Raw genomic sequence first — 72,089 nt, forward strand, 5'->3', positions numbered from 1 at the left:
ACAAACAATAAATTTAGACAATTTAATCTTATTAAAGCAAGAGGCAGCATTTCAGCCACAAAATGCCCAATAAAAAGTATATTGTAGAGGGTGAGACAAGAAAGTTTGTGTAAAAGAGGGCAAAAACATGGGCCAGTGGGATGGCAGATGACTCCATGGAAATATAGGATCATAACTCTGGGAAGAATAACATGTACTGACCCTGGAAGTGCCCTGAATAACTTTGTTCTCTCATATTGTCTTCTAGAAGACCAAGGTGGAATCAATGTTTTCTGTAGTGAGGAGCAGATCTCACTGTGACCAGATCCTTGTCACATAGAAAATTACAGTCTTCATGTACAAGCTCATGAGCTCTGAAGATGAATTTTAAACAGTTGAAATGAACAAACTCATTAGCAACTTTGGTTTAAAAAAGCTACCCTCCAGCTTTGGAACTGATTGCCAAAGTGTCTCTACATCTTCAGGTACTGATCATGCCAGGTCAAAAGCTCCTTAGTGGGGAAGAGATTTCCTGATTTGTTCAATGATTTGAATTTGATCCAGTGTTTTGATACAAGGAGATAAACGCTATGAACATACAAAATCTGCTCATCGAGTAATGCTGCTACTGTGAGCATGTCAGAAACTTTAGTACAGCATCTCCAGGCATTAGCATTTCCATATTTGGTTTGACACGCATCATAAAACCCACACACCTAAATTACCTATCCACTCTCATAATTTCCTCTTAAAAATGTAGTACAACCAGGCCATTTAGGCTTTATTGCAAGAAGATGAGTGAAGGACTCCAAACTATAGTAACCTCTGTCTACACACTAACCCATAAATGTGCAGTTCGTGTCGGGACTCTTAACTCCAGTTCTGAATACTTGCCATGATCATAAAGTGTCCTGAATGTTCCCCACACTGCTGCTGGCATTCTTGGCTAGCTAGCGAGCTCTTCCAAGAGCAGATCACAAAATCACCTGACTGCTTGAGGTGTTTCCCAGGAAGGTACCTCTTCTGGCATGCCAACTCTAGGTATGTGTCCAGATCCGGAAGTTCCAGTTTAGGAAGAACAAGCTGCAGCAGCACTAGGTAACTATGGACTGAGAGATGCTTGCTGGGAGAACCAGGTTAGCTTTAGTATGTCAAATATGCACCTTAGTCTCTTGTCCCACGGTCTAAAACCAAACACCCCAGCATTTTGTTGATTATAAATCAATAAGGGATGCCGCAATTGTCTATGACTACATCCTGCTGACATTGGGGTGCCATTTTGGGGGTGTGGGTAAAAACCTGGAATGTTGGAAAGAGGCATTGGGGACTGAAGCCTGGACTCTTCTTTCACATTCTTAATTAGCATCTGTTGCTATAGGCCAGATGGGAGAGTTACAGGCTCCCCCATACATAAAATGTCAAATTAGAATTATTAGCAGGCAACAGATAACAGGCCACAGCCCCAAAAGGATTCTCCACCCTAAAGCTCGGGCTTCTTAAAAATGAAAACCACAGTGCCATCTTTGTCAAATGGAAGTCAAGGGAACCTTGAAACATTTGTGTTACAGAAAGATCAGATTTGGTTATATATCTGGGCCACTGAAGTCGAGTGGAAAGTTCAGGATGAACTGTTAAGGTAGATAAGACTCTTTAGGGCTTTGGTGATAGAAAAAACACCTGTGCAGACAAAAAGTGGAGTCAGGGAACAATCGGGACAAGAGCATTATCTCATTTACTTCTGTGTATTATATATTATGTATTACTCTCAGTAGAGCCCATATATATATAGATGTGTGTGTGTGTGTGTGCGTTTATGTATGTCACTGCATTGCTAATATTGCCAAGTATTTTCCCATTTTCCATTGAAACTTACAAGACTGAATGGTATAGTGATGCATAGCTTTTCTCCTAGCTCTCAGGAGGCAGAGGCAGGTGGCTTTCTGTGAGATCTAGGCTACATGAAGCCTGATCTATATAGTGAATATATATCTGGTTATATATCTGAACAATCAGAACTATGTAGAAAGACCTGGTCTTATAATATAAAACAAAATACCACTTACAGGGTTTAATTCTAGAATAAAGGTAGCTCTGGGGTCTTTGAATCTGAAATTTGTTTTCCTTTTAAAACAAGTCACTCTGAAGTGTACTTTCATTTGTCCTTGTTTTGTTGATTATATCTCTTTGTGTTTTCATCTCTCTGAAAGTACTTAAGCCTTAAGTACTCCAACTGTCTTGTTTAAAGTAGAACTGTGACCCTCCATCATCCTTTAAAGTAGGATTGCGAGCTTCCACCTATCATGTAGAAGAGTGAGGAGCAATTCATATGAACTCTTTGATTCCAAATCTCTAGTGATATTTTGATGAGTTCAGAGTGGGGAGGGGGCAGGAGGAAAGGAAAGGGAGAGGGAGAAGGAGGAGGGAGAGGGAGAGGGAGAAGGAGGAGGGAGAGGAAGAGGGAGAGGGAGAGGGAGAGGAAGATTTCACAGGGTTTTTGCTTAAACCATTTTGGTACTTCATTTCCTTAAATGCTTTTAACACCTGGGAATAGCATCATATTAAGCCATCTTATAAATAAAGATAGTTTAAGAGCCTACCAAGTATGTATTATTATCAGGCTTAACCAAGAGATTCAACAAAGATTTTCCACTAATTAGAATTAGATGTTAGAGGAATATAAATCATGTCTGAGGCCAAACTCCTCCATTCTCCCTTACAATGTTATACTGACACAAACTGGTTAATATAATTGGGAATGGATTCTAAATCTCCAATGAATTATACAAAGATTGCTTTTAGTCAATGAACCAGATGTTTTGAAATTGTTATTTAAATTCATACAGAGTCTTGACAGAAGAGAATATTGGCATGAACACAGAGCATGTAAAGAAGTTCACAGCCTCACAGATGCAAGCTAGAAGGACCGGAACACATGAGCCTCCATCACAAAACTGCTACAAATTAGGTGCCTGAAAATAATAAGCATTGGGAAAAATGTAAAGAGAATTAAAAAATTTTCTCAGTGCAAAAGTAAGAGACCATTGTCTGTGAAAGAGCATCCATTAGACAGGGATGGTAGACTGAACTCAGTGACTTTCAGAAAGGTTTTTATGGTGGTTCACACAAAGAGTGACAAACTGTATCCAGCATGCCCTGATTGTGCTCAAGATACACTAACATTACCCTATCCTTCTCTAGCATCACTTAAAGTGACTGTGGAGTAATCAACTAAAATTGAAATGCTTTTCTCCAGTGTTTTATGATATTTTCTATGTAACATTGATATGATACCATTGTAGAAATTGGTCCTATGAGCCAATCAGTTGCTGTCTCCACCAAATCAGCTCTGCTTGCAAGGGACCATCATTAGCATGCCTGTTACTATGGACATGCTTCTAGAAAAGAGTACATAGGGATAGACATTGGACTCCCCAAGCTTCTAGAAGCTCTCACAGGGTCCTTCCAACTCGTTTTTATGCAGCACAGTTCTTTCCTAACACGTGAACTCTGGGTCTAGCTGGTGACGTGTAAGGTTTGGAAAAGTTAACTGTGAGGGTAGAAGGCTCCATTTATACAGCAAAGGAGAGGCAATCGTCCACACCAAGGGAAGGCATTCTCATGAACTTTGAAGGAGTTTTACTCTGGTTTGGGGACATATGCAGAGACAGGAGACATTGTCTCTCCAGGAAAGGAATTAGTTATCACAATAGGCACTAAGGAGAGTTTGAAATCATGATTGACAGCAGCAGTTTTACCAAAGCACCATCTACTGTGGTTTCATCTGACCATCCAAAGCAGTGTCTTTAACTATTTCCCCTTGGACTAGCACTCATGTGTGGAGCATAAATAAAATGGAAGAGGCTCTTGGGAAGTGATTGCAGAAATGATTTGCTGGGTGTGTAAACCCCTCTGGTCTCTACTCTCTCAACAGGGAGGATCTTGATCACAAGGAGTTAATTCTAAGTGGCTTGAGGAGAAAAGCTTTAAGGACTGGGGCGCTAATTATACCTGCGACTCTCTTCTTCTTCCTCTCCTTCTTTCTTTCCCCCTTCCTTTCTTTTCCCTTCCACTATTCCTTTTCCCCTTCCCTCTTTTTGTCCCCTTTTTCCTTCTTTTCTCTCTTCCCCATTTCTTTTCTTCCTTCCTCTGAAAAGAGGGCAGAGTCAAACTTTAGAACTAGAAAATAACTAGAAAACCACACTTTAAACAGGAGCCTGCACATCGCATCAATAATTTCATGTTCCAAAACTGAAGCTTCAGCATAGCAGCAACCAGGGGGCGGGTGGCACCCCTCCTTCAATATTTACCACTGCTCACAGGATTTCTCGGGCTTTGCCTTATGTTCACTGACTTTCTTCTTCTGCTCCATGACTCTGGTCACCTAGGTCATCTGGATTACTCTAATGTAGCCATCTGTCAGTTAGTACGTTTCTTCCCAAACTGTGATCAGTCACATGCCACCTGTCAGGCACTATGATTAAAGCCAAGTAGACTACTTTGAGAAGCTTCTCCCAGAAACCCTGACACTGCACTTTGTACTAGGCCATAGCTCTGCAGGAATAGAAACCAACATCATACGTGAAAAGGGGGATTTAAAGCAAGGCGTGGAGGCAAACAGCTTTGATCCCAGGCAGGTTTCAAGAAGCTCAAGGCCAACTAAAGCTTCAGAGTAAGACCCTGATTTTTTTTGTTTTGTTTTGTTTTAAAGTTGGGTAAATGGGAGGGGGTGTTACTAGATGAAAGGAACTAAGCAAAGGATTAAAACTTTAAGAATTGGAAGGATTGGAAGATTAGTTGTTTTTTTTTTCTAATTAAGACAGAAAAGAAACTGATTTAAAAAACTGCCTTCAGAATTAGGGGGAAAAAGCATTAAAAAGACTGCACTACATGATACAAACTGAGATAAGAGTCTGAACATTTTAAAGTGTAAAACACACAGTATGCAGCAATCTTGGTCAAATAATCTGGAAGAATAGAAGATTTGACACCCAGTCAGCTGAAATAAGCAAGGAATGACAAACCTCTCTCTCTCTCTCTCTCTCTCTCTCTCTCTCTCTCTCTCTCTCTCTCACACACACACACACACACACACACACACACACACACACATACACACACACAAAGACAAACACACATATAAATGATAAGGTTAATTGCTCTAACTTATACTTTCTGTGTCTGAAGAAATTTCAATCACAGCCTCAGTCATTGGACAGAATGAAGGAAACAGATTTGCTGTTTCTAAAACAGTTAAAAACAACAAAAGAACATATTTTATCAAATATTAGCATGTATAAAAACCAAATGAGAAAAACCTGTTTTTTTCTTCTAGCCAGTGAAAACATGTTAGTTTGTATTTATTATATCTCAAATGTATCTTCTGAGACACATCTGTCTTGTCCCATGATATGCTTAGCAGTATATGAAAGCTTGTAAGCCTTGAACCAAAAGGCCATGTCTTTGAAGACTCCTTTCCAGAGATATGAGCTGGACTTCAGACACAGGATGGAAGGGCCCAGAGGTTTACTTCGACAATGCTCTGAGTGTTGATGAAGGAACTTTCCCAGAGTGGACAAAGAAGGCATTCCATCAGCACCCAGAGCTACTTGGGAAAAGAGGGTGGAGATTGAGGATGGCCTTGAACAAACAGTTTTTTATTATACTTGGTTCATCTTTCCTATCTCAGCAACAGATGAGTTTGAAAGTGTAATCTTCTCCTAAATTTGTTAGTACTCCATCACTTAAATACTTTAAATCTACTATTCTGTGACAGCAAGTATAACCTGATGTGTCATTATCCTTGGAATTTATTCATTCTGCAACTATGAATAAAAATATTTGCTTAAATTAGTGGAAGTTCTGAAGTTTCATCTACCCATTTGATCTCAAGCCTATACCAATTCTCTAAAATTGAACTATTTATACAAAATACATGTGTAAAGTATACCTAGTGATACTCATCAGCGAAGGCTCTGGAGGTGAGGGAGGTAAACATGAAGTAGTATTAATAGGCTGCTTGATCCATGGGCTTTCCCATATAAAGAGAATTCCTGAAAAACAAAAGTTGTGTCTTCAAAGACTGATTTGAACTGTAATGATGTGGAGAGTTTGGGATGGTGCTGGTTCAGAGTACAATACATTACCTTATTTTAGCCTACTTTTTTAGCTCCTGACTAGCCACAACTTGACCTCCTTGGAGTTGGAACTAACGTTATATGACTCATTATTAAAAATATTTTGAAACCTACCATCTTGTTAGACTTCTAAGACCAACTCAGAAGCCAACAAAATCATCAGATAACATCTGAACCCTAGGGAGAGATTCCTCTGCTTTGCTGTAACCTGCCTCTGATGTTCTCAGCATAATAGTTTTTAACTGTTTGATGTATGACTTTATTCTGCCATTACACAACTAGCTTCATGTTTCCTGGGCCAAGGTCACTCAATTTGGCTCCAGAATAATCTGTCTTTTATTGTCTTTGAGGAGAGAGCTGCGTCTTCTGCATCAACAGTTAGTATACCATGATTGTGACTGTGTGTGTGTGTGTGTGTGTGTGTGTGTGTGTGTGTGTGTTCAAGAATTCCTCCACTTGGGGCTGGGGATTTAGCTCAGTGGTAGAGCGCTTACCTAGGAAGCGCAAGGCCCTGGGTTCGATCCCCAGCTCCGAAAAAAAGAACCAAAAAAAAAAAAAAAAGAATTCCTCCACTTTACATAGGAAGAATTGCCTGAATGAAAATGAGTTATCTGCATGGACGTATTGAATCCAGGCCCATCTTACTTTAGGTGGGTTGTGGGTATTGTTTCCAGATTCCAGACTTCTCTCTGTTTTGGTCAACAGTCTATTTGTTTGTTCTTTGCTAGTTCATCAAGAATCCTAATTTTATAAATACATTTTGAATATGCTTTCAAATTATTTGATTTAAGATATCTAATTTGCTTGCTTACTTGCTTTGAAAAGATTCTGTTCTCAAACTTTGTGTTTGGTTTGCTCTCAAGTTTCTAAATTGTGACTTTAGAATATTTTTAGTATTTTCTTCACTTCTAGATCTCTGGAAGCAGTTTGGTTTCTGTTGTTGTTTGTCTTGGTTTTCTTTGCCTTTGAAACACTTTCATTTTTACCATTTGGCCATTGTCTCCTGACTCTCTGCCTTGAAGACTTAACTCCTCCTCTATGAGGGAACATGGGACCTGGGTTAGTGTAGCTCCAAGTGTCCTGAGACATAGTCACTCAAATTCATCCTTACAATAGACTGTCCCTTACTCCTTTTAGTGGGATCTGACACATCATTCTGCAATGTCCATCCTTCCTACACAGTCCTGCTCACTTCTATTTTCTTCTTTTTTTTCCCCTCCAACTAGAATTCAGTCCCTTGAGTTATTTTGCTTTTCTTTCCTACCAATAGTGCTTATATATGCTTTAATATAGTATAATCTAAAGCCCTTAGTCAGCAAGAACCATTAAACTGCTGTGGAAATTACTGATCTATCCTTCTGTGCAAACGGCACACATTTAACTAGTTCATTCTTTGCAATGAACACTGTATCAAGACACCAAAATCCAGGAAGATTGTGTGTCACCCTCCCAGGGTCATTATAACTTTCCTACTTACCTTCAAGTGTCAGCCTTCTTCAGGACTGGTTCAAGAAGAGAGTTCTCTTAACAATAATGCTAAAGGTCATGCTGCCATTCAGTGGGCAGTTCCCATCTCATGAATGTTTGAAGACTAAGGTTCTTCACTATAATTCAGAAGTTCTGTTGCTCCATCTAGGCCGATAGTTGCCTATGAAATCAGGAATTGATAGTGTTGTGGCTATGTTAGAGCTGAGCTCTTATATCTACAGAACCTGCCTGTATCTATGGAATAAATCTTGTGTTATACCCAAACCCATGTATTAACATTTCTTTTAAAAAAAAACCATTTATTTATTATGTATACATCATACAGCTTTCTGTCTGCATGTATGCACCTGCAGGCCAGAAGAGGGCACCAGACCTGATTATAGATGGTTGTGAGCCAATATGTGGTTGCTGGGAATTGAACTCAGGACCTCTGGAAGAGCAGACAGTGCTCTTAACCACTGAACCATCTCTCTAGCCCTGTATTAACATTTCTACAGAAAGAAAAGGCTCCCACTAAATGAATAAGAGACATAGTTTGTTCTGGAGCAAAATATGAATGGCCATGGTATGGAAACACAGATTTACCTGTCCTAAAATACAGTGCTACAATGTAGAAGAAGTTTCATGATATCGTTAGAACAGAACAAAGAAAGTTATAAATCAAAGCATTTAAAAAGTATATATTGGTAGAAACATTCCCTGCGGGGGGGGTGCCACCCTATCTCATCTATGGGCCTCAGAGACCATTTGATAGTGTTCTTGGTCCTTCTATTTGTGGATAATAGACTTTTGCCAAGTTAATACCCTTCAAATGTTTTTTTTTAATCTGTTTATCAGATTTAGCACAGAGGTGGACATAAAAAAAATGGCTCTTTGAGGGACTAAAGAGAGACTGAGAAAAATGGTAAATAAGTTCTAAGACCTATAACATTAGAAAATCTCCACAGTCATTGACATTTTAATGTCACCCTTTGTAAGCACAGCTCTTTTCCTGAAACTCTTCTATAGGCAGAAAGTGCTTCTGGTTGGTGATTTTTATCAACTCTCCCCTTTCATTATAAAGGATGCTGGAGAATTGCTTCACCAGGTGAAGACAGTAAAACATTGCCATCAGTGGATCAGGAAGCAACTCTTCTCAAACCTAGCAAATGACCTTGGACTTCTAGCTTCCAGACCTATGGAAAATAAAGTTCAGTTGTTTGTAACAGATGGTATAGGATGTTCTGTTTCAGTTGCCCAAATGAACTGAAATACTCACGCAGGTCTTTTCTATTTGATTATTAATCTAGAAACAGGCTGCTTGCTATTAAAATTAAACAGCAGTTTGTTCATTGTAAATTAAATATAATAAGCAACATAAAGTTATGGTACTTGAAGGTAAGTGGGAAAGATGACTAATGCAGAGACACCTCAAAAAACTCACAGAAGAGTTGTGTGGAAGCCGGATGTGGCGGCACAACTTCAATGCCAGCACCAAGGAGGCAGATCAGGAGGATCTCTGAGAGTTCTGGTATAGCCTGGTCTAGAGAACTAGTTCTAGGAGAGTCAAGACTACACAAAGAAACTGTCTCAAAAAAATAAATAAATAAATAAAAAGTATGGAGAAAAGTAACCAATCTGTGGGAGACGAGGCCCATGCTGAGGCATTCCTCCACATTGAGGGAGTCTAGTATGTAAGAGTTTATTTAGGGGCACAGGAAGGGGGATTGAGAAGGGAGTAGAGACAGAGAAAGAGAGGTTGACTGAGGAGGACAGAAAGGGAGGGGAAAGGAGGGAAGGGGAGGGAGGGAGGGAGGGAGGGAGGGAGGGAGGGAGAGAGAGAGAGAGAGAGAGAGAGAGAGAGAGAGAGAGAGAGAGAGAGAGAGACTGGGAACACTTGGAGAAGGGGGAGGGGAAGGAGAGAGAAGGAAAGGCATGTCAGAAAGAGCAGGGAGGAGAGATCAGTCTTTTTACAGTAAGCCAGGGCGAGTCTAGAAGGAATGCTAACACAAAGGATCTTAACACTTGAGAATGGAATGGTATTTGGAATAGATATGCAGTCTCCACCTAGGCTGGAAACTTGTTCCTGCAACTGAAGAACACAAAATTGTTACAACACATGCATACAACAAGCACATGGACAAAAATACCAAGCACTGAAGAGACTTAAGGAAACAAACAAACAAACAAACAAACAAACAAACAAACAAAGAGTCCAGTCTCATTTAGAGCACTGCACTGGGTTTTTCTTTTAAATCTCTGAAAGATCTGACTCCCAAAGTTTAGTCAGTTTGAAGAAAGTTCTGCAGGTTGATTGACACACAATTGCTGTGTATGCGTATCCTAATCAGGCCTGGAACTTGTTGAACTAGTCCACAACAGGAAGTGGTTGGTGGTAGGGAGCTAGTTATAGGAGACTCCAGTTTCTTTCTTTCTTTTTATTTTTAAATTGGATATATTTCTTTATTTGCATTTCAAAAGTTATTCTCTTTTCCAGTCCGGTTTCCTGCCCATAAGCCCCCATCCCCTTCCACTCCCCTTCTTTTATAAGGGTATTCCGCTACCCATCCAGCCCCCCTTACTGACCCTCCCACTGACATTCCTTGCACTGGGGATCCAACCTTGGAAGGACCAAGGGCTTCTCCTTCCACTGGTGCCCACCAAAGCCATCTTCTGCTACATATGCAGTTGGAGTCCTGGATCAGTTCATGTATAGTCTTTGGGTAGTGGTTTAGTCCCTGGAAGCTCTGGTTGATTGGCATTGTTGTTCTTATGGGGTTGCAAACCCCTTCAGCTCTTTCAATCCTTTCTCTAATTCCTCCCAAAGGGATTCCCTTCTCAGTTCAGTGGTTTGCTGCTAGCATTCACCTATTTGACCTGCTCTGGGTGTGTCTCTCAGGAGAGCTCTATATCCGGTTCCTGTCAGCATGCACTTACCTGTTTTTGGCGGCTGTATATATATGGGCCACATATGGGACAGGCTCTGAATGGCCATTCCTCAGTCTCTGCTTTGAAAGTTGCCTCAATATCCCCTCTTATGGATATTTTTGTTCCCCTTTGAAGAAGGCAATGAAGTATCCACATTTTGGTCATCCTTTTTCTTGAGCTTCCTGTGATCTGTGGATTGCATCTTGGGTAATTTGAGCTTTTAGGCTAATATCCACTTATCAATGAGTGCATAGCATGTGTGTTTTTCTGTGATTGGGTTACCTCACTCAGGATAATATTATCTAGATCAATCCAACTTCCTATGAATTTCATGAAGGCATTGTTTATGATAGCTGAGTAGTATTCCATTGTGTAGATGTCCCACATTTTCTGTATCCATTCCTCTGTTGAAGGGCATCTGGGTTCTTTCCAGCTTCTGGCTATTATAAATAAGGCTGCGATGAACATAGTGGAGCACGTGTCTTTTTTATATGTTGGGGCATCTTTTGGGTATATGCCCAAGAGAGGTATAGCTGGATCCTCAGGCAGTTCAATGTCCAGTTTTCTGAGGAACCTCCAGACTGATTTCCAGAATGGTTGTACCAGTCTGCAATCCCACCAACAATGGAGGAGTGTTCCTCTTTCTCCACATCCTCACCAGCATCTGCTGTTGCCTGCAATTTTTATCTGAGCCATTCTGACTGATGTGAGGTGGAATCTCAGGATTGTTTTGATTTGCATTTCTCTGATGACTAAGGATATTGAACATTTCTTTAGGTGCATCTCAGTTATTCAATATTCCTCAGTTGAGAATTCTTTGCTTAGCTCTGTACACCATTTTTGTAATAGGGTTATTTGGCTCTCCATAGTCTAACTTCTTGAATTATTTGTATATTTTGGATATAAGACCTCTATCAGTTGTAGGATTGGTAAAGATCTTTTCCCAGTCTGTTGGTTGCTCTTTTTGTCCTAATGACAGTGTCCTTTGCCTTACAAAACCTTTGCAGTTTTATGAGATCCCATTTGTCAATTCTTGATCTTAGAGCATAAGCCATTGGTGTTTTGTCCAGGAAATTTTCTCCAGTGCCCATGTGTTCGAGATTCTTCCCCATTTTTTTCTTCTATTAGTTTGAGTGTATCTGGTTTGATGTGGAGGTCCTTGTTCCACGTTGACGTAAGCTTTGTACAGGGCAATAAAAATGGATCGATTTGCATTCTTCTACATGTTGACCTCCAGTTGAACCAGCACCGTTTGTTGAAAATGCTATCTTTTTTCCATTGGATGGTTTTAGTACCTTTATCAAAAATCAAATGACCATAAGTGTGCCGGTTCATTTCTGGGTCTGAAATTCTATTCCACTGATCTCTCTGCCTGTATCTGTACCAATACCACACAGTTTTTATCACTATTGCTCTGTAATACTGCTTGAGGTCAGGGATGGTGATTCCCCTAGAAGTTCTTTTATTGTTAAGTATAGTTTTTGCTATCCTGGGATTTTTGTTATTTCAAATGAATTTGCATATCACTCTTACTATCTCTGAAGAATTGACTTGGAATTTTAATGGGGATTGCACTGAATCTGTAGATTGCTTTTGGCAAAATTACTATTTTTACTATATTAATCCTGCCAATCCATGAGTATGGGCGATCTTTCCTTCTTCTGAGAACTTCTTCAATTTCTTTCTTCAGAGACTTGAAGTTCTTATCATGCAGATCTTTCACTTCTTTGGTTAAAGTCACACCAAGGTATTTTATATTATTTGGGACAATTGTGAAGGGTGTTATTTCCCTGATTTATTTCTCAGTCTGTTTATCCTTTGAGTAGAGGATAACTACTGATTTGTTTGAGTTAATCTTGTACCCAGACACTTTGCTGAAGTTGTTTATCAGGTTTAGTAGTTCTCTGGTGGAACTTTTAGAGTCATTTAAGTATACTATCATATCATCTGCAAATAGTGATATTTTGCTTCTTCCTTTCCAATCTGTTTCCCTTTGACCTCCTTTTATTGTCTGATTACTCTGGCTAAGAATTCAAGTACTATATTGAATAAATAGGGAGAGTGGGCAGCCTTGTCTAGTACCTGATTTTAGTGGGATTGCTTCAAGTTTCTCTCCATTTAATTTGATGTGAGCTACTGGTTTGCTCTATATGGCTTTTAATGTATTTAGGTATGGGCCTTAAATTCCTGATTTTCCAGGTCTTTTATCATGAAAGGGTATTAGATTCTTCAAATGCTTTCCCATCATCTGATGAGATGATCATGCGGTTTTTATCTTTGAGTTTGTTTAAATAATGGATTAGGTTGACGGATTTCCCTATATTGAACCATCCCTGTATAGCTGGAATGAAGCCTACTTGATCATGATGGATGATGGATGATCATTTTGTTGTATTCTTGGATTCGGTTTGCAAGAATTTTTTAATATTTTTGCATCGAGATTCATAAGGGAAATTGATCTGAACTTTTCTTTCTTTGTTGGGTCTTTGGGTGGTTTAGGTATAAGAGTAATTGTGGCTTCATAGAAGGAATTCGGTAGTGCTCTGTGTTTCTATTTTGTGGAATAATTTGGACAGTATTGGTAAGAAGTATTCTATGAAGGTCTGATAGAATTCTGCACTAAACCCATCTGGTCCTGGGCTCTTTTTGTCGGGAGACTTTTAATAACTGCTTCTATTTCTTTAGGAGTCATGAGGTTGCTTAGATGGTTTATCTCCTCTTGATCTAATTTTGGTACCTGATATTTGTCTAGAAAATTGTCCATTTCCACCAGATTTTCCAGTTTTGTTGACTATAGGCTTTCATAGTTGGATCTGATGATTTTTTTAATTTCCTCAGATTCTGCTGTTATGTCTCCCTTTTCATTTCTGATTTTGTTAATTTGGACACACTCTCTGTGTCCTCTCGTTAGTCTGGCTAAGGGTTTATCTATCTTGTTGATTTTCTCAAAGAACCAACTTTTGGTTCTGTTGATTCTTTCTATGGTCCTTTTTGTTTCTACTTGGTTGATTTTAGCTCTGAGTTTGATTATTTCCTGCCTTCTACTCCTCCTGGGTGTATTTGCTTCTTTTTGTTCTAGAGCTTTTAGGTGTGCTGTCAAGCTGATGACATATGCTCTCTCCTGTCCCTTTTGGCAGGCACTTAGAGCTATGAGTTTTCTTCTTAGCACTGCTATCATTGTGTCCCACAAGTTTGGATATATTGTATCTTCATTTTCATTAAATTCTAAGAAGTCTTTTATTTCTTTCTTTATTTCCTCCATGAGCAAGTTATCATTGAGTAGTGCATTGTTCAACTTCCATGTATATGTGAACATTTTGTTGTTATTTTTGTCTTGAAGACCAGTCTTAGTCTGTGGTGATGTGATAGGATGCATGCGATTATTTCTATATTCTTGTATCTATTGAGGCCTTTTTTGTGACCGATTATATGGTCAACTTTGGAGAAGGTACCATGAAGTGCTCAGAAGAAGGTATATTCTTTTGTTTTAGGATGGAATGTTCTATAAATATCTGTTAAAACCAATTTGTTCCTAACTTCTGTTAGTTTCTTTGTGTCTCTGTTTAGTTTCTGTTTCGATGATCTGTCCATTGATGAGATTGGGGTGTTAAAGGCTCCCACTATTATTGTGTGAACAGCAATGTGTGCTTTGAGCTTTAGTAAGCTTTCTTTTATGAATACAGGTACCCTTGCATTTGGAGCATATATATTCAGGTTTGAGAGTTCATCATTTTGGATTTTTCCTTCGATGAATATGAAGTGTCCTCCCTTATCTTTTTGGATAGGTTTTGGTTGAAAGTCAATTTTATTCAATATTAGAATGGCTACTCCATCTTCTTTGCAGGGTTCATTTGCTTAGAAATTTTTTCCTAGCCTTTTAATCTGAGAAAGTGTCTGCTTTCTTCATTGAATTGTGTTTCCTTTATGCAGCAAAATGCTGAGTATTGTTTATGTATCCAATCTGTTAGTCTATGTCTTTTTATGGAGGAATTGAGTTCATTGATATTGAGAGATATTATGGAATAGTGATTGTTGCTTCCTGTTACTTTCATATGTAGAAGTGAAGTTATGTTTGTGTCTCTCCCTTCTTTTGGTTTCATTGCAAGGAAATTACTTTCTTGCTTTTTCTGTGGTGTTATTTTCCTCCTTGCGTTCGAGTTTTTCATCTATTATCCTTTGTAGGGCTGAATTTGTAGAAAGATATTGTGTAAATTTGTTTTGTCACAGATTATCTTGGTTTCTCCATCTATGTTATTGAGAGTTTTGCTGGATATAGTAGCCTGGGCTGGCATTTGTGTTCTCTTGGGGTCTGTATGACATCTGTCCAGGATCTTCTGGCTTTCCAAGTCTCTGGTGAGAAGTCTGGTATAATTCTTTAGGTCTGCCTTTATAAGTCACTTGACCTTTTTCCCTTACTGCTTTTAATATTCTTTCTTTGTTTTGTGCATTTGGTGTTTTAACTATTAAGTGACAGGAAGAATTTCTCTTCTGTTCTAATCTATTTGGAGTTCTGTAGGCTTCTTGTATGTTTATGGGCATCTCTTTCTTTAGGTTAGGGAAGTTTTCTTCTATAATTTTGTTAAATATATTTACTAGCCATTTTAAGTTGGGAGTCTTCACTCTTCTTCTATACCTATCATCCTCACTGTGTCCTGGATTTCCAGTATGTTTTGTGCTAGGAGCTTTTTCTGTTTTACATTATCTTTGACAGTTGTGTTGATGTTTTCGATGGTATCTTCTGCTCCTGATATTCTCTGTTCTATCTCTTGTATTCTGTTGGTGATGCTCGAATCTATGACTCCTGATCTCTTCCCTAGGTTTTCTGTCTCCAGGGTTGTCTCCCTTTGCGGTTTCTTTATTATTTCTATTTCCATTTTTTACCTCCTGGATGGTTTTGTTCATTTCCTTCTCCTGTTTGGTTGTTTTTTTCCAGTAGTTCTTTAAGGGATTTTTGTGTTTCCTCTTTAAGGGCTTCTACTTGTTTACTTGTGTTGTCCTGTATTTCTTTACATGAGTTATTTATGTCCTTCTTAAAGTCCTCCATCATCATCATCATCATCAAATGTGATTTTAAATCTAAATCTTGCTTTTCTGGTGTGTTTGGATATCCAGTATTTGCTTTGATAGGAGAACTGGGCTCTGATGATGCCAGGTAGTCTTGGTTTCTGTTGCTTAGTTTCCTGTGCTTGCCTCTACGCATCAGGTTGTCTCTGGGGTCAGCTTGTCTTGCTGTTTCTGACAGTTGCTTGACCCTCCTGTAGGCCTGTGTCAGCCCTACTATGGATCTTTTTTCCTGTTTTCTTTCAGCTGTTTCTGGGAATTGGAAGTGTCCTGCCCTTAATTGCTCCTAGCTCCCTGCACCCAGGGGACAAGATGGCACTAGGCGATTCTCTCTTGGGTTGGGAATGTGGGCAGAGGGTTGTCTTCTCTGCTATCTCAGGAGTGTCTCCATTTCTGTTGGCCCAGCTCACTCCCCCATAGAATTTGGGTTTTGGGAGCTGTTTGACAAGTTTGGTTCAATTCCGGGCACAGACAGGAATTGCAGGTACTTTCCACTGACTGCTCCTATATTTCTGTGTCCAGAGGCACTATGCAGCTTCCTCTTGGGCCAGGGATGTGGGCAAAGGTGCGCAGAAGTGGCAATGTATCCTGTGGTCTCAGGATAGTCCACATTTCTGGGTGTTCAGCTCTCTCCTCCAAGGGATAAGCTACTCTAGTTTCTTTTAGAAACTATAGGAAACAAGTTTTACTTCATTGGTTACAAAGTCCCATAATTTTGCATTTCCTGTTTACTGACTAGGGAAAAGAAGATAAATGCCTGCTTATAAAGGTTAGGAACACTCTAACAGACGACTTAAAAAATGATTCCCAGAGGACACTGGCCTTGAAAGAATTTCTTCTGTTTTTTTTCACAGCTGGTTCACATCTGGCATTTGGTCAATCGCTCATTAAATATTAATTAGTATTATTTATTACAATGCTTTTACCATTTTAATGAATAAATCAAAGGCAAGGGGATCTTCTGAATTCTGTGAGGTTCTCACACTGAGTAAGGATTAAATTGTCTACTTACTTCATTCCTTCTTCCCTTTTGATTTAAGCTTGAGATGCAGACAGTGAATGTAGTATGAAACATAGAAACTGTGCTTCTTAGCATCAAATTTTCTCCTAATTACAGACATGGACAATTTCTATTAGTGTGTAAAAAAAGTTTGCATGACTTAACAATTCTGAGTCCATAAATGTTTTCAATTAATATAACCCCGAGAGTAAGTGGTTTTTAAGAGTGACAGATTAAGGTTTGTTAACATATAAGTGTTGCATACAGGTGGGAGATCCAGGGACTGAATAATTTTGCAAGAGGCAGTTCTAAATTCCAGTTTGTTTGGCATCTTCAAGAATAAGTTTGTAGAGGCTCAGAAGACAAAGAGAAGAGATTTTGAATTTATAGAGCTGCAGCTTGATAGAAAATGAGTAACTGGCAGATGTTGGTCTTAAGTAGTTTGTCAGTGCAGTTTCCTGGGTACATTTCCAGGCCCATAGGGGTAAAAAGTCTCTTGACTGGTGACTGTACATTAGTGGAAATGTATACGTGTGTCTTTGTGAATTCCTGTCCTACTTAGAGGAAAAGAAACAGACAGAGAGCTCCACTGAATCTTCTTTTCTTTTTTGGGTAACTATTCTTGGTTTGTCACAGAGGGAGATGAGTAGGAGCATGTATAAAAAGGATGCTACATAGCAGTATTTGTGAAGAGGAAGGGAATTACTTTGTAGAAAAGAATTGGTAAAAGGTAATTACACTCAAATTAAAAAATATATTCAAATGAATATAAAAAAAGGATGCTACAGATTAGATTCATGGAATGTCTTGTTTGCGTAATGCTGTCTGGTAATCTTCTTTAAAAATTATCATTTTACAGATGTTCATTGTTGAAGTCGTACATGTGTACAATATATACTGATAGCAGCCAGTATATACTCTTTTTCTTCCTATTCCCAGCCAACCTCTTCCCTATTCTTACAAAGTCCATAGCCCACTTTCATGTGTGTGGTTTTTTTTTTTTTTTTTTTTTTGTGCTTTTGGATCCACTTGGTGGATCCATGGGGTGTCGGTAGAAAGCTATCTCCTGCAGCAGGAGCATCTCACTCATCGCTGCATCACCAAAGATAATGACCTTCCCCTCCAACAGGTCTCAACTGCCATTCTCTCCCCTGGATGAATTGGAGAATCATTAGCCCTATGCCTGTCTATGACTGAATGTTTACTAGGTCAATCTTGAACAAGCCCTTTGCAGTCAATGGAGCTACTACAAATTTGTAGATGCCATGATCGGGTTGTGCCCACAAGGTAGCATTGCATGGTCTTCCTCCGCATCATCTAGCTCTTCCATTCTCTCTGCTGATTCTTCCCAGTGATGTGGGACGAGAGGGAATGATATGAATCACCTTCTTTAGTGCTAAGCACTCAATAAGCACTTATTTTTAGCACCTTGTCCAACATAAGTGCAGAGACTGCTCACTGCAAAGGAAACTTCTTTGATCAGACTAAGGATAGCATTAGTCACCAGTCTCTGGGTATAAGCATAAATTTCTAGCAGGCAGTTTTGTCATATCTGTTTACCAAAACAACAGTAATAGGTGTCAGGTCCTAAAGAAAGCCAGGACAAATGGCTAACTGTGGTGCCTATTAACATATAGTATTATACGGAAGTGCAGGATGGCCCCTAGCCTCTCCTAGCAGTTCAGTTACCTGTGGCTCCTTCCTCTTTTTCTCACCTCTAGTCCAACGCTAAACTTCTCCAGCCCCAGAGCCTCCCTTACCTTCCCCCAGCTTCTCTTTGGTTATATGGTTGTCAATTCAGCCTTGTATTCTCTTGGCTCCTCTTTTGGCTCACTCTTGATTTCTTTGCTTCTCTTGGTTTTCTAGGTCCATTTGCTCCTTGTTCCCCCAACCCTCATCCTTCTTCTTTTTCAGTCTGGATGTATCTGGATGACTCTTTGGCTGTATTTTCCCTCCTATCCACAATAAAAACTTTCTCCTCAACCACACTCTGGAATGCTCGTGTCCTCATTTTCATCCAGTACGTTCAATTCTGTGCCTTTGACCAAGTCCACAGTACTGCCTGCTTTAGAGTGGGTCTGAGATCTGATCAGAAATCAGTTGGTTACCCCCAGAAGAGTTGTGCCACAATTACACAAGAAAACATCTCCTGTTTAGAAAGTTTCTCTTGAAACCTGCAAGACTAAAGCTGAGGAAGGCCATTGCTGAACTTTCTCCCCAAATTGCTTGCATAGCAACTTCCAGGACTGAATCAATGATAATGGTCATAGCCTGAACAGTCATGGGGAGCTCTGGGGACCTTCTGGTGAACAACTCCTAGGAAAGTGTCTCACAAATAGCACTGGATTCTTTTTAATAATCTATGATTTCTGGGTTTGTTATTAAATTCTTTATTTTCAATTATGACTTAAATTCATTTATAAAATAGTAGATTTGTATGTGACATCTTCATATGTCCTCATTATTTGTTAGCTCCCCCCGCCCCGTGCCTCATCTTATCCCATCCTATTCCCGTTTATACACTAATACCTCTAATATTCTCTCCCGTTATTTTCATAGCATATGTATTCTACCATCTCTACTTCATGTAAGGTCTATCTGTGTCTTCCCCATCATGTCATGGCCCCTCCTGTCTTTTCAAGTATCTGTAGGCATTACAATTAAAAGAAACATATCTAAAGATCCATACAACAGAGCGAATATGTGATGTCTCTCTTTCTGGGCCTGGATTACCTTGCTTGGTGTAATTTATCCAATTTCATCCATTTACTTGCAAATTTTATAATTTCATTTTTTTTACAGCTGAATAAATTTTTTTGTGTTTATGTACCACATTTTCATTGTCTATTCAACAGCTAAGGGACATGTCACCTGATTCCACTTCCTGGCTCATGTGACTAGAGTAGCAATGAGAATGGGTAGGCAAGCATCTCTGTAGTTAGACTAGAATGCTTGGGCTTATTCTCAGAATACAATAGCTAGGTCATATGTTAACTCTATTTTTACATTTTAGAGAAACATATGCCCACCAACAGTGTCTAAGTTCCTCTTTCCCCATATCTATGCATAACAATTGTAGTTTGTATTTCTGAAGATGGGGATTCTGACTGTGGTAAGGTGGGATCATAAAGTAGTTTTAATTGAATGGGGTGGTTCCGCTGGTTCTCTAATTGGTTCTTGATTTGTCAGTAAAGAAACCTGAGACCAATCATCAGGTGGGACTTCCAGATCCCAGGAGGAAATGGCAGACACAAGTAAGGAGAGAAGAGTTTCTGCCATTCTTTGGAGGGAGACGAACACAGCAACCATGTGAGGTCTTGTGGTGAGCTGGGGCCTGGTTACTACTACAGGTGAGTGGTCAGAGATGTTTGCCACTGAAGTTTAGGGCAGGTAGAGAGACGGAGAGAATAAATTGGTAAAGGCAGACTTTTGTAGGCTGGAGATATCTGAGCCCAGCAATTGTGCCAAGAAGGCAAAATCTAAAAGACCAAACTGTGTATATGTCTTTTATCCATGGATTCCAGGGAAGCTGGGAAGGGGCTGGTAGCACAGTCACTTCCCTTAGCTAAAGAAGGATAGAACAAAAGGGAAGCTGAGTGGGTCCCAGAGCAAAGGCATTATTGTAAAACTACACACAACACTTAATCTGCATTTGTTGATGGCTAAAGATATTAATTATTTAAAAAATATTTACTAGCTACTTGTATTTATTCTTTTGAGAAGTCTGTATAGTTATATCTTAGTGATATATGCTGTCTTAGTTAGGGTTTCAATGCTGTGAAGAGAAACCATGACCTAGGCAACTGTTATAAAGGACAATATTTAATTAAGGCTGGCTTACAGGTTCAAAGGTTCAGTCCATCATCAAGGTAGGAGCTTGGTAGCACCAAGGCAGAAATGGGGCTGGAAGAGCTGAGAGTTCTGCAAATTCATCTAAAGGCAGAGTAGAAAAGACTGACTTTCAGGCAGTTAGGATGAGGGTCTTAAAGCCCATGTCCTCAAATTCACACTTCCTCCAATAAGGCCACTTACTCCAATGAGCCCACACCTCCAAATTGTGCCATTCCCTGGGCCAAGCATATTCAAACCACTACACATATTTTCTTAATAAGATTGCTTATATATATATGTGTGTGTGTGTGTGTGTGTGTGTGTGTGTGTGTGTGTGCTGTGTTTTCATTTTCATTCTATTCTAAGGGTTTTATAAAATGTCCTTACTGATTTCTTAAGTGACCTATTTATCACTAAGTAATGTATTCTTTAGTTTCTATGAGTTTGTAGACTTTTAGTCATTTTTCTTTCTATTATCTAGCATTATTTCATTGTGGTCAGATAGAACACAAGATACTATTTCCTACTTTTGAGACTTGTTTTATGTCCTAATATGTATTATGTTCTGGAAAAAGTTCTGTAGGCAACTAAGTACAATGTATATTCTTATTGATTGGATGGAATGTTATATAGATGTATGTTCTAAAGTTATTTAATGTCAATGCTTCTCTGTTTAACTTTTGTCTGGTGGTCTGTCTAATGGGGAGAGTAGGAGTAATTGAAATCACCTACTATTGCTGTGCTTAAGTTAATTTGTGGCTTTTTAAAACTAGTAGTATTTGTTTTATGAAATTGAGTGTTGTTTTATTTGATGCATAGATGTTTAGAATTGTAATATAATTTCTCTCTTTCTAAAAAGTATAGTATCTCTCACTGTATTGTTACTTTAATGAGAATGAACTGGAATTTCTTACCTTCCTGAGAGGTTTTGGGTTGAAGTCTATTTTGCCAGATATTCCAAGAATTATATCTGATTGTTTCCAAGCCCATTAGTTTGGAATACCGGTTCCATCCTTTTATCCTGAAATGATGTTTATCTTTAATAATGAGATGTGTTTATTGAAGGAAGCAAAAAGGTGGCTCCTTTTTATTAATCCAGCTTGTTAATCTGTGTCTTTTTATAGAAGAGTTGAGACCATTAATATTTGGAGTTATTGAAAGATGTATTATTCCGTTCATCTTGTCACCTTTATGGTTTTTTCTTAGACCTGTTCTGTTTGCTGTCCTGGTGTTGCTGACATCTCCTGCGAGTTTTTAGGTGTGGCTGTCATTCTCCTCAGTTCTTTTGGTCCATTTGCTCCTTCCTACTCTCACAGATAAAACTTCTAAGTGGTAAGACATGAGTTCTAAAGATTTTTTTCTATCCCCTTTGAAGGAGGTGTAGCTTCATTGGAGCAGAGGTGTTTAACTGGGACTTGGCTTTGAAATTTTAAATTTTGTGTGTGTGCAAAATTACAACCTAACCCTCTGAAAGTGTAAGTAATTCACCAATTAAATGCTTTCTTTTGCATGAGTTGCCTTGTCTCTTCCCAGAAATAGAATAGTAACTAAGACACCCCCAATGTAGGTCCAGCAACAATAAGTACGCCTCCATTACTCTTAATTGGACACACACACACACACACACACACACACACACACACACACACACACAGAGAGAGAGAGAGAGAGAGAGAGAGAGAGAGAGAGAGAGAGAGAGAGATTTATATAATAGTCTTGTAGACTTGGGGATAATGGCAGTCATTGACAAGAATAACTTAAATTTATAAGGGTTTAGCCACATCAGTAATTGCCTTAATTAGAGTTTCTATTGCTGTGAAAATATATCATGTCCAAGGTAACTCTTATAAAGGGAAACATTTAATTGGGACTGGTTTACAATTTCAGATGTTTAGTCCATTATCATCATAGAAGAAGCATTGTTGTATGTATGTGGACATGATGCTGGAGAAGGAGCCGAGAGTTTTATATATATATATATTGGTCTGAAGGCAGAAGAAAGAGACTGTGTGCCACGTTGGGCATAGCTTAAGAACAGGAGACATCTAAGTATGTGCCAACAGTGGCAACTTCCTCCAACCGGATTACATCTCCTAATAGTGTCACTCCTCATGGCCCAGTATTCAAACACATGAATCTATAGGAAGCATTCCTTTTGAAACCACCACAGTAATATCCTATCATTCCTGCTTGTCTCAAGACATACAAAAAAAGTCTTGGTGAAATTTCTCAAACCCAGACAAGAATCCAGCATCACGAAGACTTCTTGGCAGCAGGCACACTGCAAATTAGTAGATTTCCTGACAGCTGAAACAAGTACCTTTGTCTCTGGGGAATGTATGCTGCTTTTATGTAAATCAGTTTGGCCTGGTCTGAAATACAGCAAAAAAAAAATAAGAAAGGAAGAAAGGAAGAAAGAAAAAGAAAAAGAGTTTGCTGCTCATGCTTCAAAAATGAGATAAAATAACATCAAAATCATAGGATGGATGATTTTACAATGCATTCTGAGGCATTATGATTCATACTCATGGTTACCACCTTAATGATGATTCTTGTTTTTATATCAACTTGGGCCAGTCTCAAGTCTATCTCCTGAACTTACTTTTCCAAATCATTGCCCAACAAACTACATGGACTCATGTAGGAATCCTCCCGTTCATGGATATGAATATAGACTGAGCTAAGGACGACCATTTGACTACCTAATATAAAATGGGAAACCTAAATTTCATTGATGCTCCAATTTTGTAAGAAACAAAGACTGAATTCAGTGCATGTCGAGCCTTTGCATCCTACTGTCTCCTGCCTATAAAATAATTTCTCTCTTTCTCTCTTCTATAAACACAAATGTGACAGATGTTAAAGCACCAAGGCCCTTTGGGGTCTTATGCAGAAAAGGGTGTGAATAATGTGGGAACATACCAACAGCACTTGTTCTCCATTATTCAGGATCATCTGACTCTAACCCCTGGGACATTCTGGATTCATATTAACCAGGTCCCATTCCCTCACTCAAAGGATGAACAGCCTATATCACATAGCCTAAGTAGTATATACCTCATTGCCCTACTTCAATCACAAAGCAAAGGTCATACATTAAATAAGCCTTCTGCATTGCAGTATAAGACTTCCTCCTTTCCCTGTGAAACCAGAAAAGTACTTCTTTTCTCCAACCTTAGGCTAGAAACTCTCTACTACAGAACTCTACTCTATGGCCAGGCTTGTTAAAGGCCTTTTGTCTGAAAACAGTCTTTACCTCTCCAAACTTCTTCCCTTATCCTTCTCTAAAATCCAATTAAGAGTGACAAAATATACTTACAAGGTTAATTACTGAGGAAGGGTAGAAGTTGTCCTGTAAGAGACCATCTAAGGTTAATTTGTAAAGATATATACTGACTCTCTGTATGGCTTTGATACATACCACACAGAAGGCCAGATTTCTTTAGACAGTTATGACAGACATTCCACATAGGAATTATTTGACTGTTTGCTTTAGTTGATCTGAGGAGGTCTTTGAATATGAATATTAAGAAAAAATTGAAAGGTTTAGGTGATATTAAAGGGTTGTAATCTTTTAGAAACTGTTCTAATAGCTTTTTGTTGTTGATGTACATGTACCATGATCAAAAAACAATTTGAAAAGGAAAGGTTTTATTTCATCTTAGAATTCTTAAGGCATGGTCCTTAATTGAAAGAAGCCAACATAGGAACTCTGAGTGGGAACCTGGAGAAAGAAACTAAAACAGAGGTCAGGGAAAAATGTTACTCACTGGCTTGTTCCCCGTGGCTTGCTCACCTTTCTCTCTTGTACAACCTAGGACACCAACCCATGAGTGGCATCACCAATAGTGAAATGGGTCCTTCACACAAATCATCAATGAAGAACATATTTATAGACAGGTCTGATGAAGTTAATTTCACAACTGAGGCTCCTATTTCCCCAGTGACAATAATTTGTGTCAAGCTGACTAAAAACCAGCATAGGCATCTCATGGTTTTAAGCCATAGAAAATATTTTAAAAGAAAAAAGCTGAGGGGTTGCTAGAGAATGATTTAAACTGACCTTCAATATTCAGTTACTTGAAATGCAAGAGTCCCCAAGGGTCCGTGGTACAGTAGGTGATAAATAGGACTTACAGTCAATAAATGTGTCTTAAAGAAGGTTTTATGAATTAGAATCCTTATAGTCAACGTTGGCCTGTCTTTTTCCAGGGACACTGTTAGCATGTAATTCATTAAGACTTCCTGAAGTTTTGCATACATGTGCCTTTGCCATATGATTCTTTTCAAAGAACCCTACAGAGACTTGCTAGCCATGTCTGAGGGTTGTACTAGTTCTGGTCCCACTCTGATGTCACTTCAGGAAAGAGTGGGCATTTCCTTTTTTTCAGTGTGTTCAGTAGCTTTGTGTTACACCTGATGGAACTCTATCTATGATAGGTCTTTTTCATGCAGGACTCGGGAAGCCAGGAGAGAAACTCAGGTAGACACCCTCCTGCAGTGCAGATGCTTTTGAAACAGACCTGAGTGTAGGGGAAATCCAAGGTTATGTATCCAAAGATGCTTCCTAGGAAGGGAGATAACCAGAAGGCAAGAAGCAGGAAAGATGTTTAAAGAATTATTTTTGTTTTGTTTGTGTCTTAGTTAGGGTTCTAATGCTATAAAGAGACACCATAACTATGGAAACTCTAGTAAAGGAAAATATTTCATTGGGGCTGGCTTATAGTCCAGAGGTTTAATCCATTATTGTCATGGCAGGAAGCATGGTATCACACAGGCAGACACAGTGATAGAAAGCAACTGAGAGTTCTACATCTAGATGCAGAGGCATCAGGAAGAGAAAGCCACTAAGTCTAATTTAAGCTTCAGAAACCTCAAAGCCCATTCCCCAATGGCACAATTCCTCCAACAAAGCTACAACTACTCCAACAAGGCCAAACCTCCTGACCTTACATCTATGAAGATTTTCATTCAGAACTCCACAGCTTGACTGACAGAATAAAGAGACAGAAAGTGTAAAGAGAAGGAAAAGCACTGACTGCCATGAATGATCCAACTGAGGAGATCAGGATTTCAGAGAATAACAGGAGCCCCATTCATTCAGATTTTACATTTACCGCATATAGATCTAGGTTAACAGGTCCTGCAGGAAGTTCTCATCTAGTCCTGTGAGCTGAGCAATTCCTTGGAATGCAGAATGGCCCAGCATGATCTTCTCCATCTTGCAGCTCTTGTTTGACAAAGAGAAACTGTTGGTCAGAACCAACCTCATACTTGTTTAAATTATTTTATATATTATTATCGTTATTATTATTGCTACTATTATTAATTATTATTGTGTGTGTGGTCACAACAGAGCACGTGTACAGGAGTCAGAGAAAAATTTTGTACAGTTGTTGTCTCCTTCCTCCTTTGATACAGTAATTTCTTGATACACTCTAAACTCCCCAGTAGGTAAGTGCGTACTCCTCACTACTCGCCCAAATGTTTTGGACTCAAGAACTTCACACACACACACACACACACACACACACACACACACACACGAGAGAGAGAGAGAGAGAGAGAGAGAGAGAGAGAGAGAGAGAGAGAGAGCCTTATTTTTAATATACCCTAAGCAGCTCAATGGTTGGGCCACTCTCTAACACCACGTGCTTACACACCCTCCCTCCAACATTTCTGAGTTAATCTTGACTAAATCTATATTTCATCTTTGTTGCCCTGGACCCAGCTAGGCAGCCCTCCTTAGGCCACTTTCCCCTTGTGCCTACATGTTGGCTGTCTCTCCTTCCTGCACCTTTCTTGTATGGTCCATCACCTATGCCCTCATCATGGCGTCATGGCAGAATTCTCTCTTTTTCTTTCCTAGGTTCCTTCCCAGGAAATCCTAAAAGTCCTACCTCTGACTCCCTTCCCAGCCATTGCCCAATGGTAACTTTATTGACCAGTCAAAATCTAACTGGGGACAGGCTTCATTTAGTCCTATGTATGGGACACTGCAAACAGGTGTTTGGGTCACATAATTAGTATTGGAACACAAGCCTATTCACTCCTTTATATGGATAAGGGACTCAAACTCAGATTGTCAGACAAGCTCTTACCCACTGAGTACTATTGGTAGCATTCTGTCTAAGCTCCAACCCCAGTTACTAGGCAACAGTCAGGTATGCCTAACACTAAAAAAGGGGGCTGCTTGCCCCCTCCTCACTCTCTTGTTCTTGCTCTCGCTCTCACTTTTCCCCTTTTCCCCTTTGTCCCTTCTCTCCCCATTCCCCTCCTTCCTTCCCTCCGCATGCTCATGGCTGGCCTCTACTCTTCTCCTCTTCTCCACTTCTTCTCTCTCTCATCCCTCTCCAATGTCTCGTCCTTACATTAAACCTTTCCACGTGGAACCATGTTGGCCTGGTGTGATTTGTCCGGATACAAACTGAGAGATTTCTACCCCAACATTGGTGGCCCGTCCAGGGAGACTTGATCTCCCTCTGACTGTGCCTGACCTGGTGCCCTGACACTGTGCAATGGCCACAGGGGTAGCTGACAGCAGAGAAGACAACAGCCCTTTCCTTCCTACTGTGTGCCTCTGCCACTGCAGTGCCACCTGAATTCGATCGCCGCTGCATAACCCAGTCTGCCTCTGCCTCCACATCTGCCGAGTCTTCTAGGCCTCCTCTGTGCCATTTGACTACCACCACCTGCTATGGGATTCAGGACTTCTGCCATGTGAGTTGCTGCTGCAGTTGGCACATACAGACCTCTGGGTAAGCCACTGTCCTCCATGGTTCACCACATGGTGCCAGCTCTTGCCACGCGGGTCACTTAGACAGGCTCTTACCAACGATAGATTTTTCACTTTTCTTGCTACCAGACCGCAGCTAAAATTCCCACATAAACACCGGCAGATTGGTAGGTTTATTCCTCCAATTGGAAAGGAGGACCCCCGATTTCCCAGATAGAGCCTGGCCAGCCTTTATGGGATAAAGGGGCCTCCTAGCTGAAATATGAGATAAGAGGGTGGAGATTCCCCCGAAGGACATTCCTTGCTTCCCTCCCCCTCCAGGATCTCAAAGCTGATTAGAAATTCCCAGGCCTGGGTAGGAACACTTTCTAGAGGGTCCAGGACCTGCCATGTATGGCCTCCAGGAATCTAAGGGTCGACTCAGACTCCTGGCCTGACAGAGTGCTGTTATTGAATTACCCACTGGGACACCAGTACAGATAATTCAATAACTTTTCCTAATAGGAAATTCAATGTCTCTGAATGTACCGCCAGAGTCCCCATTGGGTTGTTTCCTGGAAAATTTTAAAAACTCTAAAAATAATGATCACCTGAGGACATCAAAACTGATACACCTTTGCAATAATGTCTGGACTCAGTGCTCACTAGACAATGGTTCAAAATGGCCACATAATGGCTAGATTCCTCAATTTTATGGGATCTTCATACTCACTGCCAGTGGTCTAGTAAATGGAAAGAGATCCTTTATGTTCAAGCTTTTATCTACCTTCACTCCAACCTCTCTCTGTGTTCCACTTCCTGTGGCATCCCGCTGAGATAACCTATGGCCTAGGTACTGGCTAGTTGGTCCAGCAGGTCTGCCCCATCACCATGATGCCCTGCTTGTAGTTGCCGGTCAAGGAGAGCACCCTCTTCAAGCACGTGCTGGTGAGTGGTGGCCTACTCCACCTCTGTGTGCTTTCTTTGCCTCAGAGCTTGACTTTCCATAATGTCCTTACTAATTATTTACTTCCTGAGGAACGCTGGTGACTTTGGTAGCAGGCGAGAATATATGCAGACGAGATCCATCAAACAGATGGATCATATCCAATTGGATCTGAGGCAGTACCTGACCAAGATCCCCGATGGAATTATAATTCCACAGTGATATTTTAGCCAGAGATAAATTCATAACCTGCCTCCTGGCTGGTCTTTGCAGGGTAGCCTTAAAACCAGTGAATTTTGAAAAACTGCAAGAGGTCATTTAGGAAAATCAGAAAAACCCATCCCAATTTTTAGAACGACTTACAAAGGCCTTATTACAATACACTAATCTGGACCCTGAAAACCCAGAAGGTAAACAACTTCTGATGGCCAATTTCTTTTCCCAGAGCTACCCCAACATAAAAGACAAACTTAAAACACTAGAGAGGGAGCCCCTAACTCCACAGGCAGAAGGCTTGGCACTGGCCTTTAAAGTGTACCATGGATGGGATTGAAGGACCAGGAAAAAATTCAGACCCCCTAGCAAACATAGTAGAGCCGAAAATGTAGGTTAGCCAGTTCAGTGACTCTGTTCCAGGAACTTGACTGACCATGGAACTGCAATTACACCAGCAGGTTCAGCAGCTCTCTCCCAAGAACTAGCTGACCATAAAGTTAGATTAAAATCTTAAAGAACAATCTTGAGAAACAGGAAGCTTCTCCTTGTGATTTTTCACTGGTATTCTCGACATTTTCCAATGATACCATCCATACCCCCTTGGGTTGTGGCTTCTTCCTTTAAATACCCCTTCTCTCAGCTACTCGGGTCAAACTCCTCTACTCCTGCGTGGAATAAGAGTCTCAACCCCAGTGCACTGATTCCTATCAATAAACCTTATGTGATTGCAGCAAGGATGATCGTGGGGGGTTGTGTTATCCCGAGACTTGAGTGAGGGTCTCCCCACTCTGGGGGACTTTCATTATGAGAAGGCTCAAAGACAAAAATACCATATGCTGGCCAAAGCTGTCCAACCAGCCCCAGCCACTGCCCTGGACTCCTGGTATTCTAAGGCTAAGAGACCACCAGGCTCCTGCTACAAATATGGTCAACAAGGTCACTTGGTAAGGGCTTGACTTAACTTTGGCAAGGAAGAGGGCCATATCTTTGGTGCCATCAGGAGGGACATTGGGGTGTCGATTGCCCTTATGTTTCATAGGACAGGCGGACATAACTCTTGGATAACTTTCCAGCTGATCTTCTAGGCTTAGCTATGGATGACTGAAGTGACCCAAGATCCCTGGACCTGACCACTGCCATCACCAGCAGGGAGCCCCAGGTAATCATCATGGTATGCATGCAGCCCATCTCCTTCCTCTTGGACACTGGGGCCATTTACTCCATCCTAACGGAGTTTTGGGGATCCACTACTTTCTCCCATTCCCTTATTGTCAGGGTAGGAGGGAAACCTTATCTACCACTTAGTTACATTTTTAGGGGTGTAACTCTCACCCATTCCTTTTTAATAATGCCAACATGCCTAGTTCCCTTATTGGGATGGGATCTTCTAGCTAAAGTTGGGATTCTCTATTTCCTTTGCTCCCCTATTTGCCTAAACCAGCAGCCCCTCTGCTCCTCCTTCTAGACAGCCAACCTACTCACACAGACATGTTGCCCCTTTACCAGCTTCTCAGGTAGACCCGAGTCTGGGAAGTTCAGAACCCCTCTGCTGCTAAGCAAACAGTCTTTCCAAATAGGATCTGGAAATTGCTTTCTCTATCTTTTGGCATGGCAAACTGTTTTAAGACCTCCCGAACATGTTCTGTAGAAATGCTAGGCTCCCTAGACTGCAATTGAACCACAACCCTTGATACCTCATCTCTGCCAAAACATGTCAGTTCTTTGTGGAACTCAGGTATATCATCATCTACTTTCTAGTTGGTCAGGAGTTTTTATGTTGGTGTTGGTATTCCTTTTCCCTGAACTAGGAGTAATCCAGGGAAATGAGCCCCTGACAATCCCAGTTGGAAGGGAGGACCCCCAATTTCCCAAGTAGGACAGCCTTTATGGGAAAAGGGGGCTTCTTAGCTAACATTCCAAATAAGACTTTGACCCATGGGCGAGTATTCCCTCAAAAGTGACTCTCCATCTCCTCCCCCTTCTGGGCTCTTGCAGCTGTAGAAACTCCCAGGCCTGGGAAGATGCTTTCTGGTGAGTCCAAGACTCACCGTACATGGCCTCCAGAGGGTCTGAGTGATGACTTAGACATCTAGCCTCGCAGAAATTTTGGGTGTTGAGATTATTCTTAGGACGCTGTTATGAATAATTCAATACCTCCCCCCATGGATAACTCATTGTCTTCTAACTTGATTTCTCTTAGCTATGAGGTACACACAAGATGACAGTACAACCCTCGATCTAGCTAGTGAACTTTCTCAGACAGAAAGCCAACTGAGTTCTTAAACTTCTAAAGATTTTCAGTACATTACTCAATCTTATAGCTTGACTTTCACAATTAGTTAAATGCTTCATATTTCCTCTTCTTGCTAAACTCAACACTATATGATCCAAGTGTAATCACAAATTCTTGTTCCTTCTGCTCCACAAAAAGCTTACCTTAAAGAATGTTCACATTGTTAACTCATGGTGTTATCTCTTTTGTAAACTTATAAGCTACAGGAAACCCACTCAGACCTACCTCTCATGGACCAAATAGACTCCACCCTAAAGTACATCTGCCACTTACTACTTATTCCAAAGGGTGGGATTCCTCTGGGTTTCAAATGTACATCGAAGATAAATTTTTCTTTTCTCCCAAATGCACTTAATCTTATTCTCTACCTTTAATAAATATATATGTGTGTTTCAGTATCTTGTCAAGTCCAGGCACTTACTACACCCATGATAGCTCCAAAGAAGCGACTGACAGCTGTTCAATCTTTTCTCACAGACACAGACACTTCTATTGGATTTGTTCCTTTCTACCTATCCTCAGATGGTTTCACAGACTCTGGACAACAAGAAAACAACCAAGTCTCCTGGGACTGGATAAACATCCCATACCCACTTTTCTAGGTTCCCTGGAGATGCATCGCACCAAAACAAGCATGAAGCAGTCAGAGATCACAATGCCCCTATTCCTGCTCCAACAATGCCTCTAATTTTTCTTTTTTAATTAAACTAAAATAGGGGCATATTAGCATTCTGTCTAAGCTGCACCCCCACAGTTACCTGGCAACAGCCAGGTATGCCCTGCCCCCCCAGTTACCTGCAAAAGACAGGTATGCCTGACACGATAAAAGGGGCTACTTGTCCCCTCCTCACTCTCTTGCTTTTGCTCCCCCTCTTCTTCTCTTCCCCTTTGGACCTTCTCTCCCCATTCCTCTCCCCTCTTACCTCCACATGCTCATGGCTGGCCTCTACTCCTTTTCTCTTCTCCTCTTCTTCTCTCTCTCGTGCCTCTCCCTTGTCTGGTCCTTATATTAATCCTTCCTACATGGAACCCTGTTGGCCTAATGGGGTTTGTCCAGATGCAAGCCAAGTGATTTCTACCCCAGCAACTATCACCAGCCTCTTCTTCTGACCTGACACTTTCCAGCTTACAGGCAGGCTCAGGTGGACCAAATGATGCCTGTGCTGCTTTTAAAGGGAGAAACAAAAATAAAACCCCTCTATGAGGTCTGTGGCTTCATTCTCTGCTTGAAATCACAGGTTCAGCTTCAGTCTGTAACTGTACAATGGAAATAGGGTCACTAGCTAATATTTGTACCAACTGATGTCAAGTATTGAGAAAAACTTCTTGGATATCCTTTCAGTTTTCTTCATAATTTGTTGCTAAAACGACGGATGTAAAATTTGTTCATTCTCTTTCCTGATGCACATTTGGATTATGTTCAGCAAGGTAAAAGAATGTTCTATCTTTTATATGTTTACAATTTGAAGATTATTTATTACAGATTTTTGAAAGTTACACAGGATCCATACCCTAAACTGACTATAGTATGGTAGAGATTAGCAACCTTATAGATTGATTGCAGATATCTGATGAAAGACGTGTCCCATAATTTATGTCGTTTGCAATTCAACTATGTAGCCTCATGTCTAAGGTCTTATCAAATCCATGTTTCCGGGTTTCATTCTTCACACAGATGCTCTGGATACCTTTTTATTAAATCAGGTCAAATGAAACTTTTGGCCAAGAAATGTTTGTGAACCCCACAAAGGCCACCGAGCAACTGATTCTGGTGCAGTTGAATTAGGGTCTCTTTATTTAAGTTCAAGGTTGGGTTACAGGAGAATGGGAGGGGAGCCTCAAATACAGACTTAGGCAAACATTTATAGAGGCAGGAAAAGGGTATCTAGCCTGGTACACATCTGATTGGGGGGGTGGTGGTATTATAGCCTTTAACATAATTTGCTGGTGCTGAGAGCCAAACCGTAAACTTAACTTCTGTTTTCCTCTTGGTTGGTGGTTGTAAGGAAGTGAAATGTCAGGGACAGGACTGTAACCTGGAGATGCAGATATGGTGGGGAATAACCTGTAGACTGGTGCTAGATGCAAGTATTGTTAGGGGTTATCTGAAAATTGGTGCTACGTACTGGCCTGTTAGTTACCTTGAGTTCAACCTTAGGTCAGGTTCTGTAAGATGAAGTCTGAACCCAAAAGATTCAGTCTCTCAAAACTAAAGGTTATTATTTTTAGTTCTATTCCTCTTTCCTGATGATCTAGCCTCCAAATGAAATGAATTTAAAGTATCGGTTTCGACTGTTCTGGAACTCCCATGTATGTGTTGACAGTACTTTATTAAGAAGGAAATAAGGCCGGATGGAGAAGGCCTGCAGTAATGCCTACAGGTAACGTTCCAGTGACTCCCAGATTCCAAAGCCTGATGTGACCACATCATCTCCCTTCCTTCCTTCTTCCTTCTTCCTTCTTCCTTCCTTCCTTCCTTCCTTCCTTCCTTCCTTCCTCCCTTTCTTCCATTTTTACTTTCTTCCCTTCGTTGCTTCCTTCCTTCCTTCCCTCCTTCTTTCTTTCCTTCCTTCTTTTCTTTCTTTTGAAACAAGGTCTCATATGTAGCTCAGAATAGGGTGGCTTTGAACTCAAAGAGATCCTTCTGTCTCTTCTGAGCACTGGAGTTAAAGGCATGTTAAAGGCATGTTAAAGGCATGTGCCACCAAAGCAATCAAACAAACAAAGAAACAAACAAAGAACCACAGCAAAAAAGTAATACAGTTACTGCATAGAGTACCTTTATGCTTTGAGTGATATGCAAATCTGAGGTTTTGGTCTCATTAGCCTTGGTTGCCAAGGGACCTGTGCGTTCCTGGCACAGTAGAGTGAATAAAGAATGTAAGACTGGCTGGTAGTGTGCAAACCACCACAGGTGGCAGAGTCTCGAATATCATTTACACAGCACTAGTGTCAACAGAGCAAGTACCAAACAAAACAAAACAAAAAAATGAAATTTCTCCCTCCATCCCTTCCTCACTTCCTTCCCAACTCCCTCCCTTCTCCATCTCTCCTATCCTCTCTCACTCTCTGACTCTTTTAATCTCTCTCTTTTCCTTCCACAACTCTGTTATTTATGTGTCACCATCCTATGGAAAATTCAAAAGAAAAGAAGTAAAATCCCTTTGCTTGCATCTCCCTGATTGTCTTAATGCACTTGTTAATGGAGTTTCCCAACATGTTTAGTGCCTAATACATTAATGAAAATTACAGCAGACATCTCCTGTTAGCCTAAAACACAGCCAGTTAATCCTCTGAAGCAGCATCTACAATCTTCCAGTTTAGAGCCCTCTACTAACATTTAGGAGGAAATCTTAAGATCTCCTGATTGTTTAATTCCTATTGTAAAATAAAAAGCTCAGTTAAAATGGCTTAGCATTTGCATTTACTTGCACTCAGCTAAAAAAGAAAAAGAGAAAAGAAAAGAAAAAACTGCTTCCTGTTTGTAAAAGTGCTCCTTGACATGTAAATCACAGCAAAGGACAATGTGACATGTGTGGAATCAAATGGAAAAACAGCAGTAAAAATAAGACCGTGTCTCCTCCATCCAGCAATTTGTCTTACTATAGCATGAGTAAAGCTAAAGTCAGATACAATTAAATTAACTAAAGCTCTCACAGTGACTTTTGAACCACTTGAATTAACAAAATCAATCCTCATAAATTAAGCTCTCAGTGACCTACAGTACAATTAGGTTCCATCATCCGAAACGCTGTGAGCGACCAGTGTGGGTTAGGCTGAGCCTGCAGTCTAAGTGCTACTGCCTGGCCCTTCCTGCATAGCTGTGTAAAACTCCATCTGGCACACGAGACAGCACATTATGAAACATGGTATCTTTTCTATTCTTCAATTTAGGCTGACATCTGGTGGTCCAGGGGAGCAGAGGAGTAATGCTTCCGAGGAAGCCAAAGTGTGAGTGCTGCGTTTTTCAGGTTCTCCTTTGTCTTTCTGAAGTGCTTGAAATTGCCACCAAACCAGTTAATTGCATGGAAATTCATAGTGAATGGCAATTTAAACAGCAGAATAATACGGGTGAAGAAAGTGACCCTCACGTGATAAATTATATACATGTAAGTACGTTGAACTCTGTGTTGACTAGAAAGCGTCAATAGAAAGCCCCCGTATATAGGCCAATTAGACCCACTCCAAAAGGGGACTATTTAATGGCATCACACTGGGGATCAGAATGGGAAATTGCTAGGCATAAGATTTCTTTCTTTTCTTCTCCTTGCCAGGTTATTTAGAGAAGGAAAATGAAGGGAATAGGGGGTGGGGTGGCAAGACCTACTGCACACCCAGAGAAATTGGTTTAAACAGGCGTAAGAAATATCAAGGAGCATTTATCTTGTTTTCCCTTTTGGGAAGGAGGGGGCACTACCATTTAGCAGCAGTCCAGATGGCAATGCACAATAGCAGAACAAACTGACAGCCTTGTGCCTGTAATATTAAGAAAAAAAAACCCTCCAAATATCTCCAATTAATTTACTATGGCGTGTTCCACTAATCACCAAACCATGGAAGAAGAGAGCACCCCCTCATCAGTCTCATGATTGTGGAGTGGCTTGTACAATTTACCGGGGCAGTAAATGAAAACACACCCCTGTAGGCTTGACAAAGCCAGCTTGTGCATGCCATCCTGTAGTGTTCTGATGATGAACGATGTCAAAGTGATATTTGTGCATTCAGACTGATTTTTTTTCTCATATCATTTGATTGTAAATCGCATGGGAAATAAATGCACCATGTGGGCTTTTTGCTGTGTGACCATAATCATGCACTATTGTGGATGGACAGATTAGGAGCAAAGCTCTCTGTTATGAAAAACAATCACAAAATAAAATGAAAGGAACAAAGACGTGAAGAAAAGCTTTAATGGAGCCAGGAACGTGTACACTGAACACTTGCTTTGGCTTCTGCTTCCACTTAACCTTATGACTCAGAAAAGGCTATTGTAAAGAAGTACCAATTACCCCGTGCTTTTGATGCCTGGCCAGGTCCTGCAGGAGGCAGGCTTGAGTAGAGGATGTTTAATCTCTTAAAGGTTACTGGAAAGTTCAAAAGGAAATTGCTTTCAATTGGAACAAAACACATCTAGGCTGATGTGGGATGGTGACAGGAAAAGATTTGTGTCCACCCTTTGCCATCTTGAATGAGAAGATGGCACTTCTTTATAAGACAGACACCCTAAGGTAGCAGTAGTGGCATGTGTATCTTGGTCATAATTAACCCTAATTGAATGTAAGACCTGCTCCACCAAGGGGGAGTCATGCCTGGAATGGGAAACATACCACTTAATAAGGCTTGTGGAACACTTATAACCATGACTTTTTAAAATCACTATAGTCCCTGATACATTCTAAATATTTGTCTTTACTCCTACAGATAAGGGTAATTTTCATCCTTCATCAAGGAAACTTCTCCTTGCAATGGACACCATTACAGAAATTCATAACTAATAAAGATGCAGAGCTGTATAGTCCAGATTCAACTGATGCATATGAAACAAAATTCATGCACCTAAGACTGGATGATCATGGCAGAAGAGATAAGCAAAAAGATTGTAAGAGCCAGAGGAACAATGAATTTGCTGTGAGATTGTTTCCTAGAAATGTCAGAAGCTATGCCCCTAAGTTCTCCCTAACATGACTGCCTAAGAATGAGTTGAACAAGGCCAGCAATTATAGGAATGTCAAAGTAGACAGAGGAAAGATAACAAGGCCTCAAAGTACTACAAAGTACTACTGAAAAATCCTGAAAGCATGAGAAATCATCCTTCCTAAGGAAGGGCACTACAAATGGACAGCCAAACACCAAATGGTCAGCTTTGAAAACATATATACAAATAGTATTATACAGGCTAAAGAGGTTGTATTTATGTATCGAAGACTCTCTTAGCTGGGTGATAGTGGCTCAAGCCTTTAGTCCCAGCACTTGGGAGGCAAAAGCAAGTAGATCTCTGAGTTTTAGGCTAGTGTGGTCTACAGAGTGAGTCTCAGGAGAGCCAAGGCTGTTATACAGAGAAACCCTGTCTCAAAAAACAAATAAAAATAAAACAAAAATAAAATCTCTCTCTACCCTTGTGTGTGTGTGTGTGTGTGTGTGTGTGTGTGTATGTATGTGTGTGTAAATAATTAAAGGAAGAAAAGGCAACAAATTTGAAAGAAAGCAAAGAGACTGTCTATGGGAGTGTTGGCAAGAAAAAAGAGACGCAAGAAAAGATACAATTATTATATTATATTTTAAAATAAATAAATTTTTAAAAATCAATGGATACAATTTTACTACTACATTTACATGCTAACAAGAAAAAAATGGCATACATTCCAAAAAGCATATGGCACACACTTATGGGAGGTTTCTTGAAAAACCTCACTAGATAAGGAATGTCGGAGAGCAAGCTCAGCTTATGGAAACTTACAGTTGTTTATATCCTGCTTTATAGTGAAAAAGTAAAAGCTTCCTCATTAAATAACACTCATAGCAAAGATGTTACTTGTACGAGTTCTTTCAGTGGTGTATTCAATAATAGCCAATGCACTAAGACAGGAACAAAGAAAAGAAATAAAAAGAGTACATATTCAGAAGAAAAAATAAAACTGCCTTACTTTCCAGATGACACAATCATCAGTGTAGGAAAATCTGAAAAATAAACACAGTCTCTTCAGGACTTAGGCAATGAGAAGAAGACTGACAGATATGTTAGCACACTGAGCACTTTCCTGTGGTGGTCAGGAAATATCTGAGGGCAAGTTGAGGCTAACAACTCATTTTGTTTTCTGACTTTACCATCCTTGGTTGCATTGTGTCTGTGTCCTAAGTAGTAATTGTGAGAGCATAGAGAAGAGTGCTTTCCATGGAAGCAGAACACATATAAGAGACAAGAGTGGAAGAGGAAACAGATCCCCAGGTGCCTATCCATAGCCAGTAACCCACTACCTCTATTAGTTGTACCTCCAAACATTTCCAGAACCTCCAAAGAGGTACCACCAATTGGAATCTAAGTTTCTGACACATGGGCTTCATAGGAGACACTGAGAAGACAACCAAATCAACAACTTTAATATACATAAGTCAATTATTTTCTTATATAAGAACAATTAGCCTTTGGTTTCCACCTGTACCCAAAGCTGACCCTGTGACACTACTCTTTGTACTGAGATCCTGTGGTGAGAGATCTGGATTCTCAGAAGTGTGGACAATCTGACAACATAGGTGAGACCAACACTTCGGCTCACATTCCTGGCCCAAGAGGAACCTGGCTGGAGCACTCTGGACACAGGAACCAAAGAGCAATCTGGGACAGGATCCTTCCAGTTTCTGCCTGTGCCCAGAGCTGACCCTGTGAAATAGCAATCTGTACTTAGATCTCGTGGTGGGAGAGCTGGATTCTTAGAAGTGCAGACACACAAGGTTACAGGAGGGCCAGCCACTGTCAGAGGCAGCAACACCAGCTAAAATCAGCGATAAGCAGATGGTGAGAGGCAAGGTCAAAAACCGAAGCAACAGAAACCAAGGCCATCTGGCATCATCAGAACCCAGTTCCCCACCACAGCAAGCCCTGGATATACCAACACTGGAAAAGCAAGACTTTGATTTAAAAGCACAACACACGATGATGTTAGAAGATTTTGAGAAGGACATAAATACTCCCTTAAAGAAATACAGGACAACAGAGGCAAGTAAGTACCTCCTTAATGAAGAAACACAAAAATCCCTTAAAGAATTACAGAAAAACACAAACAAACAGGTGGAAGAATTGAAAAAAAAAAAACATCCAGGATCTAAAAACGGAAATAGAAACAATAAAAAAAACATAAAGAGAGACAACCCTGGAGATAAAACAAAAAGCAAACAAACAAACAAAAAAAATAACCTGGGGGAGAGATCAGGAGTCATAGAGTCAAGCATCACCAACAGAATACAAGAGATAGATGAGTAGAATCTTAAGGACAGACAATACCATAGAAAACATTGACACAACCCAAAGAAAATGCAAAACACTAAAAGCTACTAACTCAAAACATCCAGGAAATCCAGGACACAATGACAAGATCAAACCTCAGGATAGTAGGTATAGAAGAGAAGGAAGATTCCCAACTTGAAGGGCCACTAAATATCTTCAGCAAAATTGTAGAAGAAAATTTGCCTAACCTAAAGAAAGAGATGCCCATAAACATACAAGAAGCCCACAGAACTCCAAATAGATTGGACCAGAAAAAAAAAAAGTTTCCCATCACATGATAGTCAAAGCACCAAATGCACAAAACAAAGAAAGAATATTAAAAGCAGTAAGGGAAAAAGGTCAAGTGACTTATAAAGGCAGACCTATAAGAATTATACCAGACTTCTCACCAGAGACTATGAAAGCCAGAAGATCCTGGACAGATGTCATACAGACCCTAAACGAACACAAATGCCAGCCCAGCCTACTATATCCAGGAAAACTCTCAATTAACATAGATGGAGAAACCAAGATATTCCATGACAAAAACCAAATTTTACAGAATATCTTTCCACAAAACCAGTACTACAAAGGATAATAGATGGAAAACTCCAACACAAAGAGGGAAATTTCACCCTAGACAAAGCAAGAAAGTAATCTAATTTCAACTAACCCAAAAGAAGATAACCACACAAATATCTCTCAATGTTAATGAACTCAATTCCCTAATAAAAAGAAATGGACTAACAGACTGGATACATAAACAGTATCCAGAATTTTGATGCATAAAAGAAACACACCTCAGGGACAAAGGCAAACACTTTCTCAGAGTAAAAGACTGGGAACAAATCTCCAAGCAAATGAACCCTGCAAAGAAGCTGGAGTAGCCATTCTAATATCGAATAAAATTGACTTTCAGCCAAAAGCTATCAAAAAAGTTAAGGAAGGACACTTCATATTCAAAAGACAAAGACAAACTCTCAATCCTGAATATCTATGCTCCGAATGCAAGGGCACATATATATATATATATATATATATATATATATATATATATATATATATATATATAAAAGAAACCTTACTAAAGCTCACAGCACACATTGCTCTTCACACAATAGTAGTAGGAGCTTTTAACACCCCAATCTCACCAATGGACAGATCATGGAAATAGAAACTCAACAGAGACACAGAAGTTATGAACCAAATGGATTTAACAGATATCTGTAGAACATTTCATCCTAAAACAGAAGAATATACCTTCTTCTGAGCACATCATGGTACCTTCTCCAAAATTCACCATATAATCAGTCACAAACAGGCTTCAACAGATACAAGAAGATTGAAATAATCCCATGCATTGTTGTTGTAAAAATGTAAAAATAAAAAGAGTATGGTGGTCTTTTACCCCACTAGGTCCTCACAGCAGTGCCCAAAGTATCTGCTAGATATCTTGGCGGAAACACATCCCAACTTCACGGCGTCCCAGACCAGTCACCCCACACTCCATTACATTACTTAAATCTACACATTAAAGAACACACAACACAATAATCTTTGACCCAATTGGTAAGATATAATTGCCCACTTAAACATACAAAGCCCAGTACCATCCATCCCTTAGGAACATTGATAACATCCTGTAAATACACAGAGCAGAATCTTAACATCACCTGCCATGGCTTCTCCCCTCTCTCTCCTCTGTCTCTCCTCTCTGTCCTAGTCTCCTCCTCTTCCTTCAAACTTCTTTCCCGCCCATCCTTCCTTCTCCTCCTTCTATCCTGTACCTGCCCCTCACCCGTACTTTACAAATTCAATGGAGAGTTGGTTCTGGTGAACTCAAGGTAGTTCTGAGTCCTTGACTAGGCAGCTGTCCTTGGGGCAGTGGAATTAGCATCAAAATACAGATAACTTCAGGGCAAACCACAACAATGCATCCTATCAGATTGCCACTGACTAAAGCCCGTCTTCAATAACAACAAAAATGACAGAAAGCCCACATACACATGGAAGTTGAACAACACTCTACTCAATGATAACTTGGTCAAGGAAGAAATAAAGAAAGAAATTAAAGACTTTTTAGAATTTAATGAAAATGAAGGTACAACATACCCAAACTTATGGGACACAATGATAGCAGCGCTAAGAGGAAAACTAGTTGCTCTGAGTGCCTCCAAACAGAAACTAGAGAGAACATACACTAACAGCATGACTGCAAACTTAAATGATTAGAACAAAAAGAAGCAAATATATCCAAGAGGAGTACACAGCAGGAAATAATCAAATTCAGGGCTGAAATCAGCCAAGTAGAAACAAAAAATATGCAAAGAGTCAACAAAACCGGGCCTTGTTCTTTGAGAAAATCAAGAAGATAGAAAAAGCCTTGCCAGACTAACCTGAGGACACAGATATAGAATCCAAATTAGCAAAATCAGAACTGAAAACGGAAACATAGCAACAGAAACTAAGGAAATTCAAAAAATCATCAAATCCTACTACAAAAACCTATATTCAACAAAGCTAGAAAATCTGGATGAAATGGACAAGTTTTTAGATAGATACCAGATAACAAAATTAAATCAGGAACAGATAGACCATTTAAACAACTCCATAACTCCTAAAGAAATAGAAGTAATTATTAAAAACCTCCCAACTGGGGTTGGGGATTTACCTCTGGCCCTGGGTTCAGTCCTCAGCTCCCAAAAAGAAAAAACGCCTCCCAATGAACAAAAGCCCAAGACCAGATGTGTTTAGTGGAGAATTATGTCAGACCTTCATAGAAGACCTCATACCAATACTGTCCAAACTATTCCACAAAATAGAAACAGATTGAGCACTACCCAATTGCTTCTTTGAAGCCACAGTTATGCTTATATCTAAACCACACAATGACCAACAAAGAAAGAGATCTTCAGACCAATTTTCCTTATGAATATTGATGCCAAAACACTCAATAAGATTCTTGGCAACCGAATCCAAAAACACATCAAAATAAGCATCCATCATGATCAAGTTGGTTTCATCCCAGGGATGCAGGGATGGTTCAATATATGGAAATCCATCAAAGTAATACACTATGTAAACAATCTCAAAGAAGAAAAACCACATGATCATCTCATTAGATGCTGAGAAAGCATTTGACAATATTCAACACACGTTCATGATAAAAGTCTTGGAAAGATCAGGAATTCAAGACCCATGCCTAAACATAGTAAAAGCAATATAGAGCAAACCAGTAGCCAATATCAAAGTAAATGGAGAGAAAGTTGAAGCAATCCCACTAAAATTACGGCCTAGACAAGGCTCCCCACTCTCTCACTACCTATGCAATATAGTACTTAAAGTCCTAGCCAGAATAATCAGACAACAAAAGGAGGTGAAAAGGATACAAATTGGAAAGAAGAAGTCAAAGTATCACTATTTGTAGGTGATATGGTAGTATATTTAAGTGACCCCAAAAATTCCACCAGAGAACTCCTTAACCTAATAAAACACTTCAACAAAGTTGCTAGATATAAAATTAACTCAAACAAATCAGTAACTTTCCTCTACTCAAAGGATACACAGGCTGAGAAAGAAATTAGGGAAATGATACCCTTCATAATAGTCACAAATAACATAAAATACCTTCCTATGACTCTAATCAAGCAAGTGAAAGATCTGTATGATAAGAACTTCAAGTTTCTGAAGAAAGAAATTGAAGATCTCAGAAGATGGAAAGATCTCCATGCTCATGGATTGACAGGGTTAGTATTGTAAAAATGGCCATTTTGCCAAAAGCAATCTACAGATTCAATGCAATCCCCCATGAAAGTTCTAACTCAATTCTTCATGGATTTAGAAAGAGCGATTTGCAAATTCATTTGAAATAACAAAAAATCCAGGATAAAGAAAACTATCCTCAACAATAAAAGAACTTCTGGCAGAATCACCATCCTTGACCTCAAGTTGTATTACCAAGCAACAGTGATAATAACTGCATAGTATTGGTACAGAGACAGGCAGGTAGATCCATGGAATGGAATTGAAGACCAAGAAATGTACCCACACACTTATGGTCACTTGATCTTTGACAAAGGAACTAAAACTCTCCAGTGGAAAGAAGATAGCATTTTCAACAAATGGTGCTGGTTCACCTGGAGGTCAGCATGTAGAAGAATGCAAATTGATCCATTCTTATTGCCTTCTAAAACTCAAGTCCAAGCAGACCAATGCAGCCAGCCATTGAACTGAGAACAGGTTCTCTATTGGAGTTGCTAAAGGATTGAAGGAGCTGAAGGGGTTTGCAACCGTATAAGAACAACAATACCAACCAACCAGAGCTCCAAGTGATTAAACTACCATCCAAAGAATGCACATGGACAGACCCATGGATCCAGATGCATATGTAGCAGAGGATGGCCTTGTTGGGGCCAAAAGGAGGAGAAGCCCTTGGTCCTGCCAAGGCTGGCTCCCAGTGTAGGGAAATGTCAGGGCAGGGTGGTGGGAAGGGGTGGGTGGATGGGTGGGGTAACACCCTCATAGAAGAAGGGGGAGGGGAAATGGGATAGGGGGTTTATGGACGGGAAACCCAAAAGGGTATAACATATGAAATATAAATTAATAAAAAAGAATCAATTTTTTAAAAAAGAATAATTAATGAGTAGAATTTACAATTAAAAATTTTCTATATATAGTTCAACCCATCCTCCCAAAGGAAAAACCTAAGTAAAAATCTAGGCATTGTCAGCATTTCAAACCTGAGTGTGAGGTACTGTAGCTACTGGTGATGAAGCCCCACTAACATAGAAACATCACCTGAAAGCCACAATTGAATACACCAGCAGTAATGTCACTCTTGATACTGTGCAGAGGTGTATCTGAAATGCTTGTAATTTCCACTCAATTTCACTGTCAAACTAACGCTGATTTTAAAATGAACATTTAAAAATCTCTTTTTAAAAATGTATTCTATTTATTAAATGTATTCTATTGTGTGCAGGTGTGGGGGATGGATTAGGGAATAATTTAGGGAATCTCTCCTTCAACACATCAGATTTAGAGGCAAGTGCTTTTACCATCACTGAACCATCTCTCAGTCCCCTGAAGTTTTAATAATAATGAAAAACTTAGTTTATTCATTTCCCACCTCAGCTTCCTGGACATGCCATGATCTAGTGGGTGTTCTCCTTCACACAGATCCAGTTACAAAGGTCAGTTGGAGAACCTACTATTGTGCTAATGAGGACTGAGACACAGAGGAGTGGCTTTCCTACCATTCCTTGTCCATCTATACTTTTGTATGTGCTTCCTCTGGCGAGATGACCTAACTGATCTCACTGCCCTAAAAGATACTCTTGGAGAGCAATTCTATAATAGATTTTGATTGTTGTTGTTATTATTACTGTTTTGTTGTTTGTGAGGACTCAGCCAAAGACCTATTACATGTTAGTCCAATTCTCCCACTGATCTATACTAACAAGTTCTCCTAGGTTAATAAAGCTTTATAAGAGAAGTCCCACACCCACGGATCCCGGCCCGCAGCAGCTCTCTGCTCCCAGACCCAGTGAGAGAGAGGCCCAACCACCTGGTCAGGTGGGCACTCCTGAGGCTGCAGAGCAGAAGAGACCACCAACACTGCTCACCCCTGACCACATCCCTGGCCCAAGAGGAAACTGTATAAGGCCTCTGGGCTCCCGTGGGGGAGGGCCCAGGAGCGGCAGGACCCCTGCCAGAGACACCGCCGGACCCTGAAGGAAACAGACCGGATAAACAGTTCTCTGCACCCAAATCCCGTGGGAGGGAGAGCTAAACCTTCAGAGAGGCAGACAAGCCTGGGAAACCAGAAGAGACTGCTCCCTGCACACACATCTCGGACGCCAGAGGAAAAAGCCAAAGACCATCTGGAACCCTGGTGCACTGAAGCTCCCGGAAGGGGCGACACAGGTCTTCCTGGTTGCTGCCGCTGCAGAGAGCCCCTGGGCAGCACCCCACGAGCAAACCTGAGCCTCGGGACCACAGGTAAGACCAAATTTTCTGCTGCAAGAAAGCTGCCTGGTGAACTCAAGACACAGGCCCACAGGAACAGCTGAAGACCTGTAGAGAGGAAAAACTACACGCCCGAAAGCAGAACACTCTGTCCCCATAACTGACTGAAAGAGAGGAAAACAGGTCTACAGCACTCCTGACACACAGGCTTATAGGACAGTCTAGCCACTGTCAGAAATAGCAGAACAAAGTAACACTAGAGATAATCTGATGGCGAGAGGCAAGCGCAGGAACCCAAGCAACAGAAACCAAGACTACATGCCATCATCGGAGCCCAATTCTCCCACCAAAACAAACATGGAATATCCAAACACACCAGAAAAGCAAGATCTAGTTTCAAAATCATATTTGATCATGATGCTGGAGGACTTCAAGAAAGACATGAACACACTTAGGGAAGCACAGGAAAACATTAATAAACAAGTAAAAGCCTACAGAGAGGAATCGCAAAAATCCCTGAAAGAATTCCAGGAAAACACAATCAAACAGTTGAAGGAATTAAAAATGGAAATAGAAGCAATCAAGAAAGAACACATGGAAACAACCCTGGATATAGAAAACCAAAAGAAGAGACAAGGAGCTGTAGATACAAACTTCACCAACAGAATACAAGAGATGGAAGAGAGAATCTCAGGAGCAGAAGATTCCATAGAAATCATTGACTCAACTGTCAAAGATAATGTGAAGCGGAAAAAGGTACTGGTCCAAAACATACAGGAAATCCAGGACTCAATGAGAAGATCAAACCTAAGGATAATAGGTATAGAAGAGAGTGAAGACTCCCAGCTCAAAGGACCAGTAAATATCTTCAACAAAATCATAGAAGAAAACTTCCCTAACCTAAAAAAAGAGATACCCATAGACATACAAGAAGCCTACAGAACTCCAAATAGATTGGACCAGAAAAGAAACACCTCCCGTCACATAATTGTCAAAACACCAAACGCACAAAATAAAGAAAGAATATTAAAAGCAGTAAGGGAAAAAAGGTCAAGTAACATATAAAGGGAGACCTATCAGAATCACACCAGACTTCTCGCCAGAAACTATGAAGGCCAGAAGATCCTGGACTGATGTTATACAGACCCTAAGAGAACACAAATGCCAGCCCAGGTTACTGTATCCAGCAAAACTCTCAATTAACATTGATGGAGAAACCAAGATATTCCATGACAAAACCAAATTTACACAATATCTTTCTACAAATCCAGCACTACAAAGGATAATAAATGGTAAAGCCCAACATAAGGAGGCAAGCTATACCCTAGAAGAAGCAAGAAACTAATCGTCTTGGCAACAAAACAAAGAGAATGAAAGCACACAAACATAACCTCACATCCAAACATGAATATAACGGGAAGCAATAATCCTATTCCTTAATATCTCTCAATATCAATGGCCTCAACTCCCCAATAAAAAGACATAGATTAACAAACTGGATACGCAACGAGGACCCTGCATTCTGCTGCCTACAGGAAACACACCTCAGAGACAAAGACAGAAACTACCTCAGAGTGAAAGCCTGGAAAACAACTTTCCAAGCTAATGGTCAGAAGAAGCAAGCTGGAGTAGCCATTCTAATATCAAATAAAATCAATTTCCAACTAAAAGTCATCAAAAAAGATAAGGAAGGACACTTCATATTCATCAAAGGAAAAATCAACCAAGATGAACTCTCAATCCTAAATATCTATGCCCCAAATACAAGGGCACCTACATACGTAAAAGAAACCTTACTAAAGCTCAAAACACACATTGCACCTCACACAATAATAGTGGGAGATTTCAACACCCCACTCTCATCAATGGACAGATCATGGAAACAGAAATTAAACAGTGATGTAGACAGACTAAGAGAAGTCATGAGCCAAATGGACTTAACGGATATTTATAGAACATTCTATCCTAAAGCAAAAGGATATACCTTCTTCTCAGCTCCTCATGGTACTTTCTCCAAAATTGACCATATAATTGGTCAAAAAACGGGCCTCAACAGGTACAGAAAGATAGAAATAATCCCATGCGTGCTATCGGACCACCACGGCCTAAAACTGGTCTTCAATAACAATAAGGGAAGAATGCCCACATATACGTGGAAATTGAACAATGCTCTACTCAATGATAACCTGGTCAAGGAAGAAATAAAGAAAGAAATTAAAAACTTTTTAGAATTTAATGAAAATGAAGATACAACATACTCAAACTTATGGGACACAATGAAAGCTGTGCTAAGAGGAAAACTCATAGCGCTGAGTGCCTGCAGAAAGAAACAGGAAAGAGCATATGTCAGCAGCTTGACAGCACACCTAAAAGCTCTAGAACAAAAAGAAGCAAATACACCCAGGAGGAGTAGAAGGCAGGAAATAATCAAACTCAGAGCTGAAATCAACCAAGTAGAAACAAAAAAGACCATAGAAAGAATCAACAGAACCAAAAGTTGGTTCTTTGAGAAAATCAACAAGATAGATAAACCCTTAGCCAGACTAACGAGAGGACACAGAGAGTGTGTCCAAATTAACAAAATCAGAAATGAAAAGGGAGACATAACTACAGATTCGGAGGAAATTCAAAAAATCATCAGATCTTACTATAAAAACCTATATTCAACAAAATTTGAAAATCTTCAGGAAATGGACAATTTCCTAGACAGATACCAGGTATCGAAGTTAAATCAGGAACAGATAAACCAGTTAAACAACCCCATAACTCCTAAGGAAATAGAAGCAGTCATTAAAGGTCTCCCAAACAAAAAGAGCCCAGGTCCAGACGGGTTCAGTGCAGAATTCTATCAAATCTTCATAGAAGACCTCATACCAATATTATCCAAACTATTCCACAAAATTGAAACAGATGGAGCCCTACCGAATACCTTCTACGAAGCTACAATTACTCTTATACCTAAACCACACAAAGACACAACCAAGAATGAGAACTTCAGACCAATTTCCCTTATGAATATCGACGCAAAAATACTCAATAAAATTCTGGCAAACCGAATTCAAGAGCACATCAAAACAATCATCCACCATGATCAAGTAGGCTTCATCCCAGGCATGCAGGGATGGTTTAATATACGGAAAACCATCAACGTGATCCATTATATAAACAAACTGAAAGAACAGAACCACATGATCATTTCATTAGATGCTGAGAAAGCATTTGACAAAATTCAACACTCCTTCATGATAAAAGTCCTGGAAAGAATAGGAATTCAAGGCCCATACCTAAACATAGTAAAAGCCATATACAGCAAACCAGTTGCTAACATTAAACTAAATGGAGAGAAACTTGAAGCAATCCCACTAAAATCAGGGACTAGACAAGGCTGCCCACTCTCTCCCTACTTATTCAATATAGTTCTTGAAATTCTAGCCAGAGCAATCAGACAACAAAAGGAGATCAAAGGGATACAGATCGGAAAAGAAGAGGTCAAAATATCACTATTTGCAGATGACATGATAGTATACTTAAGTGATCCCAAAAGTTCCACCAGAGAACTACTAAAGCTGATAAACAACTTCAGCAAAGTGGCTGGGTATAAAATTAACTCAAATAAATCAGTTGCCTTCCTCTATACAAAAGAGAAACAAGCCGAGAAAGAAATTAGGGAAACGACACCCTTCATAATAGACCCAAATAATATAAAGTACCTCGGTGTGACTTTAACAAAGCAAGTAAAAGATCTGTACAATAAGAACTTCAAGACACTGAGGAAAGAAATTGAAGAAGACCTCAGAAGATGGAAAGATCTCCCATGCTCTTGGATTGGCAGGATTAATATAGTAAAAATGGCCATTTTACCAAAAGCAATCTACAGATTCAATGCAATCCCCATCAAAATACCAATCCAATTCTTCACAGAGTTAGACAGAACAATTTGCAAATTCATCTGGAATAACAAAAAACCCAGGATAACTAAAGCTATCCTCAACAATAAAAGGACTTCAGGGGGAATCACTATCCCTGAACTCAAGCAGTATTACAGAGCAATAGTGATAAAAACTGCATGGTATTGGTACAGAGACAGACAGATAGACCAATGGAATAGAATTGAAGACCCAGAAATGAACCCACACACCTATGGTCACTTGATTTTTGACAAAGGAGCCAAAACCATCAAATGGAAAAAAGATAGCATTTTCAGCAAATGGTGCTGGTTCAACTGGAGGGCAACATGTAGAAGAATGCAGATCGATCCATGCTTATCACCCTGTACAAAGCTTAAGTCCAAGTGGATCAAGGACCTCCACATCAAACCAGACACACTCAAACTAATAGAAGAAAAACTAGGGAAGCATCTGGAACACATGGGCACTGGAAAAAATTTCCTGAACAAAACACCAATGGCTTATGCTCTAAGATCAAGAATCGACAAATGGGATCTCATAAAACTGCAAAGCTTCTGTAAGGCAAAGGACACTGTGGTTAGGACAAAACGGCAACCAACAGATTGGGAAAAGATCTTTACCAATCCTACAACAGATAGAGGCCTTATATCCAAAATATACAAAGAACTCAAGAAGTTAGACCGCAGGGAAACAAATAACCCTATTAAAAAATGGGGTTCAGAGCTAAACAAAGAATTCACAGCTGAGGAATGCCGAATGGCTGAGAAACACCTAAAGAAATGTTCAACATCTTTAGTCATAAGGGAAATGCAAATCAAAACAACCCTGAGATTTCACCTCACACCAGTGAGAATGGCTAAGATCAAAAACTCAGGTGACAGCAGATGCTGGCGAGGATGTGGAGAAAGAGGAACACTCCTCCATTGTTGGTGGGATTGCAGACTGGTAAAACCATTCTGGAAAGCAGTCTGGAGGTTCCTCAGAAAATTGGACATTGAACTGCCTGAGGATCCAGCTATACCTCTCTTGGGCATATACCCAAAAGATGCCTCAACATATAAAAGAGACACGTGCTCCACTATGTTCATCGCAGCCTTATTTATAATAGCCAGCAAATGGAAAGAACCGAGATGCCCTTCAACAGAGGAATGGATACAGAAAATGTGGTACATCTACACAATGGAATATTACTCAGCTATCAAAAACGAGTCTATGAAATTCGTAGGCAAATGGTTGGAACTGGAAAATATCATCCTGAGTGAGCTAACCCAATCACAGAAAGACATACATGGTATGCACTCATTGATAAGTGGCTATTAGCCCAAATGCTTGAATTACCCTAGATGCTTAGAACAAACGAAACTCAAGACAGATGATCAAAATGTGAATGCTTCACTCCTTCTTTAAATGAGGAAAAAGAATACCCTTGGCTGGGAAGGGAGAGGCAAAGATTAAAACAGAGACTGAAGGAACACCCATTCAGAGCCTGCCCCACAGGTGGCCCATACATATACAGCCACCCAATTGGACAAGATGGATGAAGCAAAGAAGTGCAGGCCGACAGGAGCCGGATGTAGATCGCTCCTGAGAGACACAGCCAAAATACAGCAAATACAGAGGCGAATGCCAGCAGCAAACCACTGAGCTGAGAATAGGTCCCCCGTTGAAGGAATCAGAGAAAGTACTGGAAGAGCTTGAAGGGGCTCGAGACCCCAAAAGTACAACAATGTCAAGCAACCAGAGCTTCCAGGGACTAAGCCACTACCTAAAGACTATATATGGACTGACCCTGGACTCTGACCCCATAGGTAGCAATGAATATCCTAGTAAGAGCACCAGTGGAAGGGGAAGCCCTGGGTCCTGCTAAGACTGAACCCCCAGTGAACTAGACTATGGGGGGAGGGCGGCAATGGGGGGAGGGTTGGGAGGGGAACACCCATAAGGAAGGGGAGGGGGGAGGGGGATTTTCCCAGAAACCGGGAAAGGGAATAACACTCGAAATGTATATAAGAAATACTCAAGTTAATAAAAAAAAAAAAAAAAGAACCACAAAATTCAAGGATGCTCTGTTAGAAATAAAGTAATCAAATATATAAAAAAAAATAAAGCTTTATAAATATACCTTTATAAACAGATAGTCACAAATAACATTGGGTTCAATATATATAGGAATATTTGCGTTTTTTTTCTCCATCTTGATTAACTTGGGTATTTCTTATTTACATTTCAATTGTTATTCCCTTTCCCAGTTTACGGGCCAACATCCCCCTAACCCCTCTCTTTCCCCTTCTATATGGGTGTTTCCCTCCCCATCCTACCCCCATTACCGCCCTCCCCCCAACAGTTACGTTCACTGGGGGTTCAGTCTTGGCCTGACCAAGGGCTTCCCCTTCCACTGGTGCTCTTACTAGGCTATTCATTGCTACCTATGCAGTTGGAGCCCAGGGTCAGTCCATGTATAGTCTTTGGGTAGTGGCTTAGTCCCTGGAAGCTCTGGTTGGTTGGCATTATTGTTCATATGGGGTCTCAAGTCCCTTCAAGCTCTTTCAGTCCTTTCTCTGATTCCTTCAACGGGGGTCCTATTCTCAGTTCAGTGGTGTTTGCTGCTGGCATTCGCCTCTGTATTTGCTGAATTCTGGCTGTGTCTCTCAGGAGAGATCTACATCTGGTTCCTGTCAGCCTGCACTTCTTTGCTTCATCCATGTTATCTAGTTTGGTGGCTGTATATGTATGGGCCACATGTAGGACAGGCTCTGAATGAGTGTTCCTTCTGCCTCTGTTCTAAACTTTGCCTCCCTATTCCCTCCCAAGGGTATTCTTGTTCCCCTTTTAAAGAAGGAGTGGAGCATTCCCATTTTGGTCATCCTTCTTGAGTTTCATGCGTTCTGTGCATCTAGGGCAATTCAAGCATTTGGGCTAATAGCCACTTATGTTTTTCTGTGATTGGGTTACCTCACTCAGGATGATATTTTCCAGTTCCATTCATTTGCCTATGAATTTCATAAAGTCATTGTTTTTGATAGCTGAGTAATATTCCATTGTGTAGATGTACCACATTTTTTGTATCCATTCTTCTGTTGAAGGGCATCTGGGTTCTTTCCAGCTTCTGGCTATTATAAATAAGGCTGCTATGGGAATATTTGTTTCTTAATACTTTTAACATGATGCAAGTAAAAGTTCGGCTCAATTTTCTTAATAAATCTAGCAACAAGTTCATACATGGGATTAAATAGGAATTCTCTTTCTAAATAGCTACAACGTGAAACTGACACTCATACACTCAAAATGAAAATTATTTGTCAAATTATTTTTGTTTTGTTTTGATCTTTAAATAATGTATTTTCAGTTACATATACCCACAAAAATATTAGTAAGTTCCAGTTTATTGACCTTAAATGTGAGTAAAAATTGCTTTAAAAACGGGCATTGAGAGAGTATGCTTTCACATAAAGATATTGCCTGAGTATCTGAACATTGCCTCTACTGCTCCAATTGCTATTATCCTGTAGAACTTGCCCATATCACTAATAACTACCCGATTTAGGATTTCTATGTAAAAGGACATGGCCACATTTCCCTCTGCTCTCTTGTAGGATCTGTGATGTCTTGGGGGTTGACGTGTAGGCAATCCCAGGTATTACCAACAACCTTCATCAGATTTTCTCACCAGTGTACTGTTGCTCTTCCAGCCTTTACAATTGCCCTTGGGTAAGTCAATGTCAGTTCACTCTACAGGTTAACATGAGAAATGAATCGATTATTGTTACTTGGATTTTATCTTGCTAATTGCCAGCCTCAGCATGGAGAGGGATTCTGAGAGAAGGGGTGTCTAGGAGTTCAACTTGAAGTCAAATCATGGATCCAAACTGATGACCAGTATTCTGCTGGCTCTTCTAAGAGATCTCTCTGTCCATGTCCTGCTTGCTGTGTGTGCCAGTTCTCCAAGCAGTTCTCTCTGCTTGAAAAATTCTCTGCCTAGCTCATCTTCTACAGGTCCAATCTTTTATTTTACATTGTCAACCCAGTCATTTACTCCATGTTTCCTTTTGATTATCTTATGAATCAGCATCCTAGCATCCATTTGATTCTTAAGAGACAGCAAGCATACATTTATTTTTCTTAACATTACAAAATAATTCAAAGATCCATTTGCCTGTCTCTATTAAGCACATATGGTAAAACTAGCTGGGTGGGACCCTGCCCTGAAATTACCATTTCTACCACATCACTCTGTCCTAGGCTGACCTTGAACTCAGGAATCTGTTGGCCTTTTTATCTTTCTGACAAGCTGGCTCATGGTGTAGCTAGCTGCTTTTGTTCCTTTAGATTCATGAGACCCCTCATAATTCATATTGCATCTTTATATTTTTGCATAGTTGAAAAATTATATATTTTTGAACTCATGTATTTAGAGCTCTTTCCCATAGCCTTAAGAGCTGTCCTGAAAGTCCCAGCATTTACTACTTTGCTGAGATATTAGCCACACCTTCACCTCCTGGACTTGTGCTGTCTCAGATTATCATGGAGTCATTAACATTGACAGAGAGTACATTCCTGGGAGGAATGTGAAAATATGTACATTATTACCCAAACAAGCGTTAAGCCCACAGCAGCCATCGACTCTCATGAAGGCTCACATCTGGGCCCTGCTCCAGAAGCAGGAACCATGCCACTCTGTCCCTATCAGGACCATTCTGGGCTTGGTACTAATAACACAGGTCTACCATTTAAAATCAACTTAATATTTTTTTCATTGCTATCTTTCTGAGATGATCAATAAAGATTCAGAGTAGTTATCTCTCTCACACTTATATTTAATTGTAGAATGAGTAAAAATTAAAGCCTTTATGGGTGATTAACTCAATCAGACAATAAAAGCTCTTTTTTGCTTTGCTTATTATAGATTAACATCTCTTTAAAGTAATAATTTATAGTCATTTAACTCGAAATTACTATGAGATCTTAAGGGAAGAAAAACTTCATCTTCTATTGTCATATTTCATTGAGGGTCATCATTTTACACCCTGGCTTCCTTTTTCTTCTTTCCTTGGTCTTATTCATTAGCATATATTAATTGAACAAAGGGTTTCTTATGGCATTCCCATTCATGCATATGATGTGCTTTAATCATATCGTCCCTCCTCATCCTGCTTTCCTCCCATAGCTTAGCAGTTCCCATTTTGATATTTTGTACAGTTCCTCTTCGGGAAATACTGGGGGTTTTTTGTTTGTTTGTTTATTTGTTTTTTTTAAAGCTTTGATGCAAGCCAGATCTTTTGGACACAAAGAAGTGTTAAAAATTGAGATGTAACAACTAGAAAATAATGAGGTTCACACCTTAGAGAAGGTGAGTGCTTAATACAGTTCAAGATACAAAGAAAAAGAAAACGGAACGGATTGTTGCAGGCGTATTGGCCAGAAGCTGGACACTCAAGACACCTGGTCTTGTGGGTCTTCGCTTCTTGATTTCCGAATTCGGTTTAAAGTAGCCAGATCTGTTTTTGTCTGTTGGCACAAACCTGCTGTGTGTGGTGCCAGGGAGAATTTTAATGAAGCTATGGTACAGGCTCCTAATATTCCACACACATGAATCAGATCTCTGGTGAATCCCCAGGTTTGAAATACTGGAGGCAGCAATCGTCATGCTCTGTGCAAGAGAAAAGGTTAGCTTCGTTCGTTATAAGTTTATAATTGATTACATTCCCAGAGAGACAACTACAGTGTTACTGAGAAATCTTTATTCTGTTCTTCTCTGGAGCAAAGATCCTCTTGACCTGGAAGGAAACACAACCCCAGGACTGGAAGCTTCACACCGGCGCCACCGCTCTGCTCTGCTGCGGTGTGTTGGTTACTTTCCTCCTGCTATTACAGAACATTTTAGAAGCCAAGGCCTGCTTGGGCTCATGGTGAGAGGGGATACAGCACATCACAGTGTGGAAGGCGTGGTTGTGGGAGTCATTCAGTCGGAGAGAGAGATGAATCCCCGTGCTCAGACAGCTTCCTATTTTCCCCCGTTTTATTCAGGTTAGGAACCCCGTTCATAGGATGGGACCAGGTATGAAGCAGTTCTCCCCACTTCAGTTAAACCTCTCTGGAAATACCGTAATCGATGTGTCCAGGTTTCGCTTCTTTTCTGAATATGTCAGGTTGTCAGTGTTAGCCATTGTTCACACTGTTATATTCTACTGATCCTGTCTGCTCCACCACGGGACGTGTAAAGTGCTCCTCGTCAGCAGACGGAGAGGGGCTTTGTGAACAAAGAAGCTGCGAAAGATGGCGAGTCTGGTCTTCTTGATGCTCAATCCACATATTTCGATATTGTGAAGCAGTGTGCTTTTGGAAACAATTTCTGGGATGTTTAATCTATAAAGCTTCCAGGTTCTAAAATTTATCAACACCTTTGGTAAAGCTAAGATTAACCGTATTATGAAAATAGTTCTCCAATACCAAAAGTCATGGTTGTTTGTTTGATCTGTGGTTTTTGTTTGTTTTTTTGTGGTTTGCGTTTGTTTTGCATCTATCATTTTGGTAAAGGCAATATGCAATTATGTCATTATACCTTTACCTTGATTATTATAATTTAATTTATAATATATGTGAAAAATACTAACAGTGAGTACCACTGAATCTCAGAAAAACAAAATCACCTGGATAATGGAAAAGTTTTTAAAGTCCGAAACTTTACTTTGTATCTTAGTCCTTGACCCTAATCCTTATTGCCTGTTCTGACTCAGATCTGCCAGTTGTGTTCCTGAGGGGAATGGCCAGCTGTGCCTCTGAAGATCCCTTCTTAGATATTTAGAGTAAAGTTGCAAAGTGTGGTCACATTGTCTCATTGCAAACTGGCCTTGGGCAAAATCTACAATGGTAACTAGACTTCTTTTCCTTCTGTCAAAGAAAAATGGCACTACAGAGCTGCCTTCCCCTTGAGTCCCTGCTCATCATGAGACACTTCACCATACCCAACAGTCTTTATCCCCATGTAAATGACTACAACTGAAACAAGTGTTTTAGCTTTAAATCTTACCTCACAGTCATTTGAGCTATCATTTCAGCATAATCTGAAGCTTACAGAGCTGCAAGTTCTGATATAAACAGCACAAGTAGCCTATAGTCTTCACTCTTGTATCAGGAAGAAGTTGGCCCTGGGCTCTCATTAGCTTTTATTCATTGTTTCAGATTTGGCTTTTGAACTTTCTTTTGTTGCACAAAGTGTGAAAATTGTTATATTTCTAATTTTATTCTCTTTGTTACTTAATCCAAAACTATCACTTCTTGGAATCTCCTTTCTTTTCACTGGTCTAACTATAGCTTGACTGGATTTGCTGCATTAATCAGAGCTTACACCTTCTTATGGACTTTTACTTATTCAACTGTACCACATTTTTGACTGGATTGCCTCATGAAGACAAGTCTCCAGCTTGCCAACTACGTATCTATCTGGAAGATGGCCTTAATGACTGTCTTCCTGTCAGTACTAGCACATTTCTTTTTTGGTGAAGATACTGTTTATTGCAATTTTAGTTCTTGTATAAATTAAATTAAGTATGTATCTCTTCAGTATCATTTTTGATAAATTAAGTAATGAATACCCTGTTATTTGGCGAGATTCTGTCATCTATTAATGGCAGCATAGTAAACGAGTTTTGTAAAGTATACTCCACTACTCTCCACTGAGAAAGTTCATGTAGCATTTACATTAACAAGGTTCACTGCTTGATACCATTGAGGAAATAAATTAAGTGAAATAAGCGTAAGAAAATTACTTTGGAATTAAGAATTCTTTTTTTTCCTACACAAGAGGGTAGAAAGAATGTTTAACAAGTATATATCCGATTCTACGTTGTATACATAGCAATGGAGAAAAACTCCCTTGCCACTGTGGGAAGGGTCATGTAGATACTTGTGTGTAATAGTTAAAAATCAACCCACACTGCTGCCGACTAGGCACTGGCCGGTGGTCTCGGTCTGTTCCCAGCTTGGTGCACAGCCTGAGATCGAGACCGAAAGTTTCCCCACTGTCAAGTCCTCTCCCAACCAACGCTCTGCATCTCAAGAGTTCTGAGATTGTTCTCTTGGTCCTGGCGGGCAGCTGGGTGTGGGTGTGCTCTTGCCAGCCCACACTCTGCTCACTACCTTTCCCCGGGAGCTCAGTCCTTGCCCAATCTTCTTGTCCCAAAGCCTGGCCCAATTCTACCTCAGCTAAGTTCTAATCCTCTGGCCCACCTGAGTCACTGCGGAATGACAAACAACAATTGTACTTTAGAAAATCACAACCACCGATGGGCTCAGATTCTATCATCTTGAATTTGTCAACTATTTTATGTCACAAATCATCTGGTGGCGGATCCTGGTAGATTCTGCCACCAGATCTAATAGTCCCTGATCTACATCTTGTCTGCTTTGCTCCAACCTCTCGGTCCAAAAGGAAGTGCCCTCCTCCTGCCTTCCCTCTTCTTCTCTCGGACCCTCCTCCATGCCCAGTGATTGGCTTATTCTCATCTTTTTTATTCAACTAGTTAGGGGAGAATTCCACTACAGATACTCAGATCTAGTTCGCTTTTCTTCCCTGAGTTACCCTCCATTTCCCCGCACAGGTTGATACTTTCCCATCCTCTCCTTTGCACACACACAGGAAATGCTCAGAACATTTAGTGTTCTAGTGATGAAACAATGCCAAGACTTTTTTATGCTCTTTTGTTTTCAATTCTCTAAAACATCATGCATCACTTAAATTGTGCCCTAACAAATGCACAAAGTTAATTACGTTTGAAGGGTAATGATGGATCATTGTGAGCATCCTTTATATGTAGAAGAATCCCTTTTTTCATAAATATACCTACCAATAACTACACGATCCATCTGAAGTTAATAATAGTTGGTCTAAATGGCTAGTTTATTTCATGTACAATTATTCCTTGACTGACGATAGGATTACATCCTGTTGAATCCATTGAAAATTTTTCAATAGAAAAACCTATATAGGACATTGTAGTTTAATAATCCAGACACTGCACACTGATGATCTCATGAGGCTAAGATAATGGTGTATTATACAGATGTAGCCTGGGAAAAAAATCCAACTTTAAATATAGTACCATTGAATGTGCACTGCTTCTAGACAGTCATAAAATAGAAAAGTTGTAAGACAAACATTATAAGTGAGGTCCTATTTTGGAGTGACAGTTGGATTGGCCAAATAGCATGTCAAATTTATAACTAATGGCAGCTGATGGCCTATGTCCCCTGGCCCTTGAATTCATCTATATTTACTTAGCTATGCTTTCTCCCACTTTCTGAAAATCCTTCAATATGTTAATATTTTTAGAAATATTTCATATCTACTTTCATATCAATATCATGACCAACTTGTTATAAACTGTAACCTCAAACTATGTCTTCTGTCATATTTATCAAAATTTGTTTCTCTCTAATAGAAAACAATTCATTTTCTCGAATTTCATTTGTTCTTGGCTTAATTCTCTATTTAATAATATTTACTTCAAATGAGTGAGCTTGATTCCTTCTTCCTGGACAACAGTTTTCCCATATGTGACATAAGGGAGTTTAAGTGAGTTTACCCCTGCTGTGGTTTGACCTCCTATAACTCACCATTTTCTAGTTGCATTGACCTTTGGCTCCTTATAGTTGTGAATGTGACATGTTGTCATATTTGAATATTTGACTATGAGATGACCAACATCAAGCCCAGGTCACTAATCTATACCAGTGTTCCTCACTGAAACACACATTAGTTTCATCTTTGTCATTTACAGTCTTGGAAAAATGTTTTCAGTTTCAGAAATATATGTTGATTTCTTCAAATTTTCTTGAGTGCTTTCATTTTATTTCATCTTATTAATTAAAACACCCTTTTGTTTTCCTAATGACTGGTGTAGGACACATTCCCATGTGTTGTTATCCAGACAAATCCCAGAAATCCCTTAGAGAACACTGGCTATTGCTTTTGAAACTCTTGGGTGCTCACCAGAGCTAGATGATAAGAACCTGAAGTTGAAGATGTCACAGACTTTGGTTACAGGAGTTCCAGAAGTTGATATGTAGGATTCTAGGGAAGAAAATTCATCAACTGAACTATTGACTATTTTTGATGAAATGCCAATCTCTCAAGGAATATACGTATACTGGTCTAATAGTGGCATTGCTATGTTTTGGACAAGCAACTGCTTTGTGATTGGACTGGAGGCTTACTCCATGAGGAATGGTAAATAACTGGTACTATAAGCCTAGTCAAAACCCTATGAATGGGAGGTCATTTCATAGGGCAGAACATACTACTGTCGCTTCCCCAAATGGACACATAAATCTACCTTCTAAATATTTGTATTTATACTTATAGGCTAGTGTGACTCTCAGCTTAGGGCAGAGAGGCATGGGCTACTACTTACTGCCACTCTGCCAGGTCCAGGGAACACTACAGAAGAGGGGGGTAGGAAGAATGAGGAAGCTAGAGGATGAGGAAGAGTGCCCTTAAATCCATCCATACAGACGGAAAAAGCCACTGCAATCACACACAGAGCAGGAGACACCTGCTCAATATTGGACCCTCAGCATCCCATCATGGATAAAAGTGTCTGCCAGGCCTATCACTACCTAAGGAGGTAACTGATTGTTGGCCACTGATTGTGGCAGCAGTGGGTGTCATTTTCTTCATTGGTGTAGCCACTGAGAGGCTAGGTAGAAAGAAGGAATTGCAAGTAGAAGAAGGAGGATAGCAGGAGACAGTGAAAAGATTGTATGTAGCCATAATACATGTATACATGGAAGAAAATTTAAAAGTTTTAAAAATTAAATTTCTTGTTTCTCTAAATGAATTAGGATATAAAAATTTATTTCCTAAAATGCTACAAATATAGATTAAATAAGTTCAGTATAAAATACCATTCTAATGATCCTAGGAACACTAAAACTTGTCTATAATTTAATATTAAGAGAGAAATGTAATATAAACATTGTCAAAAGCTTGGATATTATAAAACAATCTAGCTCAGAACTGTACCAGAATGAACCAAGCTATGTATTTAAGCTTCATTGTTTTTTCAATAAATTGAAACAAGAATGCAAAGAACAAACTATGGCATTGTTCTTTTCTGGTAACCTCATTTAGCTTTACAGTAAACCACAATACTACATTTATGGGAGGTCCTTTCAGGATATTTAATTAATTACCCCAAGCCGGTTCACACGTTCTATTAATTCCTTTTGAATACGAGGTTGGGTTCCACCTTCAGAATTTTGTTTCTTTTGTCTCCAAAACCAGCCACAGAGCTCTGCTTTGCCAGCAGAGGGCATACACTCCTGCTACTTTTAATCTGTGAATAGGGAAGGAAGAAGTAGAGCCTTTGCTGCTCCAGAGCCGGCACCTCACTTTAACAAAGTCCAACTGACAAAGAAACACTGCCACGTCCAATTTTTTCAGGTCAGAATTAGAAAGACAATTATACTGCTGGTTCTGGACAACAAAAAAAATTCAATATAGACTTTTGCTCCACAAATTTAGCTGTGAATTTTATCCTTCATTTTATTGTATGCTTTATTCTGGTCATTTCACTTTGGAGTTCAGTTCTGGAGCTGTAGCAGAGAAATGGTGACCTAAAATGTATTTGTTTATCAGTCTATAAAATTAAAGTACTAATCTCTTTTTAGTTAATATTAAAAAAGTGTACAGGATTCCAAAGCTGGTTGGAAATCAACTGAAAGATTCAGAGGAAACATTGTTAAGGAAAAAGCTATTAGAGAGTAGCCTACTGATCATTGATTTAAGAACACCCAAGATCATTCCATCCTCTGAGTATTTCCAGAGAATTGGCACAAAATAGTTTCACATTCCACAGAGCAGCTGTCATTTCTACATTCTGTGCATCCTCCAATGTTTTAGTTAGCTTCCTATTCCTGTGATAAACACCAAAATCAACTCGGAGAACATGATTCTTTGGTTTGCTTTTCTCTATCATAGTTTATCATCAAGGGAGGCCAGGGCAGGAGAGTACAGGAACCTAGAGACAGGAATGGAGGCTGAGACCATGAAGGGAGGTTGCTTACTAGCTTGCTCTTCAAGGCTCTCTTTCCATTCTTATACAACCTAGGATCAACTGCCCAGGAATAACACCACTCACAGGCAGGCGGAGCCATCTCACACCAATCACTAATCAAAAAAAAAAAAAAAAATGCCCCAGAGTCCTGCCCAGGCCAATCAGATGAAGACAATTCCTTAGTTGGATTTCTTTTTTCCCAGTGACTCTAGCTTGTGCCAAGTGAACAAAAACTCACCAGCAAACACACGGCAATTATATAATTCAAGTATAGTGAGTCTGCACACATCGAAAGGTTATGTTTCCAAAACAGAAACATATGGGCAGGCAAGATGTCTCAGCTGATAAAGACTCCTGCCTGATAACCTAGCCCCATCCTCAGGACCCACAGGGTAAAAGGAGAGACACAAATCCAGAAAGTTGTCCTCTCAAATGCACAGCCCCCCACCCTGCAATGTGCACATGCATACATTAATTAGTTGATGATCAAATGGAAAAGCTGGGAAAAGATCTTAGGTTCTCAGACTGATGATATTCATCTCCAGCAGCATCAGTCTTAAATGTTTTCTATAAACCACTGTCCAGCTTATCTTGCATCAAACTTAGTGCAAAGGTCTCACAAGTGGGAGCTCTGGTGCTCCATCAGCTTTGAAGGTTCTGAAGGATTAGCAGCCATGGAGGATAATCTTCATGGATTACTCTGAATTTTAGAACTCGTGCAACTAAAGCCACAGTGATAGTCCATTACTGAGCTAGGAGGAAAATAAGCACATAGAAAACTTCCGTTTTTAAAAATGAGTTATTTGAATGTTAAATGAATAAAGAGCAGTAATAACAATGTAAACAAAAAGTCCAGAATTTCTATTCTTCTATTTTAAATAATTCAAAGAACGTTTAGTCACTCATGATTGTAGTAAGTGGAAGGACAAGATTTCAAGAAAAGAAACAGCGTGGTGTTCCTGCACAAAACTGAATGTTCTTCCTTCCCAAGAAAGTATTCTTCTGCAGGGCATTCCAACCACATTTTCTTCTGCATTAGTGAATAAAACTCTGTTGGGCTATTTATTGTTAAGTGCATCAGCTACTGTCAGTACCAAGTGTCTGAAGATGTAGACAGTTCTAAAAATTAAATGCTTACACACACATATATCTTTAGCCTCTAAGCATATGTTAAATACAAATTATATATATGTATATATATATAATTTACAAATCTTTTCTTTCCCATACAATAAAGACTGAGAGTTTAAAAACCTCAGATCTCTGACATTCAGGAGCTGAAATGAGAGGCACAGAGTGAGTGAGAGAGAAATCTCGAATGCAGAACAGACAGGAGGCCTTGGAGGGATACAGGTCACATCCCGTGAAGATGCCAAAGACACAAGACCAGGCACGCCACTATTCCACACATACTTTGTGATGCCACAGCTTGTTTTCCTATCTTTGCCTTTTTTTTCTGCAGTTTTCAAATTGTAATATAATGTCATAGTTAAACTTATATGCAGAGCTAACAAATCAGACATATTTCTTTAAGTTTCAAATTACCTGCCTTCTTAAAATAATTATAGATAGCAACAAAGAAAACTAAAATCCATATTTCAGTCACCACTTTCAAAAGGATTACAAATACACATGAATATTTGTTTAAGTCCATGTGATTATACCTTATACGCACATTTTCACATGTGCAGCAACTGCTTTCTTTAGTAATGAGGAAGGGAACAGAAACTGTGGTTCTCCAAGGACAGGCCTCACGGGGTTTCCACACTGTGATTCATTCTGAAATGAACTGACAAATACTTATCACTGCATTTGGAAAATAATGTCCTTATAATTCAACCTTCAGAATGTTTTTATGATTATTATTGTTCATATTTTCACTTTTATATCAGTCTGTAGGAGCCTTCATGTTCAAAGCTACTCGGACAGTCTTTCTGTAAAGGTGAGTAGTTTAAAATGGTGTTACTGCAGCCCTCCCTATGTACTCCCTTCAAGAAGCAGATGATGTGCATATGTGTTTACTTCCACCCTGTCTCCTGCCTTGATACAGACTCAGCCTGTAATTTGCAGTCATTGTCAAGTAGTTTGCATGGGAATGATTTTGTATTAATGACTATACAATACCATTATAATGTGATATAAAATCTTTACGGGAAATGGCATACCTAAATGAGATTGGTTTGTTACTTTTCTTCCTAATCAATGGCCAAATGGGATAATGTGATGAATATGCAAATAAATACTGAATTTCAGCCTATAACGCCTGTCATGAATTGGCTTCCTGTAAGCACGGCCTACACGTGGGAGCAGACGTGCCAAGCACAGAGGCAGGTGCTTTTGTTTTCTTAAACTAATATGGTTTACGGTTAAAAAATAAAACTGGCAGAAGGCAGAGTGAAAAACCCACTAAAACACAGCAGAGGCACCTGCACATGAACACCAGAAGAGCCCAGGATCCTGGAAGCCTGCGATTTGAGAGATGGGAAGTATGTATTGAGTTGGGCAGAAGGTTATTGCTGGGTGTGGTGATGTGATGGGAGGTGTTTGGAGAGAATCTAATTAGATGGCAGCCAGCATGCTGGAAACAAAAAGAAGGTCACATCTATTCAGCAGCTAAAATGTGCTAATACCAAATTAGATGCTTGGTTGGCATAGCCACCTCTGCATGTGGTAAGTGCTTAAACCTCAGAGAAGCAGTTAATTATCTGGCCTCAATTTGCCAGTCTCCCACTTCAAACCCAACTGTAGCCATATATTTAATGTCATATTTGCAGAAAAGGTAGCCCCCTCCCCATTTATGAAACAGAGTCAATCTCTTTCTCCCCCCAGAGAGCAACATTTAATCACTCCTGTATTGTTGGGGGTTATAATTGGAATTGTGATCATTGCCTTTCCTTGCCTTAGGGGCTTTGTGCTTTCAAAGCCTTCACAGCAAATTCCAGACTCATGCGCAAAGGTTCACTGGTGACCAACCCACAGGCACCTTTATCAAGTGTGTTTCTTTATCAAAAGAAACTTTCCAATGTTCTTCAGTTTCGGGCATGGTTTATAATTGTTTTCATTCCACACTGGCCTTACATCAACATATTGTATAAATAAATATCTGTTAGTTTTTTTTTTAAATTTGATACCTATTTTGCACATTCTTTAAAAAAATGGATGAAAATAATTTTAAAAGATGTACACTGCTGCCTGATTTCTGAGAACTTAGGTGTACTTGCTTTACAGGAAATCCAAGGGCTTTATAGGCAATAAAGATGTCAGTGTTATAATGTCCCTGGTGTTTTGGTCACTATTAAAAGAATCATGTATCAAATAAAGTGCAGTTGGCCCCCTCATGACCACAAGCACTGCACCTGCCCATGCAGACACTCGTGCAGCATCATAAATGACTCTCAGACCCTGAAGAGTGTAAGGAGAACGAGCTTACAGAGAGATTTCATTTGAACAGCTTACGCATTGCTAATTCTATGTGTGACAGACACGTCTAAGGTTCTCTTTATAAGCTTTGAATACATACCCTTTGCCTGTTATATCCTTCTAGATTCTGTGGAACTCTTTCTTTCTTTTTTGTTTTTGTGAAAAGATTAAGGATTAAACAGATGAAAACCAAAAGTAAGCACAAGCAATGCTGGTGGGATTTACTTCTCTGCTATACTTTCCTTAATAAGAGATCTAAAATTGTTCACTACTCTATAAACAAACAAAAGAGCACAAACGCAAGCATACACGTCCTTCGTGCTGCTGGGGGTCGCCACGCAGAGCAGCAGGAACTGAGAGCAGCTGCATTTGTGTGTGTGCGCCCAGTGCAAAATGAAACTATGAAATCTCTTTTGAAAAATGTATTCGTAACTCTTAGGCAGAGCAAGGAAGGGTATATGGGAGAGTTTAGCGTGAGGAAATAATATGATTATATTATATTCTCCAAAAATTTAAAAATTAAAAACAAAAAAATAACTGTTAGGAAGAAACAGCTGGCATTTAACCTGTAACAGGCCCCCCAGATCTCAGCTTAACTGACCCTGGGATGGAAGTACTATTTGAGATTTAAACCCAACACACAGGCAGCAACACATGCCAAACCCAATGAAGATTTAACTCATCAAAGTCCACAGTTCTGCGGAAGTTCCTAAATGTTTTTGTCTTGCTTTTTGGCCTCTGTAGTTCTGCTTTTCACTCACTGTTCTTGCTAACTGTTAACGTGTTTATTTGTGCTTGAAAGCCCACCCTGAGAAAGATTTGGGACTCCAGGCAGATTCTGAATATGCGGTGTCATTATGAGTGGGATAATAAAGACTTTCTATTGGCTTGAGCCTGTGTTCAAGTGGTCTCTGGTGGATACCTCACAACAGAACCAACTGCAACCCCCAAGTCATACTCATAAAGGTCTGGAAAACACCAGTATTGAATCTGATAGCATAGTGGTTTTCAACATCTGGGTTCTGACCCCGTTGGGGTCAAATGAGCTTTTCACAGGGGTCTCCTAAGACAATCAGAAAACACAGATATTTACATTACAATTCACAACAGTAACAAAATTACAGTTATAAAATAACAGCAAAAATAATTAGTGGTTGCAAGTCACCACAGCATGAGAGACTGGGTTAAGGGTTGAAGCGTTAGAAAGGTTGAGAATCACTATTGTTGCAGAAGTATGTGAGCCAAACAAAAGGAAGACAAAAGGTCATGAATTCAATTCACTACCTTCTTTGTATGTTGTCCCCTCGTGTGTGTGTGTGTGTGTGTGTGTGTGTGTGTGTGTGTGTGTGTTGGTTTTTATCTCAAATGTTTACTTGAGTAGACAGGGATTTCAAAACAGCATGACTGCCACAAAAGAGTAAAATTTGTCTCAGCACTGACTCTTAGAGCCACAGGAATATAGGGGTTCAGTTCTAACAACACAGCTGGGGTATTGCATATTTATTTATTAGAATTTTGCAGAGTCTCAAGGACAGTTAAGGCTGTGGTTTGAATGCATTACTTTCAAAGTTTAGGACTTGCCAATGTGACAGGATTCCTAGGTGGCCTTTCAGAAATGTTTTAAAGGTAGAGAGAGGACTCAGTGGGTAAATGCACTTTTGGTAATGGCACACACCTTTAATCCCAGCACTTAGGAGGCAGAGGCAGAAACAGGCAGTTCTCTGAGTTTGAGGCCAGCTCGATCTACAGAGCAAATTTTAGGACAGCCAGACCTACACATAGAAACCCTATCTTGAAAAATAAAATAAAATAAAATAAAATAAAATAAAAGGCACTTGATGTTCTTAAACAGGAACCAGTTTAGTTCTCAGCATCAGATGACTCTGGACAGCTGGCAATTCTAGTTCTCCAGTTCTAGGAGCTGCCAAGACCACCTGAACACACATGCTATACAAGCATATACACAGGCGCACACAACGCACATACAGGTAAAATAAAAATTTGTGAAATACACAATTTAAACAGAAGGCATTTACAGTCAGAATAGGCCTACATTTCCTTATGAAAAGACTGAAGAAAGTTTACCTCTGCCTTGAATGCTGTGTGAGAACACATCCCTCACATTGCTACTTAGCAGAAGAGCTCAGTCAGACCCTCAGCAGACAATCATTAGCTAACTAAGCCATGATCATGGGCTTCTTGTCCTCCAGCACTGTGAGAAATAAATTTCTGTTCTCTATCTGGTACTCATCCTCAGATATTTTTTAAAGCAACACAAAGCAGGCCAAGTGACTTTTTGCAAAAAGCAGGTATACAGAACTCTCCTATCACAAGAGGTTGTTATGTGCATGCCAGCTAGCTAAGTTAGGTAAGATGGTATGGTGGACTTATGCATTTCAAGAACTCTAATTACAATCAAAATTCTGTGCCTATAAGAGAATAAAATCTTCCACAAGTTCTGAAGATAGCACTCCTAAGGCAAAAGCACACTGAACATGTGGTAATATATGTCAAGAAGATAGACAATAACCAAGTTTCTTCCATATAGGGAGAGAAGATGGAGATTAAAAAATAATCCGTGTAATTGTTGACAATCAAAGTATCGAATGTGCCTGAATTGTTGCTTCAATTTCCTTCCCCAGTTAAACAGACATCCCCAGCTGTGCTCAGAGCAAGGAGCAAAGGCTGATTCTGCAAAGGAAAGAAGTAGAGAAAGAACATGTTACTACGGAAGAACTGACTCGGGAGAAAAGAGACTGAGAAAGCACGTAGTGGTTCTCTCTTTTCTCTGAGAAAATAGAAGAGAAAGCTTGAAGGAAGAGACATTGTACTATATTCATATCAAAAGACTAGAGTTCTTACCTTTCTAATTCAAAGGAATGCTGAGAAGGAAATTAAAAGACACACACACACACACAGAGAGAGAGAGAGAGAGAGAGAGAGAGAGAGAGAGAGAGAGATACACACATACACACATACACGCATACACACATATACACATACACAGAGAGAGAGACTCTTCCACACAGAGACACATATAGAAAAACACATAGAGACATATATACATACACAAACATAGATGCACAGGAAGACTCACCTACACATAGACACATACACACAAACACAGAAACAGACAGGCAGACAGGCAGACAGGCAGACACACACACACACACACACACACACACACATTAAACCCTCCTTAACTCTAAGGTTTCAGCAACAGATTTTGCACTGGAACCAAGACAATAATTTTGGATATAAGCCCAAAGCATCTTGGCAAGATTAAGAAATGGTGCCCTATCCTTAGTTCACGTATTACACAGGGGAGATTGAATAATATGGAGAGATGACTCCATTTTGAATTTACACATTCGGGTATCTTTGGCCTTTTGTATGTTTTATATCCTTTATTTCATTGTCATTATCTTTAAAGAATAAAATCTTATTTTTCAGTTGTTCAAAACAAGCATGAATTTTCAGTAACCACATTAGTATGGTCTAAACACTGTGTCTTTCCAAACTGAAATTTAAAATCTAGGACCCACTGAGCATTATAGATCATACCTTTAGTCCCAGCACTGAAGAAGCAGAGACAGGGGAGAGCTCTGTGAGTCAGAAACCAAACCAGTCCACACAGGAAGTTTCAGGACCATCAGGGCTACATAGAGAATCCTTGCCCTCAAACAAACAAAACAAAACAAAAGAAACAACAGCTAATCAAACAAACAACAAAAACATACAAACAAGAACAAAAATGCTATAAAATGTGGAAGTCAGTGTTATAATATGAAGACAGAGGGTCTTTGGGAAACTAATAGACCATGATGCCCAAGACTTAGCAAAGACAGCCCTGAAAACTTGCCTTGCTCCTTGTACCCAAGAGGACACAGTTGACAGATTTTACCACATTCCATATATGTTGTGCCATCATCATGGAATTCCTGGATTACAGAGCCACAGCCGTTTAGGATGTCTGGTAGATTCCTATCTTGTGATAGATATTCACCTTCCCAGCTCAGCATGGGTTTGTGAAACAAGCTCTATTCTGTCTGACAAGACCTAAAATGATCACAAGTTCATTTCCGCAATAAAGAATACTATTTCCCATGTCATAAATTAGGAATGTGAAAGACGTTATAACATTTGACCATTGATGACCTTCTCATTGTTCAGGCACAGAAGACATTTCTAGATAATTTTTATTTATTCTAAATATTTTTATTTATTCTTTGAAAATTTTAAGTGTATATATTCTATTATATACATCCACGACCACCCCCTCCAATTTCTCTAATTCCCCAGCCCTGTCATCCTTGAAATATCTTTCCTTACCTTTTGTGGTTGCTGTAATTAATAACCCCTGAGTACAATTAGTGCTGTCTACATGTTAATGGATGAGGGATCATCCACTAAGCCAGCAGCCACATCTCCAAAAGAGAGTACCTCTCCATCCCTCAGCAATTATCAACTGATAATAGCTTCTCCACCAAGCTGGGGCCTCAGGAGACTCTCCGCAATCCATGCGAGCATTCTGAGTGACTTAACCCTTCAGGTCTTATGAAGGTACCCACAGGTACTGGGAGTCGATGTATGTAATACATACGTCCAGAACCCTGGACTTCACAGCTCTCCTCCTCTGTCAGCTGTTGCAGCCTTTCTATTCATTCATCCAAGATATTGCCCGAGTTTTGGATATAGAGAACTACATATAGATGATTCACCCATAGCTGAGTGCCCACACTTATGCTTGGCATTGTAATCGTATATAGTTTCCTGCATTAATCGCTGTCCGCTGTGGGGGAGGGGGATGTTTCTCTAACCAAAGTGAGAGCAGCACAGACATATGCGCAGAAACACAGAAAGAGAGGCAACATGACCACTCCAGGACCTCTGGTCTCCCTGCTTATCAGTTTTTAACCAGATCTCTCATGTGGAGTCTGCAGAGTGGGCCTTGTATCTAGTCAGACTCTGTTATGTTGTCATGCTGAAGCCCCCCATGCCACCATGTGGTAAATCTGCCAGACAGATCTGTGTCATAGCATGCAGGGCCCAGTGTTGTGCAAGGCCATTGATAAAAAGACATCTTTTTAAAAAATGGATTAAAAACCTTTGCTCACAAAAGTTAAATGGTTAATGATGTATTTGCCATTTTACTGAAAAGGTACATGTATGCTAATGAATGGGCATGGCTCTGCTCCAATAAAATTTTATTTATAAATACTAAGCATAGTGACATATAGCCTAGGCACTACATACATAAGAAGTAAGATATAGCATAAGTTGTTCTAAGATACTAGAAGCAACCACGATTTTTTTCTCACTGTTTTGTCACTTAGCATGATGCTTCTGTGAACAAATGTGTAAGGTCTCCCCCACATTTCAACCAATTCCTTGTCAGGACCAGCAGGGCTCTTCTAATTCAATTCTGACCTTGTCTTACTGGATGTCTCTTCTGAACACAGATGGTGAGGGCTAGCATCCAAGACTGTCTTGCACACCAGGTGCCAATTGTAAACCCTTGGCTGTAGTCTGTGCTTTTAGCCAACTGGCTATGGATCGGGCTTCCCAAGTCGCCCTCTGTATCTTTGAGGAATTTGCTACAGGTTCACTCAACCCTGGAGCCACTTCTCTATGATTGGCGAATACTTCTAAAGCACGTGGAAGAACAGCATGGAGCGGGACAAATGAAACAAGCAGGGACTTCTGTGCCTTGTGTGGGCTGCCCTGTGTTCAGCTCTCCGTAGTCTTCTGGTTTTGTGTAGGCGTCACTGAAGAGTTATGACTGATTAATTCTTGGTCAATTGCAGTGGAATTTAGTCTCTCAGCTAAATTCTTTCCATCTTCAGAAATCCAGGACTGGGGATGAAATCCAACCTTATACTGCCAAGATCTTTCAGTGGCCAGCCCTTATCTTAAAGGTGTATAGGACCTCACCCATCGGGATACTCATTAGCAAAACGATGCATTATTGGAGATTTCAATCAAATTAGGAGCTATATGTCACGGTATCAAAGTAGCCTGCACACACAGGGAATATGGGGACACTGATTCTGCTTCCCTTACTGCTGACTAGACCTGAGGAGAGTGTACTCAGGAAATACATGAAGGCAGTTTCTCTTGCTAATGAACAGGTAGTTCATCCCCTCCCTCATGTAACGTTGTGCTTCTTACACAAGGGAATAATAAAGCAATGCTTTGTTCTTTGCCATTTGCTTGTATTCATTTGAGACAGGTCTCACTTTGCAGCTCTCCCTGGCCTTGAACTCACAGAGATCCTCCTGCCTCTGACCTACAAGTATTGTGATTGAAGGTGTGGGCTACCACATCCGGCATATTCTCCATATTTCTCATCAGATGCTTGTAAAAGCTGTGCTTTTACAGTGAGGTGAGGTCAAGCTGGTTTAAGTGTTTTACTAGTAGTATGGAGGCTTCACATGCAGATATGTCTGCTATGCAAACAAACATAAAACAAGGGAAGATGAGGAGGGTCATCACCATCAGGAAGCACACTGCTTTGCACATCCCTGGTAGTGGCCCAGAGTATGAGGAGAGTTCTTATACTTTGCTAACATGGCAGGAACTGAACTTGACTGCTGATTTGAAATTATTAACAATTCAAGGATATCTATCTACTAGTTCTTAGGGGTTCATGTAAAATAATGAGAAAACTGCAATATGGATCTGGGGAATCCTGTGCCAATCAAGTCAAGCATTTTGCTCGGTGCTTCCCCTTACTCAGTCCTATTTAGCTTGTCAAGAGTCAGGTCTGGGGGGGTTGGGGATTTAGCTCAGTGGTAGAGCGCTTGCCTAGGAAGCGCAAGGCCCTGGGTTCGGTCCCCAGCTCCGAAAAAAAGAACCAAAAAAAAAAAAAAAAAAGAGTCAGGTCTGGGGAGGAGTGACCAGGGAAAGATGAGAGCACACTAGCCTACCTGTGCAAACCTCCCCAACCTTCCCTGATGCTTGGAAATGGTACATATCTCTCTGTCCTTCCCTTTCTTTGCAACCGGGACAGCTCTGTCTTCTCCCTAATCCTAATAAGGACCCTTCAAAATTATTTCCTGTCTTACCAGGGGTCCAGATGACATCCTTGTCAATAAGTATGCAAATAAATTACTCTTCTAATAAACTATTCCTGAACATGAAAAGAAAAGTCTGTACAGAGAGAAGCTGGAAACCGACCGCATTTTTGGCTTAAAAAATTAGGAAATGTCAGTTTCATATAACATAAAACGTTTATATAACAAAGTAAAACTTTCTGAATACTTGAAACTATTTAGAAATTTTCAATATAGAAATAATTTCAGAGTGAGTTGAATAATGTGATAAGGCAATGAAGGATAGGCAAATTTAAGAAAAAACAGACTTTGGAAATAAATGCAATTAAAATTGTAAATTTTCAATATAGTCAGACAAGTATGTGCAATAAGGACATGCTGCAAATATGATGGAAGAAAAATAGATAATACATCATGGTCAGTCATAAACAAAAACTATGAATGAGAAAACCATGTAGAGATTTGATGATGTTGATAAGACGACATTATAGATTGTATTTGTTTGTCATCCCGATGACCTACACAACAGATTTCCAGGAAAACAACACTGATTTGTAACAGTTGTAAAATGACAGTACTATGGACATCTGACTGAAATAGAAATTCTTGACTCGAAACAATGAACGAATTACCAGGAATTTTTTCCACACTGTTGCCTCGTTACAAAAGTTGTTAATTTTGCCTTTCGTGGGGAAATAGTGAAGATTAATGAAATAACCCCTGCTCTAACATTCCGATAGAATTTGGGAAAATAAGGCCTTATCTGCTCTAGTGAGGCGTACCACACTGTTCCTAAGAAGAAAATCAAATTGCTTTTGCTCAGCTGCATACAAGACCCCAGGCCTATCATCTGATATCTCCCATGATCTACACAGTCATGGGACTATTATGTCATAACATAAATTCCTTCTGTAACTTTTTACTTTCTTATGAAATTGGGTGAATTAGAATCAAAACACATACGAGTCCATTTAATGACTAACAGCCACACGCCTTCAACTGTTCATTCTTATCACAATGAGGCGTTATTATTTCTAATCTCGTGTGTGTGCCTGGCTGCTCTAACCCTGTTAATGCACAACTGTCAGAGACTATTGACAAGTAAATGACGAAGGCCATCATTTCCTTTTGAATA

At 39.9% G+C, this 72,089-nt stretch overlaps 1 pseudogene; it reads right to left on the bottom strand.

The window, feature by feature from the left end:
• Positions 1–262: 262 nt before the first annotated feature.
• Positions 263–27,046, bottom strand: Ppp6c-ps1 (protein phosphatase 6, catalytic subunit, pseuidogene 1; annotated as a pseudogene).
• Positions 27,047–72,089: the final 45,043 nt, after the last annotated feature.

This window comes from Rattus norvegicus, chromosome 4, assembly GCF_036323735.1.
Source record: "Rattus norvegicus strain BN/NHsdMcwi chromosome 4, GRCr8, whole genome shotgun sequence".
In the NCBI taxonomy this organism is placed as follows: domain Eukaryota; kingdom Metazoa; phylum Chordata; class Mammalia; order Rodentia; family Muridae; genus Rattus; species Rattus norvegicus.